This window comes from Pinus tabuliformis, chromosome 3_2 (assembly GCF_031772625.1).
Source record: "Pinus tabuliformis cultivar Carrire ecotype Pingquan chromosome 3_2, CPIR1, whole genome shotgun sequence".
In the NCBI taxonomy this organism is placed as follows: Eukaryota; Viridiplantae; Streptophyta; class Pinopsida; order Pinales; family Pinaceae; genus Pinus; species Pinus tabuliformis.
Genome location: NC_142302.1, coordinates 401,359,352 through 401,431,440, shown reverse-complemented (window position 1 = coordinate 401,431,440; position 72,089 = coordinate 401,359,352). Strand labels below are relative to the sequence as shown.

General features: G+C 37.0%; 1 protein-coding gene across 1 annotated transcript; it reads right to left on the bottom strand.

The window, feature by feature from the left end:
• Nucleotides 1-40,406: 40,406 nt before the first annotated feature.
• LOC149181083 (uncharacterized) lies at nucleotides 40,407-44,378 on the bottom strand. Its single transcript, XM_089416434.1, has 2 exons — nucleotides 41,397-44,378; nucleotides 40,407-41,186 (listed from the first exon to the last, which is right to left on the bottom strand). Exons 1-2 carry the CDS (start codon nucleotides 44,014-44,016, stop codon nucleotides 40,768-40,770), a joined length of 3,039 nt encoding a protein of 1,012 aa, XP_089272560.1. The 5' UTR covers nucleotides 44,017-44,378; the 3' UTR covers nucleotides 40,407-40,767.
• Nucleotides 44,379-72,089: the final 27,711 nt, after the last annotated feature.

Here is a 72,089-nt window from a genome sequence, read left to right as displayed (position 1 = left end):
CTTCCTCAAATGTTCTTGCAAATGCATCATTGACCTCTTACCATTTCAGCATGATGTCCTTGGCTATGATCGACTTGGTGTCTTCATAGATCGGCAAACTCATAGGCGCTTACTCAACTGCTGCTCCAGTTTCACTTTTGTCAGTGTCCATTGATCATGTTCTATTGGAGGTCATTGATCCTGAACTGCTGAGAGGCAGACAAACACCTACTAGATCTGGAGACAAGCGACATGCATGGAAAGAAATTTGTCATCTAAAACCAAAGAAAACTTGAGGGATGACAGGTTACATACCTAGGGATTGACTAGCAAGGATTGCACAATTTTTTTCTGAGAGGTCGGGAGACTGGCTGCCAGAACTGTACAAAAGGTAGTCCAGATGATCTGGAGGCTGCCTGACTACTGGAATTGTGCAATGCACAATGCAGATTAGCCTGCTGGGTGCTGGGATTGTGTAATGCACAATTCTAGCTGGCAAGTGATGCAGGCCCAACGACTACATTACGAGATTTTCTAGATCAGCAGTCACTGTCTCCTAGAAATGCATAAGGAAATACTGGAGGACAGTCACTGGTCAGAAATGCACATTTTATAGGAGGAAGGTAGAGCCTTCCCTCTCAGGATTGCGCAATGTTGTCTCGGTGAGGCAAAGTCTAGGCCAAGGTTTCCCAGACCCGCCGATGGGTAACTGAAAGAAAATGTGGATGTGAATGCATGGTGATACTGAGCGTAAATATGAGTGAATGATTGTGCATGAAAATAGTGAATGTACGATTCAGAAAATGGAACAACATGCATGTGTGTGAAGCGAGTCGTCGAATCGACGCTTGTTCGTGCAAAATAGTGTCATCCATGTGACATCAGTGAGATGCTAATGAAAACTAAAACAGTGCTAGTACAAGATAATATGCATGCAAATGACAGAAAGCATTCATAGAAATCAAGTAGATAGCACCCACACGAGCCAAAACACAAAAAGCGACAGAAATGCTGCAAAAGACAAGTTAAGTGGACTTACCCATAAATAGTTGAGTTGGATGTGCCGAAGACTCCTGGGTGTGTTGTGGGATGTCAAAGCTCCAAGATTTATGTGAAGAAGTGAGCTTTGAAACGTCAAATAAATAATTTTGAAGCTCATGATGTGCATGCCAAAAATCTAGGAAAAAGCGACACTTGGATGAAGGTTTCTAAAACGATCTTTGCATGTAACCTCGAGCTACTAAAAATAGCTCCCTAAAATCTAGGGATGATTTTTGCATGTTGATTTTTCTATTTAGGGAAAATGTAGCCCATGCATGCAAGTCAAGTTTTCTCGGTCCAGGGTGGAACCGGTCAACCCAAAGGCACATGCAACAGCCTGCTTAATGGAGGGAAACTTATGCGCAGTTTTTGGGAGGAAGCTTGGTTGGCTTGCTAGAGGGATTGCGCAATTTCTAGGAGAAACAGCTGACTATTGCCCAGAATTGTGCAATTTATGGGTTGAGCATTCGTGCTGGGTTAGATCGCGTAAATTTCTCAAGGAAGTTTGACTGACAAGATTGCACAATTTCTGAGCCCAACAGGCTACTAGTCAGATTTGTGCAATTTCTGGAGGGAATACTGGTTCCCCTCCATAATTTCACAATTTCTTGAGGGAGTTGCTCAGCCAGCAGCTAGGCCAAGTCCGGGGAAGCAGCTTGTGAGGGGAATGCAACAAGATATCATGTGCAGGTTGTCCTGCTACTAGAAAACTAGTGAAGCTTATGTACTTGACAGTTCAAGACATGCTACTGAGGATGGTTGGTAGGGAGGCTCCAAAACGAAGCTAAGGAAAAATTTTGGAGGGTGGTTGTAGCAACTACAACAAAATCCTATAGCACCGCACAAAACCCACCACACCTTGACTAGAATTGCTCTTTAAGCCTCATTTTGTCTTCTTAACCCTCTACAATGTCTTCTGGGCCCTAGAAACAAGATTAAGGAAGATTAGATACCTCTTAGAACTCTTCTTTTCGTCACTGTAATTTCATTTATGCAATTAGGGTTAGTTGTTTTTCATGAATTTAATAGCACAACATAGTTTACATTTACATTTCTTGAAGTATTTGTTGGAGCTTGTAATCAGAATAGTATTTTGTTTGGATGCAATAGTGTAGGGTTGATTTTATGATACTTACTTTATGATTCTATACTAGGTTTATTTCTCTCTCATTCATTTTTTGCAGCAAATTAGGGTTTATTTTCAAAGTATTTCATTCCTTGCAAGTAAATTGGAATATCAATATTTTCCTTTCTTGCAAAGTAGATTTAGTAAGCTACCTTCTTTTGATCTTGAAAAGTGGTCTTTGTAAACCTTGGTTTGATTGATTTCCTCATAGCAACTTAGGTAGAATTGTTCTTACTATGCATACAACATTGTTATCTCTTATGTTTGTATGAATCCCAAATTTAGAAATTAAAGTTGGTAGCCCTGGGAGTTGCAACATTCTTTTTGTAATACTAGAGCTCATCACTTTTGTGTGTTGTTGTTGGGGAAGCATCAATTTTGTCTATCTAGAAAGATCTAAAAAAAACATAATTATTTCCTCATAGGGTTAGGGACAACTTAGGGATTTTTTTTCCAAAAACCCCCACTTCTATAAATAGTCAACCTACACTCTTTGGTGGCTATGAATCTACTACTCTCACCACAAAGGATTTGGATACCATTTTAGGTAAGCAACCAGATATCTTTGAAGAACCCATAGGGGAGGAAGAACCTACATCACCTACCCAAGAGATGGCTAGAAACATGAAACCTAAGATCTTTCCCATCAGAGAAACCAATGGGGAGGCTAGAATGAAGAACATAAGCACCACTACTCTCCCACATTTCCATGGCCTAGCTTCTGAGTACCTTGAGAAATTTATGTTTGAGTATGTTGTGGTTTGTACAACCTATGATTACACTTATGATGAACATAAGCTAAATTTGTTTCCTTCCACTCTCAAGGATGCAACCTTGCACTGGTTCATGAGTTTGGAAGGGAGAAACATAACCACATGGGCTCAAATGCAGTAAGCCTTCAACCAGAAATACAAAGACTATTGTAGACCCATGGATACTAAATAAGAAATATTTAGAATGGCTCAAGGGATAGACGAGTCCCTAGTGGACTATGAAGAGAGGTTTCAACTCAACTTTAGGAGAGTTAATTCCACCCTTAACCTAGATTCAGTAAAGTTTGTATTACTCAGAGGGGTCAAAGATGAGTTGGTGGAGACTCTTCACATGTTGTTTTGTGGAGACATTTACCAAATAAATTATGATGACATAAGGACAATATTCAAGAATCACTCTAGGGTTGAAAGGAAAAGAGGTAGATCTAGTTAAGGTGTGGTAAATTCTGCACCCTCTACCTCATTTATAAAAATGAAATAAGAAGTATGTTAGAGTATTTTAAGAGTAAAATGTTGTATACTTTTTCCTTATAGATGGACACCACATAGATTAAGCATAAACAAGAGGAGGCAAAAACGGAACTAGCTATATTTTTCCCTATATGCACAAAAAGGGACCTTAGAAATAAGTGTCCATTGAATGTAGTAGAAATTTTCTTTGTTTGTGAAGAAAAGCATTCAACTGAAAAATTCCCATCTCTTCTAGGTATAGAGGCAGCACATCAAGGAACAGAAGGAGGCGTGGAGTAGCTTTTCCTTGTTAACCATAGAAGGCCACAAGGCCCTCAGCCATATCAACAAGGCATGCAAGGTATACACTATTCACCTCCTTTCAATTCAAATCATAATGCACCTTTTCATCTTGGTATCCTCCAACCAACTCACCTTGGTCCATGTCTTTAACGAGCCCTGGTATTGCAACAAGAATGTTGCAACTCCAAAGGCTACCAACTTTAATTATCAATCTAGAGTTTTACAAACTTAAGAGGGGTCGGCACTATATGTGCAACAGACACCTTCTTATTCCTAGTCTAAATCCCTTTGATACAAGTGAAAAAAATTCAATGAAACAACTTCAAATGAGAAAATATCTAGGTAAGCTTCCAGTCCTAAGTTTCAAAATCTAATTAGCAATAACCAAACCTATTCTACTTTTTCTAGAAAGTAAATGAAAAAACAAATCTAGACTAATTGCAAGAAGTAAGCAATGTAAAATCTAAATGGTGACCTAACAAATCCTCCGCTCAACCAAAGTGGACTCATAGCATTCAAAGGCTATAAATATGCTTCTACCATGAGTTTGGAGTGAATAAGAACAAGAAACAAAACTACTACAGGAAACTCTTTGTTGCTACAGGATTGCTACAGGAGTCTTCCATCTAGTCTGTACTCCAAGTTATCTCACCGAATTATTTGTTTAAGGGGGCTTGGACCCAAGTTCAAAGTGTACTGCGAACCAACAAAACCCTCAACCACTGGCCCTTTCAAGAATGACCTACAAGTAGATCGCAGTCTTACCAAAAGCGGTTATGGGAGGTTACATAACCATATTTTTGCAGCCAAAGGGATATGCGCATTATGGCATCCATGAGTTTACTTATGTTTTATACCTATCTACGACTTCGCATACATAAATAACTTCACGCTTATGATTTAATTCACAGATTTTCACTTATCACATAAACATATCAGAGAATAGTATAACATGTATTTTTCGCATAATTCAATAAAAGCATGCCTAACAGTATGTATAAATATAGATAATGAACACATATACACAAGACTTCTCCAAATCCTCTTCTTCTTTATTAAGATGGATCTTTCAATACATACACTTCTTCGACTTGCGCACCTAGCTGTAGGTTTTATACGCACTCAGCAATAGACTCTTCCAAACCTCCGTGCACTCAGCTGCAGAGCCTTCCCTTAAGGCCCAAAAATATAGACTAAAGACAAAAAGTATGATCAATGATTCATCTATGACTTAGCTATCCTTCGACAAAGTATTACATCTCCTTATATAGATTCCATTACTACAAAACTATGGTCCACCTACTATGGATCCAATAAAACAATTAACTAACACACGATGCCCATTACAAAATAAGGGGCCTTTACCCACCCCAAAGACCCTAGACACAATGCGATGAATAGAACTTCGCAGGCTCCGCATGCTCTACTCCTCAAAATGCAGAGTCTTTGACCAAACCTAGACCAAGTTGGGTTGCACCCAATAGGCCCCCAACATTCACATGTGACTCGTCCCGATTCACTCAACTATGATACCTTTGATCTTCACTGCAATACCATTGTAGACTGCATTGTACTGTTAGAGTGTTTTTGCTACTTGTTTCTCCTCTCGACGAACCTCCTCTAGCTAAGCCTCTGTAGTTAGACCAATAGTATTTTACAATACTTCTTTCTCCATTTTCTTTAACTCCTTGAGCCTTCCATCCACTGCCTACGAAAGTTGGAGGGCCTCATCCTGCCACGACTGAGTCCTCTCATGCAAGATCTACTCCTTCCTCAGAAGATATTCTATCTATTTCTGGAGGTTTTTTCCTTCAATAATGTTGGCAAGCCTCTGTGAGACTGGTAGAGTATTCACAGTTGCCAGGATCTCTTTCCATCACTTCAGCTTCACCTGTAATGCCTCCTCGATCTTCTGAATATTTGGATCCTCTAGTAGTGAGGTCCAAATTTGCATAGTGTCATCTAGTAATTTTCCACATCTCGCTACTGTGTCGAAGATGCCTTTCAATGCAAACTTTAAATCTTTCTCCCTCTTCTATCGTACTTCTGCTGGTGTGGCTGGCTGCAACCTTATTTGTAGCTCAGAAATCTGCACTTCATATTCAAATTTCATCTTCGCAAGCTTATTCTTTGATTATTTTATCGCAAGGGTGATATTCGCAACCTTTTTTTTGGGTGGCTCCTCTTCACAGACCTCCACGTCCAAAACTGTGCTACAAGTGTCTGTAATGGATTTTCCAGTTGTTTATGCTACTGCCATGCCTCATCTCTCTTCTTAGCCAACTACTCCAGCTCCTTTTTTAGCAAATATTTCTCCTTTTCTACATGACTGGTCAACAACGAAGTTCGATGTTCCCACTCCTGCAGTTCAATTGTTATTTTCTGTTGGAATTCATGTTGTACCTAAATGGGCACCATGCCAATGTTCATGTTGACACTACTCTAGGCTTTAACATGTTCCCTATCCTCTAGTGCTTCGAATCATAGTGCTCCAGCTGGCGCCTTTAAAACCCTAACACTGAATGTTGTCTCTATTCGTTTCTCTCACGCCCTTTAATAGAAAATTCCTTTTAACGGTAACTTTTTCCTTCCAACAGTCATATTTCCGGTCAACTTCGACGAACCTACCCTTGTGGCGCAATCATCCTTTCTTCGTCGCAATTCCTTCGGACTTCATCATACTCTCGAGTATCATGTAGTAATCTCTCTTCGACGAAGTCCCTTTCTGTAGAGTATTCTATAGTCCTGTGCCCACTTTCAACTGCAAGTGGCACTTAGACTTTCTTCCCTTCATTTTTTAGTGTGAAGTTCTAGGGACATAATCATACATGTATACTTTCAATCTGCTACCATTCACTCATCTTGGAATGAACTGACCAGTTAACTTCGTGAGCTAAACTACACCATGGATCCCGATTTTTTAACTTCCACAATTCAAAATTGTTTTTTTCTTTTAAATTTTGTAACCTCAAAATATACATTTTCCATAATTCTTTACATAAAATCTTTTCCCAGGAAAAATTTAAATGTTTCTTTAACCTCCCACCCCCCTTTTAATTATTAACAAAAAATTGTCTAAAAAACCTTATCTTTCAAAATCGTTATGTTATTTAAATAGTTATCGAACCCTATTATACAAATTTTGTTACTTGTTTCATAAAACCTACTCCGTTGTTTTTTTAACCAAAAACCTTAGTTCTTAAAAAATTTGATTCTCCTCAAAGAATTTTTCTTCCATAAATTTTTCTTTAAAGGTTTTCCTTTCTTAAAACAAAAAATATTCCTTTCAAAAAAAAATTGTTGCTAGGGTTTATACTTGAAAAATACCCAGTCTCCTTATGATTTGATGGTTAGGGTTTGATCCAATATTTGGTATGCGGACTAGCTCAACATCCACCCAAAAGTAATTCATTGTTTTGGTTGTTTCTCTCCACATAATTTGCAAATCTCCAAAAATGTGGGTCTTAGTGTGTCTCCTAAAAACAAACATGGTGTAACTTATTTCCCTTGAACATGGTCTCCTTTATATGCAGTTTTAGTGATGACCCAACTTCTACTAATGGCTACCATTTTATCCTTTTTGTGTAGCACAATCTATTCATGACCCTTTGCAACTAAGAACTCTTAGATTTTCTTGGGTTTGTTGATAGTTGGGCCCTACTTCCACTATATCCATTGTTTTGTCTCTACTGCACAACACAATCTATTCAGGACCCTGTGAAGATAAGCAATATTAGATTTGCTTGGGTCTGTTGATGATTGGGCCCAACTTTCACTGGTGGTTGTTATTTTCTCTCTGCTATGAAACACAATCACTTTTGGACCTTGTGTGGCTAATCACTCTCAGTGATGGATTCACTATGATCATTTTGAACGTTTTAATCCTATACAAAAATTAAACATAAATGAATTCTTAAAAAGAGAAAAATATATAGTAGCAAGAACATAAAATATACTCCAATATTTTTCTCCTAGAATCCAAAACAAGGAAAACCAGATTGATTTTTCATTATATTCCTTTGAATGTTACAATAAATTATATATATATATATATATATATTGAAGCATTCATAAAACCCTAATCCATTAACCCTTGATTAGAACATAATTGTAGTTCCCTTAACCGGATCTGTAAAATACCATGGGAAAAATCATCATGCCCAAAAATATGCACAAAAACAATGGGTGGGTCTGCCCTCCATATTTGAGTCCACTTAACCATCCTGTTGACAGTGTTGGATCCACTAATATTATGTGGATCTCCCCCATAAGAAGTCCCAACTAGACCTCAAACTATTTGGATTAGGAGTCCCAGCAGTGGGTAGTAATGTAATTCCTTGATCGTAGTAGCTCGCAGAGATAAGTATGATAACTTTGGGTAGAATCAAGTGTGTGACATTGTGGGGAGTCAAGTGTGATGCATGGGGATTCTAACACCTAGAGGGAAAAGGAAGTGTGCCCCTTAGAAGCCTGTAATAGTATGCAACTTGAAAGGAACACACTAGCGGAATGACATCACAAGCTAAGATGCAAAATAGTCCACAAGTAAAATTGATGGGTTAATCCAGCAACATGCATTCAACAAGATTCATACAATTTCATACAAAGTAGTTCATAAGAAAATGTGTAATTTAAACAACAGACATTGCTAAAGAAACCATAATAGTCCAACTACAATAACAACATATGCATGAAAGTGTGTTGTCTTTGATGTTATTATTATAGGTGAAAGTTCCATCCATACATACACCATTGATGACCACTAGCCCCAATAGTGGAAAATTATAGTCAAGAACACCTGCTCCTCCAAATAATTATACTCACTCTACGTTGTGGAGAAGCTAAGGCTCATCACTCCCAAGCCATTTCTAAGCCTAAGCCTAGCCAAAAGATTGGATATCAAAATCTTGTTCTATGACTTATGAGGTTCTATTTATAACAAAGGGTGGAGTGACCCTTAACATTCCCCTTTGTGACACTTTGACTTCCCTCGTGACTCTTCAACTTCTTTACAAATAACTCATTACATAACATGATGACCTTTCACATTCCATTAATAACACTTGGAATTTCACTTACAACTTATTTACAAATAATATTACATTTTCCACATGTACCCATGTGAGACAAAATAGGTTATAGACACCCTAAAAAGACAAAACAATATGACTCCAAAATTTGGGGAAAGATCAAGTACCAACTCAACAACCTCCACTTGGTTCTTCCTAGTCACGTACTGATACCAAACTTGGTATTGTGTGATGATGTCCCCAAACTTCTTAATGGTGTCTTTCTAATAGCAGACTCCTGCCTCCATAGCTTCTGGGGATATGGTCATGGAACCTGTATCCAACTCTTTTTGAAGCATGTTCAGCGTGGTGTTGAACATGATAGGACCATGAATGTACTTCTACATATTATGTGCACTTAGCGCCAAGTCATCCCTCGTGGCCTCTCATCTTAGTTTCTCCATGTACCGATTGATCTCTAGCCAGACTTGGTTCTTGGGTCTAGCCTCAGTGAGGGAATCAATTGATGGGATCCTGCGCATTCTCACCATGACATCCAAACTCTTGTAAAACTATGCATATGAGTCTTATATGTTGCTGACGAATAGGGCGAGCTACTCATAGTTTTGGATCAACATCTAGACCTTTGCTTTCTCCAACTCTGCTTGTGGCTTCATCTTCTTTGAAAAGTAAAGCGAGGCCCCTTTGTACGGCATTGTCCACTCTTGCAAATGGGCGATGGCATCATGTAAGTTCCTAAGACTTGAACAAACTCTTTGCTCCACTTCTGTAAGTCATGCACATGGACAACTACTTTATTCACGGTGACAAATTTGTCGTAAAGCTTCCACATGGTAGCCTCAAGGGTTGATACTTCAGCAAGTATCGCTTTCCTCATCTCCCCCATTGTGAAAACTACACTCTGCTCTCTGAGTTGTTTTGCCTCTTTCTTGGAAGCTTGCAATTTCTTTTCCATTTTTTCATTCTCGACCAAAATGAGCTTAACATTTGACCTTGTGGCTCCTACATAGGCCAAGATGGAATCAGCAAGGGCAGCTTGATGCTTTCTGATATCTGACACTATCACCCTTTCCTTCATGAACGTAGGTGATGTGTGATCATTTGGAAAGGGCTCCCTCCGTGCCTATACAATATTCTTTTACAGCTCATCAAATGAAAGATTGTACACATCCATGACCAAATCATCATTAAGGAGAACAACTTATCCTTGCTCACTCGGGACTGGTTCTGACACTAGAGTTGGTGGAGACTGAGAGGTGACCTCTAGTGCTCGCGGCATGAGGTCAATATCTTCATTATGTGGCTCATGTTCCAATTCCATGTTTTTCACTTCGATCAGTTGTTTAATCTATTGAGAAAACTCTCGATCCTACAATTTTTTCACCACCTTCCTTAACTGTCGGTTGTTCTGACTCCTCAACCTGTATGGGTGTTGTTTTCTCTGTCATCATGCCTTTCCTTTCTTGTTCCTCTTGTTTCTTCTTATCTTCTCTTTCTCTCCTCCTCATCTCCTGCTCTTCCCTCAACTTCTTCTTTGTCTCCTGCAACTTCCGTTATGCTTCCTCCAACCTTTTATTTTCTCTCTTCCTTCTCCCTTCTCTCTTTCTATGTTGCTCTCTCTTTGTCTCCTCTACCAAAGAAACTTTCTCCATGAGAGGATCTACTTTTGTATTGCAACTTTTCTCTTCCTTTGGATTCACGGAAATCTTCCTCTTTCCCTTGTCCTGCATTGGGTTGCTACTCATTGTTGTTGTTGTTGTTGCCTCCAAATCATCCTTCCAAGTTGTTTTTATAGTGACCAGCTTGTGGAGTTTGTACACATTGTAGTAGTACCTCCAAGGGTCCTCCTCTGCCCAATGACATGTCCCATGGATCCATGGACAATAAACCTTTATATAATGGTTCTTGCAAATACCGAGGGGATCATACAGAATAAAGTCTTTGGTACCAAACTCAAATTTCAATATCTCCTTAGCTTCAACATCTGAATCCTTCGAGCTCTAAATGTGGTATAACCTAATCCACAAAGGAAGAGCGGGCCATGTTTCTTTCTTCTTCTTGTGCAGTCCTGCTAATAACACTATGGAGAGGTGATATGAGACCTCTTACATGACCAACTTGTTCATGGCATACCATGGTATAACATGCAAAGGCTTCTCTCCACCAAACACTCTGATGAAGGTGCCATCGAGTGAGGCATACCAATATGGAATGTTAAGTATTGCCTCCATTTCTTCTTGATACATGAAAGTTGGATTTTGCTCAAAGATAAGCTTGTACAACAGGATAATGAAATGGTCAATTAGCCTTGCCATTACTCCTCAGTAGCTGTAGTTAGAAAGAAACTTGCAATATATGTTGACGGTAGTGTCTTTTAGTGTCCATGTCCAGATCATGCCAGGTAACTCCTACTGAGCATAGATTGCATCAAGTAAGTATGCGTACATGGAAAACTTTTATTTCTAATTTTTGGGCGGATTTTGGGCGCTAGTCACATCGAACTTCAACTGATGAGCCAACAAATATGACTATTTGAATGGATTCCCATCACTCACCAACTGGTCTAGTACAACTACCCAACCTTTAGGAAAGGTTTATGTGCTCTCTTGACAATATATTTGGCATGCAAATATGATCAAGAATTGATAAGCCTTCTTGATAGACTTTGTATTGTAAACATGATTAAGTGTCTATCTAAACTTTGATGGCTCTTTCACCCAGTGCTTGATGATATCTCTAGTGTTCACAAAGTTGTGGGTGGCATAGAAGAGTGTGTCCATGCACTTCACCGACTAAGGTAAATGGTACATCTGCTGAAATTTCTCTGCCCTGAAAGTGGAAAGCTCTATCCCACTGGCACTGCTTAGTGTCATAGACACTGGATCTTTGTGTGAGAAAATCCAGTTGATAATGTCCGCACAAGGGAAGGCAGGGTACCTGCATGCAACCTTGTATAGTACTGACCATTGGATACTGATATATACATGTCAGTCCTCTAAGTCTTCCTTGAAGTCCTCTAAAAGAGTATCTTTGTTTTGTTTCCATGTCATCTGTGTGCCCTTCTCAATGAACAACTAAGTGTATACATAAACTGGTAGATTCACTGACGTGTGCCCAATCAATTCCCTAGTACTTCTCTCGACAATATCCTTTGATGCAGCTCTCTTAGAAGCCATGTTAACTATAACTGGTAGAGAGATGCTCAAAAATTGTTGTACCTGGAGACAAGGAGGACACTCATGGAAAGAAAATGTTAGATTAAAACCAAAATAAACTTCAATACAAGACCAAGCAACAAACTAGGCTAATGTTGGGACATATTACACAATTCTGGTCCTTAGAGGTGACTAACTACCTGTTGAAACTATGCATTGCACAGTTCCAACAGTCAATGGGGGAGGCTTGATGCCTGGAACAGTGCAATGCACAGTTCAGTCTTGGCACAGGCCAGGAGAGACTGCGCATTGTGTAGTCTTAGTGGCCAATACTGGGAGGTTGGCTCCTGGAACTGCGTAGTGCGTAGTTGGAGCCAGGCCAGGGCAGCCTCTACGCAATTCCAGAAGATAATGTAGAGGCCTTGAGCTCTTGGAATACGCAGTACATGCAAGTGAATGCAAGATTTGGGCAAGGGGAGCCCAAATCTTCCCAAGGGGAGTGTGAAATCGAAAAAATCTGAAGGATGGTGTGATGTTGGGTGTAGATCTACCTGAGTGATGATGCATGCAAGTGAAAAAGGTGCAGGAATCAATCAAACTGATTGAAAATGAAGCATGTGAAGGGAGTCGCCGCAACAGTGACTGTTAGTGCAAAACAGGGTAAAGAAACAATTGGTAAAGGCAATGAAAAACTTGAAACAACACTTCTACAAGATAAAACAATTTAAAACACCAACATTCGTTCAAGAAAACAAGTGAAACAACACTCTCACAAGCTAAACAAGAAAAAGTGATAGAAAAAGCAGCAAAAGATAATAAAAGAAAGACTTAACTGGAAAAGCTACGATGATCACACTGAAGGTTCCTTAATCTCCTCAGGAATGCCATAGATCCAAGATCGAATGTGAAAATGAACTCTAGAAGCGTTGATTAAATATATTTGGTAAATTTAGGGTTTATCACGTGATGGCCCAAAATCAAGGAAAAAGCGACACTTGGTGACAGTTTCCAAAATAACTCAAGTACCTCCTTCGAAATTTTAAAAATAGATCCCTATTTTCTAGGGATGCTTTTTCTATTTTTTCTTTTTGATTTTTCAGGAAAATCTTCCATGCATTGCCCTAAGACATTGCGTAGTTCTAGGGAGAACTAGGAAACTTCTTGGTTCATGCACTGTGCAGCTTTTGAGTAGAAGGCTTCTACGCAATTTCTAGGTTGAGTGGCTTTGGACTGCCTCTCATGCTCTGTGCAATTTCCTAGCTGAAGGCTAGTTTTCAACTAGCTCTACACAATTTTGGAGCTGAAGGCTCACTTTCATCTTGGACTGTGCAATTCCCGAGAGTAATTTTTCTTTGCCTCAAGGATTGTGCAATTCTCTAAGGCAAGCCTGGAACTAGATGAAAACCAAGTCAAGAGATCGGCTTGTAGACTAGACATTAAACCAAGTAAGCAAACATAAGCCATGATGCAAAGGATGAGACTCAATCAAAGCATAAGTACCTGGATCAGTGCAAGATGAGTTGTTGTGATTTAGAAGGGAGGCTCCAAAATGAAGCATGGGAAAAATTTTGGTGGGTGGTTGTAGCTACTACAACATTGGTGACACACTGGTAGAAATCCATCTCTTTGTATGGGCCTTGTCTTGTACAAAGCAAGTCTAACTCTTCCAAAAGTATTGTTCAGTTCTTCAATTATCATAGCTTCTTCACTTACCTTGAGTTAAATATGTAGTCTCTACCATTCCCTTCATCGGAAGCACACATGATAAGGGGTATATAAATGGACAAGTAATATAGACTATAGTTTTAGTTTCATCTCTGGTGTTGCTCCGCTACCAGCAGGCTTGGATAGTACCCCAGCGGAGTCACTTAAGGAACACAAGAATTTCTCTATTGCCAATAAGCCTCGACAGTAACCTAGTGGAGTTACTTTCTTCACTTATCTATGCAGGAAGCCTTTCTCTTCTTTCACCTTTATTTTATTTTTTTCATTTTTCAGAGAACTGTGCATAGGCACTTATTTATTTCATGAGGTGGAAGAGGGATCCTAACTTATTGAGAGCAGAATAGGTTGTCCCTTCAGACAATGATATTTATATATAACTCTTACATACTTGTTAAGGTTTTCCACCTCTCCTTACTCTACTTGACTGAGTTGACAAGGGTTAACCGAATATAGAAAACCGATTAGAGTAGGTGGTGCTAGTTAAGAGTGAAAGCATTGTGATTTCACCATGAATCTCTTAGAAAGGAACATATTTTCCATCAAGGTATCATCAACTAGAAGAAATGAAATATTCTCATAAAGAGAGGGGATAGATAGATAACCACGTGTTAATATTTTTACAAGTTCCTCTTGGATTTCACCCTGCTCGTCTCAAGAATCCAAACACAATTTCATGCGGAAACTAACCTATGGGTGCAAAGGAAAGCAAAAAAAGGAAAGAAGCAAAACAAAGAAAAATAGAGTAAAAAAAAAAAAAAACAAGAAAATCTAACTCTACTCCTAATCCTAAACTAAGCAGAGCATGGGCCAACTCACGTGAAGTGATATTTCCAGTGCAACCATCGGCACATAAGTTGGCCTATGTAGGCAACAGCATGATTGACACGAAAGATATGAAAACATACCAACAGATAAGAAACATAAAGAAATGAAAACCAATACGTTTGAAGCTTGTATGAATCCATAGAAAAAGAAATCTTGAAAGCACATGAAAGGAAATCTGCAGATGTTTCATGGTGTCCTATCACATTGCGTGTGGGAGACAAGTATGTACACACCTTTGAACTTGAAATACGAGAAAACATAAAGAAAGAAGAAAACTTTCTTTTTGCAACAGTGCTTGCTGCATATGACTCCTCCAATGCATGAGCAATAGGATTGTGTGATTTTGGTTGAGGATGAGAAAACTATGAAATAGATTGATCTTCAATGCAGACAATAGAGTAATGAGGAGCCTGGAAAAATTTAGCAGATTTCTTATCAGAAGTAGAACTAACCTCAAGGCTACGAGAACATGACATAACCATCATCTCAGGCTGAAGTGCCTCTATATCTTGATGAGTTTTCTGATGATAAGAATGTCCAAGAAAGGGATGCTCATATTTTCTTCAAGCTCCATAGTGAATTTTATATCAGGGGAGATGGAGTTAAGGTGATTGAAAAACTTGTCGATGGATCCCATTTGGGATTTGAAACGTTGGTGTAAAAACTCTATTACTGTGGATTCTCCGGTCAAAAATTCAAAAAGCACAAACCACAGATCTCTGAAATCCAATGTTTACATTACCTGAAAATATTGAGAAATATTGGTGAATACCCTCATTTTGGAAACTATAAATTTATTTACTAAATATAAAATTCATTATTCCTATTTTATTCAAATTACCAACTTGCCTTCTAAAATTGAATCTTAGGTAGGAAATGGTCTTCTTCCATCATTTCAAATTATATATATAGATATATATATTCATCTCACATTCCCAAATGTACTCTCACATGTGCATGGCTTATAATAGTGGATCAAAGAGTTTGTTCAATCACTCAAGAACATACATGCTTCCATTCTCCATCTGAAGAGTGGACAATGTGGTACAAAGGGGCCTTGCTTCACTTGCCAAAGAAGATGAAGCCATAGGCAGAGTTAGAGAAAGAAAAGGTCTAAATGGTGATCCAGAACTATGAGTAGTTCACTCCGTTCATCAGAAACATAAAGGCCTCATATACATGGTTGTACAAGAGTTTGTATGTCATGGTGAGAATGTACAGGATCCCGTTGTAATGCCCCACTTAAATCTTATCATGCAAGTTTTATTAATGTTTACATTTTTGAATTTTTGACCGGAGAATCCACAGTAATAGAGTTTTTACACCAACGTTTCCTGCATATTAAATCTTGATGAGTTTCCTGCATATTAAATCTCTACAATATTGTCTCGACATACTTCCTCTAGCTTAACCAGAGCTTCCTATTTTCCCAATCTCATTTAATTTCCATGCCTAAAATATAGTATGCAACACCAAGATCCTTCATGTTGAATTTAAAGGACAATTGGGTCTTCACATTGTGGATAATTTCTCTATCATTTCTAATAAAAAATATATCATCCACATACAAGATCAAATAAACAACATGATCACCAAGTAACTTATAATACACACAATGATGTGTTTCTCTCCTTCTGAAGTCAAGTCCTTGCATATATGTATCAAATTTTTTATACCACATCCTTGGTGATTACTTTAACCCATACAAATACTACTTTAACCTGCACACTAGTTCTTTATTACCCTTCACTACAAAGCCTTCTGGCTATTTCATGTAGATATATTCTTCCACATCCCCATGTAGGAATGTTGTCTTTACATCCATCTATCCTACCTCAAAATCATAAGCACCAGTAACAAATAAAAGTAATCTAATAGAAGCTAACTTGGTAACATCAAAAAAAATATCACCAAAATCAATTCCCGACACCTAGCAATAACCTTTCACTACTAACAAATATTTGCATTTCTTCACTTTTCCTTCAACATTCATCTTCTTCTTAAAACCCCATTTTCTTCCAATGGGTTTTCTTCTAGCTAACAATTACACTAGATCCCATGCCTCATTCTTGTCCAGGGCTACCAATTATTCCACCATGGCCTCCTTTCAGAATTTGTCATCCTCTAAATCCAATAGAGGAATTTTAGCCTAAAAGTGGCCTCCTAAGAAAAATAATAAAATAATAGTTAAAATAATAAAATATGAGTTATGAATTTTAGAGGAAAAATAAAATTAAAAAACTATTTTTTTTAATTGTATTTTTGGCTTATCTCATTATAGGATTACTCAAATTTCAAGTGTAGATACTCATTGTGTAGGTTTTAACCCTATACATAAATTACTTGCAAACGAATTCTTAAAAAGCTAAAAATATACAATGGCGAGAAACACAAAACAAATACACAGAGATCTCCCCTGGATCCCAAAACCGAGACTGCCAACTTTATTTTTCATTATATTCCTTTCAATGTTACAACACATGTATATACATGTCGAAGCATTCATAAAACCCAATCCATTAACCCTGGATTATAACATAACCATAGTTCCCTTGACTGGATTTACAAAATACCATGGGAAAAAAATCATCATGCCGAAAACCATGTGCGAAAACCATGCACAAAACCATAGGTAGGTCTTCCCACCTAATATATGGTCCAAAAAAAAATTCTTGAGCTGTTGCCCCGGACCCCATAGAGGGGGGCCACCTCCCCCCTCAAACCCCCCCGACAAGGGGGGCTGTCGCCTCCGCTGTGACCCCCCCACTACACCCTGTGCAACAGAGGTGGGGATAATGCCTCCACCCTTTAACACCTCGCTTTACATGTGGGGCTAGTCATGGAAATAATATAGCATACACCCAATGTTCTCCCACTTATTGTTTTATTTCCACAAGCAACGCCCACTGTTTCTCTACACCAAGAAAAATTCTTAGTGCTCACACACTTTGTCAATGCATCTGCAACATTCTTCAAAGTGTCCACCTTTACGAGCACCAATTTTTGTCCTCAACCATATCCCTCATAAAGTGATACTGAAAATCAATGTTCTTTGCCTTTGAATGATAAGTAGGGTTCTTTGCCAAGAAAATTGCACTTTGGCTGTCACAATCTATCCTTATAACTTGTTGTACTAACCCCATACTTGAACACAATCTCTGCAACCAAATTGTTTCCTTGCTTGCATGAGTGGCTGCTATTTATTTAGCCTTTGTAGTTGAAAGTGCCACTACAAACTGTCTCTTGCTCATCCAACTAACTACCGCTCCAAATAAATTAAAGACATACCCACTTGTAGATCTTCTCTGATCTGGATCTCCAGCCCAATCTGCATCAACGAGGCCATGAATGTCCAAAACTCTGTCAAATCTTGGTCTTCCCTGGTACCAAAAACCATAATCACTAATGCCACGCAAATACTTATAAACCTACTTCATTGTTGTCCAATGCTCCTTCCTTGGTTTTGACATAAACTTGCTCAATACTCCCACTGCATATGCAATGTCTAGTCTAGTAAAAACCATTGCATACATCATGCTATCAACTACACTTGTGTATGGAACACGGGACATGTACTCTTCCTCTTCTTGTGTCTTAGGACACTGTTCAACAGATAAATTGACACCTACAAGAATAGGAACCTTCACTAGTTTACTATCCTGCATATTAAACCTTTGTAGTATTGTCTCCTCATACTTCCTCTAGTTTAACCAAAGCTCCCTCTTTGCACAATCTAAATTGATTTCCATGCCCAAAATATACCTTTCAACACCAAGATCCTTCATGTCGAATTTAGAGGAAAATTGGGTCTTCAAATCCTAGATAATTTCTTTGTCATTTCCAATCAACAGCATATCATCCACATACAAGACCAGATAAATAACATGATCACCAATTAATTAAAATACACACAGTGATCCATTTTTCTTCTAGTGAAGCCAAGTCCCTGTATAAATGTATCAAATTTCTAATACCATGTCCTCGGTGACTATTTTAACCCATACAAAGACTTTTTTAACGTGCATACCAGTTCTTTCTTTCCCTTCACTGCAAAGCCTTCAAGTTGCTTCATGTAGATCTCTTCTTCTAGATCCCCGTGAAGAAATTTTGTCTTCACATCCATTTTTTCTACCTCAAAATCAAAATCAACAACAAAAGATAAAAGTAATATAATAGAAGATAACTTGGCAACAGGAGAAAAAATATCACCAAAATCAATTCTTGACACTTGGGAATATCCTTTTTCTACCAACCGAGATTTTTATTTCTCCACCTTGCCTTCTGCATTCATCTTCTTCTTAAACACCTATTTTCTTACAATGGGTTTCCTTCCAGCCATCAAATCCACCAGATACCAAGCCTCATTTTTGTCGAAAGATGCAATTTCAACAACCATGGCCTCTTTCTAGAGTTTACCATCCTATGAACTATGAATCTACTACCTCCCTGACAATTCTAGGATCATCATCAGTAATAGATAAAGAAAAAATTGAACAAAAATAATATGGACTATACCTTTCTGGTTTCCTTCTTTCTCGAACTAATCTTCTCATAGTTGGGGTTTGAGGCCCTTCATCTTCTGATTCATGCTCTGTTGTAGAGTCTGATTCTTCCTCCTTTAGCTAAAACTCTATCTTCTTAGGTTACTTTCATAGGAATTCATGTTTAATAACATCTTTCACCTCTCTAAACACCACATCTCCTTTGTACACAACCTTTCTTATTTCTGGGTTCCAAAGCTTATAATAGTTTAAACCGTCCTTATACCCAATAAAGATGCACCTTTTAGATTTACTATCCAACTTGGTTCCTTTCTCCTTTGGAACATGTACATATGCATCACAACCAAATACTCTCAGATATGAAAGAGAGGGTTTCTTACCAGTCCATACCTCATGTGGAGTCTTATCCTCCAATGTTGATGAAGGTGATCTATTCACCAGGTAAAATGTAGTTTCCATCACCTCTGCCTATAATTCTTGTCCTAACCTGACACCACTGAGCATGCTTTTGTCCTTTTCCATCAACGTCCTATTCATTCTTTCTGCAACTCTTGTTTTCTAAGGTGTGTATGGAGTATTCTTTTGTCATGCTATACCACACTTCTTACAAAAATATTCAAATTCCTTCTTGCATAACTCTCCATCATTATTTGTCCTCAGTACGTTTATCTCTTCTCTGTCTGGTTTTCCACAAGAGCCTTAAATTCTTTAAACCTGTCAAAGACTTTAGATTTATTCTTGAGGAAATATATCCATGTATTGCTTGAGAATTCATCTATAAATGATACATAGTATAGGCTCACTATTAGCTTGGACTGTGCAATTCCCAAGAGCAAGTTTGGTTGCTGTCAAGGATTGTGTAGTTCTCTAAGGCAAGCCTGGAAGTGGATAAAAACCAATTCAAGAGATCATCTTGTAGGTTGGACATTAAACCAAGTAAGAAAGCACAAGCCATGATGTAAAGTATGAGGCTCAATCAAAGCACAAGTACATAGATCAGTGCGAGATGCATTGTTGTGATTAATAAGGGAGGCTGCAAAACGAAGCATAAGAAAAATTTTGGTGGGTGGTTATAGTCATTACAACACATCCTTGGGTTTGCAAAAAATTATATTTTTGGGGGCACTTCCTTGAACCCCATGCAGTGGAGTTACCACCCCCCTGCAAACCCCGTGATAAAGGGGGCTACTTCCCCCCTTGTGACCCCTTCCCCCATGTTGCACACTGCGACACGTTACAACTCCTAAAACTATTCATGCAAGGAATATAACACACCCAACATTCTCCCGCTTGTTTTTTTATTTGCACATAGTGGGTCACAATAATATACAGTGATTGGTGCAGGGCCACAACACCCATTATTTCTCTACACCAAGAAAACTTATCAATTCCCACATACTTTTCAATGCATTTACAACATTCTACAAAGTGTCCATCTTTACTAGCAATGCCTTTTTTTCTTCAACCATATCCCTCAAAAAGTGATACTGAGCATCAATATGCTTTGTCTTTGAAAATAACTAGGGTTCTTTGCTAATAAAATTGCACTTTGGTTATCACATTCTATCCTTATAGCTTGTTGTACGAATCCCATACTTTAACACAATTTTTGCAACCAAACTGCTTCCTTCCCTGCATGAGTGGATGCCATGTATTCAACCTTTGTAGTTTAAAGTGTCACTATGGACTGTTTCTTGCCCATCCAACTAACTTCTCCTCCCAATAGGTGAAACACATAACCACTTGTAGATTTTCTCTGATTTAGATCTACAACCTAGTCTACATCAACAAATCCATGTATGCCCAACACTCTGCAATACTGGTATTCTTTGGTAGCACAAACCATAATCACTAGTGCCATGTAGATATTTGAAATTCTGCTTTATTGTTTTCCAATTCTCCTTCCCTAGTTTTGACATAAAGTTTCTCAATACTCCCACGGTATATGAAATGTATAGTCTCGTACAAGCCATTGCATACATCAAACTACCAACTACAATTTCATACGGAACACGAGATATGTCCTCTTCCTCTTCTTCTATCTTGGGAAATTGTTTTGCAGATAAATTTACACCTATAGGAATGGGAACCTCTATCGGTTTACCATCCTGCATATTAAATCTCTACAATATTGTCTTGACATACTTCCTCTAGCTTAACCAGAGCTTCCTATTTTCCCAATCTTGTTTAATTGCCATGCCTAAAATATAGTATGCAACACCAAGATCCTTCATGTTTAATTTAGAGGACAATTGGGTCTTCACATTGTGGATAATTTCTCTATCATTTCTAATAAAAAATATATCATCCACATACAAGATCAAATAAACAACATGATCACCAAGTAACTTATAATACACACAATGATGTGTTTCTCTCCTTCTGAAGTCAAGTCCTTGCATATATGTATCAAATTTTTTATACCACATCCTTGGTGATTACTTTAACCCATACAAATACTACTTTAACCTGCACACTAGTTCTTTATTACCCTTCACTACAAAGCCTTCTGGCTATTTCATGTAGATATATTCTTCCACATCCCCATGTAGGAATGTTGTCTTTACATCCATCTATCCTACCTCAAAATCATAAGCACCAGTAACAAATAAAAGTAATCTAATAGAAGCTAACTTGGTAACATCAAAAAAAATATCACCAAAATCAATTCCCGACACCTAGGAATAACCTTTCACTACTAACAAATATTTGCATTTCTTCACTTTTCCTTCAACATTCATCTTCTTCTTAAAACCCCATTTGCTTCCAATGGGTTTTCTTCTAGCTAACAATTACACTAGATCCCATGCCTCATTCTTGTCCAGGGCTACCAATTATTCCACCATGGCCTCCTTTCATAATTTGTCATCCTCTAAATCCAATAGAGGAATTTTAGCCTAAAAGTGGCCTCCAAGAAAAATAATAAAATAATAGTTAAAATAATAAAATATGAGTTATGAATTTTAGAGGAAAAATAAAATTAAAAAACTATTTTTTTTAATTGTATTTTTGGCTTATCTCATTATAGGATTACTCAAATTTCAAGTGTAGATACTCATTGTGTAGGTTTTAACCCTATACATAAATTACTTGCAAACGAATTCTTAAAAAGCTAAAAATATACAATGGTGAGAAACACAAAACAAATACACAGAGATCTCCCCTGGATCCCAAAACCGAGACTGCCAACTTTATTTTTCATTATATTCCTTTCAATGTTACAACACATGTATATACATGTCGAAGCATTCATAAAACCCAATCCATTAACCCTGGATTATAACATAACCATAGTTCCCTTGATCGGATTTACAAAATACCATGGGAAAAAAACCATCATGCCGAAAACCATGTGTGAAAACCATGCACAAAACCATAGGTAGGTCTGCCCACCTAATATAGGGTCCAAAAAAAAATTCTTGGGCTGTTGCCCCGGACCCCATAGAGGGGGGCCACCTCCCCCCACAAACCCCCCCGACAAGGGGGGTTGTCGCCTCCGCTGTGACCCCCCCACTACACCCTGTGCAACAGAGGTGGGGATAATGCCTCCACCCTTTAACACCTCGCTTTACATGTGGGGCTAGTCATGGAAATAATATAGCATACACCCAATGTTCTCCCACTTATTGTTTTATTTCCACAGGCAACGCCCACTGTTTCTCTACACCAAGAAAAATTCTTAGTGCTCACACACTTTGTCAATGCATCTGCAACATTCTTCAAAGTGTCCACCTTTACCAGCACCAATTTTTTTCCTCAACCATATCCCTAATAAAGTGATACTGAACATCAATGTTCTTTGCCTTTGAATGATAAGTAGGGTTCTTTGCCAAGAAAATTGCACTTTGGCTGTCACAATCTATCCTTATAACTTGTTGTACTAACCCCATACTTGAACACAATCTCTGCAACCAAATTGTTTCCTTGCTTGCATGAGCGGCTGCTATTTATTTAGCCTTTGTAGTTGAAAGTGCCACTACAAACTGTCTCTTGCTCATCCAACTAACTACCGCTCCAAATAAATTAAAGACATACCCACTTGTAGATCTTCTCTGATCTGGATCTCCAGCCCAATCTGCATCAACGAGGCCATGAATGTCCAAAACTCTGTCAAATCTTCGTCTTCCTTGGTACCAAAAACCATAATCACTAATGCCACGCAAATACTTATAAACCTACTTCATTGTTGTCCAATGCTCCTTCCTTGGTTTTGACATAAACTTGCTCAATACTCCCACTGCATATGCAATGTCTAGTCTAGTAAAAACCATTGCATACATCATGCTATCAACTACACTTGTGTATGGAACACGGGACATGTACTCTTCCTCTTCTTGTGTCTTAGGACACTGTTCAACAGATAAATTGACACCTACAAGAATAGGAACCTTCACTGGTTTACTATCTTGCATATTAAACCTTTGTAGTATTGTCTCCTCATACTTCCTCTAGTTTAACCAAAGCTCCCTCTTTGCACAATCTAAATTGATTTCCATGCCCAAAATATACCTTTCAACACCAAGATCCTTCATGTCGAATTTAGAGGAAAATTGGGTCTTCAAATCCTAGATAATTTCTTTGTCATTTCCAATCAACAACATATCATCCACATACAAGACCAGATAAATAACATGATCACCAATTAATTAAAATACACACAGTGATCCATTTTTCTTCTAGTGAAGCCAAGTCCCTGTATAAATGTATCAAATTTCTAATACCATGTCCTCGGTGACTGTTTTAACCCATACAAAGACTTTTTTAACGTGCATACCAGTTCTTTCTTTCCCTTCACTGCAAAGCCTTCAAGTTGCTTCATGTAGATCTCTTCTTCTAGATCCCCGTGAAGAAATGTTGTCTTCACATCCATTTTTTCTACCTCAAAATCAAAAGCAACAACAAAAGATAAAAGTAATCTAATAGAAGATAACTTGGCAACAGGAGAAAAAATATCACCAAAATCAATTCTTGACACTTGGGAATATCCTTTTTCTACCAACCGAGATTTTTATTTCTCCACCTTGCCTTCTGCATTCATCTTCTTCTTAAACACCTATTTTCTTACAATGGGTTTCCTTCCAGCCATCAAATCCACCAGATACCAAGCCTCATTTTTGTCGAAAGATGCAATTTCAACAACCATGGCCTCTTTCTAGAGTTTACCATCCTATGAACTATGAATCTACTACCTCCCTGACAATTCTAGGATCATCATCAGTAATAGATAAAGAAAAAATTGAACAAAAATAATATGGACTATACCTTTCTGGTTGCCTTCTTTCTCGAACTAATCTTCTCATAGTTGGGGTTTGAGGCCCTTCATCTTCTGATTCATGTTCTGTTGTAGAGTCTGATTCTTCCTCCTTTAGCTAAAACTCTATCTTCTTAGGTTACATTCATAGGAATTCATGTTTAATAACATATTTCACCTCTCTAAACACCACATCTCCTTTGTACACAACCTTTCTTATTTCTGGGTTCCAAAGCTTATAATAGTTTAAACCGTCCTTATACCCAATAAAGATGCACCTTTCAGATTTACTATCCAACTTGGTTCCTTTCTCCTTTGGAACATGTACATATGCATCACAACCAAATACTCTCAGATATGAAAGAGAGGGTTTCTTACCAGTCCATACCTCATGTGGAGTCTTATCCTCCAATGTTGATGAAGGTGATCTATTCACCAGGTAACATGTAGTTTCCATCACCTCTGCCTATAATTCTTGTCCTAACCTGACACCACTGAGCATGCTTTTGTCCTTTTCCATCAACGTCCTATTCATTCTTTCTGCAACTCTTGTTTTCTAAGGTGTGTATGGAGTATTCTTTTGTCATGCTATGCCACACTTCTTACAAAAATATTCAAATTCCTTCTTGCATAACTCTCCATCATTATTTGTCCTCAGTACGTTTATCTCTTCTCTATCTGGTTTTCCACAAGAGCCTTAAATTCTTTAAACCTGTCAAAGACTTTAGATTTATTCTTGAGGAAATATATCCATGTATTCCTTGAGAATTCATCTATAAATGATAGATAGTATAGACTTACCCAATGATGGAACTGACACAGGTCCAAATACATCATTGTGTACAAACTCTAATATCCCTTTCGCCCTCTTAGCACCAGAGGGGAAACTCACCCAATTTTGCTTCCCATATACACAATTTTCACAGAAATTTAAATCCAGAGAGAAATTAGACATACCTTCTACCATACCGTTACCATGAAGTATTTGAAGGCCCTTCTCTCCAATATGTCTAAGCCTTTGATGTTATAGCATGGTATTTTCTCCAAAGACCACTAGATTTTCTGCTCCACTTTTAAGAACCACAGAACTGTTGCACCCATTAATAACAATACTACCCAGAAGCTTGTACAGAGTTCTAATATGAACTCCTCGCATCAATATTAGTGCTCCCCAAACCATCTTGCAGGTATCTTTATTGAACACTATTTTTACACATGCATCATCCATCTTTCTTATAGAAATAAGATTTATGGCCAATGCATGAATATTAATAACTCTTGGAAGTGTTCTAATCCTTCTACCTTGCAGCTTCAGCTTGACTTTTCCGCGTCTGATGATTCTAGCCTTCCTGTCATCCCCTAAGAAGACCTCACCACCATCATATTTCTCATACTCACAGAACCACTCTCTACGGGGAGTGAAGTGAAAGGATGCGCCTGAGTTAATCAACCATGCCTCATGATCTGCATGTGTACTTGAAGAAGAAGCCAAGTACACATCCCCACCTTCATCTGAGGTGGTTTTTGCCTTTGTAGAAGGAGCATCATCATATCCCTTTCCTTTCTCAGGAGCTTTAGATCTACAATCCTTTTTTAAGTGCCCTTCCTTTTCACATTTCCAACATACCTTTACAGCTTTTCCTGGATATTTATATCTCCCTTTAGATTTAGATCTCCCACTCGAGGACTCTTTTTTCTACAATCTTTTTTTAAGTGCCCTTCCTTTTCACATTTCCAACATACCTTTACAGGTTTTCCTGGATATTTATATCTCCCTTTAGATTTAGATCTCCCACTCGATGACTCTTTTTTCTTCTTTCTTCTTTCTTTATTTTTTTTTTTTTTTTTTTGGGACCGTCCTCATATAGACAAGGTATCCCCATTCTGGCCCTCCATATTTTTCCATCTCATCTCCTCTGACAGCAAGGATGAGACTATTTCATCAAACTTCAAGGTTGTTGTATTGCTACCTATTGCAACAACCAAACTATCCCATGAATATGGTAGATAACACAATAAATTGATGCACTTATCTTCATCTGAAATTTTTATATCAATAGATAACAATTGACTTACCAAATTATTAAATGCCTTTAGATGCTCTGTCACCGAGTCTCCATCCTTCATCCTCAGGTTGTACATCTTTTTCCGTAGAAACAATTTATTCACCAGAGACTTATATTGGTAAAATTGCATAACTTGTCCCACAAATCCTTTGCCATAGCTTCCCCTGATACATTCAACAATACTAAATCTAAGATACATGACCGTATTGTGCTCTTTGCTTTCTAATCTAACTTCTTCCAGCCCTCATCTGACATTGTCATTGCTTTAGTACCCAATCTACCATGATCCACTGATCTTTATCTGCCAATAGATTCTCCAACTTGAGTTTCCACAACTCAAAACTCTGACCATTAAATTTATTGATCTCTATCTTTCCACTACTCACCATCTTCTTTCACCGCAAGAATCGACCCCGCAGATCTCCCACTAAACAGGGTCTACCACAGGCTCGAGCAAAAAGCCCTCAGCAGCAAAGGCATCCCCTTTAAGCCGAAACAAATATGATACCAAATGTAGGTTTTAACCCTATACATAAATTACCTGCAAACGAATTCTTAAAAAAATAAAATATGCAGTAGCGAGAAACACAAAATAAATACACAAATATTTCCCCTTGATCCAAAAACCAGAACTACCAGATTTATTTTTTACTATATTCCTTTCAATGTTACAACATACACACACACAGAAACACACATACACACACACATATATGTTGAAGAATTCATAAACCTCAACCCATTAACCCTAGATTAGAACATAATTATATTTCCCTTGACCGGATCTACAAGATACCATGGGCATAAAGCCATCATGCCCAAAACCATGTGCAAAACTCATGACAAAACCATAGGTAGGTCTGCCCACCTAATATAGGGTTCCAAAGAAAAATTCTGGGGCACTGCGCCCAAAATATATAACAAACACCCAAAACATTGGATGTGGAATTAAATTCCACATACATTGAGTACCCATTATGCATACTTTTGAGAAGACCCACATTGATAAAAAAAAGAAGATACATTAAACATGTTCAACACGTTTTTAAATGTATCTTCAATTTTTATCAGGGTGGGTCTTTGAAGAAATATGCATAATGAGCACTCGTTGGATGTGGAATTGAATTTTGCATCCAACGAATGTCTACACTTGAAATTTGAGTAAACCTACAAGAAAATAAGCAAAATATACAATTAAAAAAGTGATTTTTCCTAAGTTTCCCTTCAAAATATTTACCTGTACCTCTTTTTAAATTCAAATTATTTTGATTGGTTTACATATTATGACATGGAAATTGCATGAAACTTTCATGGGCACTTTTAGGCTGAAATTTCCTCTAATGTACTTCCTTTGTGACAATTTTGGGATCATCATCAATAATAAATAAAGAAAAAATTGAACTAAAATAAGAAGGAACATACCTCTCTGGTTGCCTTCTTTCTCAAACTCATCTCCTCAAAACTGGAGTGTGTGGTTTTCCTCTTTTGATTCTTGTTCTCTGGTAGAGTCTGATTCTTCCTCCTTCAGTTCAAAATCTATCTTCTCTAGTTCTTTTTCCAATGGTAGGACTTCATGTTTCATGACATCCTTCACTTCTCTAAATACCACATCTCGACTATACATAACCTTCATTGTTTCTAGGTTCCAAAGCTAAACCATGTTTATGCATAACAAAGATGCACCTTTCATATTTACTATCCAACTTGGTTCGTTTCTCCTTTCAAACACGTACATATGCATCACAACCAAATAGCCTGAGATGTGGGAGAGAGGGTTTCTTACCAATCCATACCTCATGTGTAGTCTTATCCTCCAATGTTGATGAAGGTGATCTATTAAACAGCTAACATGTATTATCCACTACCTCTGCCTGGAATTTCTACCCTAATCCAACACCACTGAGCATGCTCCTTGGCTTTCCAATTAGCATCCTATTCATTCTTTCTGCAACTCCATTATGTTAAGGTGTGTATGGAGTAGTCTTATTTTGTGCTATACCACACTTTTGATAAAATTATTTTAATTCCTTCTTGCATAGCTCTCCACCATTATCGGTCCTCAACACCTTGATTTTCTTTTTTGCCTAAATCTTGAGACCTATGAGAGACTTCAGATTTAATCTTGAGGAAATGTATCCATGTATTCCTCAATAAGTCATCTATAAACAAGATGTAGTACAAAGATTTACCCAATGATGGAACTAACATAGGTCGAAACACATCATTGTGAATAAGCTCTAATATTCCTTCTACCCTCTTAGCACCAAAGTGAAAACTCACTCGATTATGCTTCCCATATACACAATGTTCAAAGAAATCAAAACCCATAGAGGAATTAGACATACCTTCAACCATACCATTCCCATGACTTATCTTAAGGCCCTTCTCTCCAATATTTCCCAGTATTTGATGCCATAGAATAGACTTTTCACTAGAGACTACAATATTTTTTGGTCCACTTTCAGGAATGACATAACTGCTTCACTTATCAATAATAGTATTTCCCATAAGCTTGTACATATTTTCCATTCCAAACTATCCTCATGAATACCAGTGCCACTCAATCTATCTTGTAAGTATATTTCTTAAACATTATCTTTACACCTGCGTCATCCATCTTTCTTATAGAAAATAGATTTCTAGTCAATCTAAGAATGTGAAAAATACTAGGAAGTGTTATAATCCTTCCATCCATCAACTTTAGCTTGAATTTCCTCATCCTATGATTTTGGTTTTCCTTTCATCACCTAGGAAAACATCACCAACATCATACTTATTGTATCCACATAACCACTCCCTATGAGGAGTCATGTGGAAGGATGCACCTGAGTCAATCAATCATGTCTCACGATCTACATGTGTACTTGAAGAAGAAGCCAAGTACACATCCCCATGTTCATCTGAAATGGTTTTTGCATCTATATAAGGAGCATCGTCAGATTCCTTTCCTTTCTCAAGAGTTTTAGATCTGCATTCCCTTTTGTAGTGCCCTTCTTTTTCACATTTCCAACATACTTGTACGAATTTTCCTCAAGATTTAGATCTCCCTCTAGGTTTAGATCTCCCACTTGAGGACTTATTTCTATGTCTGTTTTGATACTTCCCTCTTACAAAAGAGGCATCTCCATTATGGATCTCCATATTATTCCATCTCATCTCCTCTGACAACAAGGCTGAGACTAGTTCATCAAATTTCAAGGTAGTTTTATTGCTACCTATGGCAATAACCAGACTATCCCATGCATTTGGTAGAGAATACAACAAAGTGATGCCCTTATTGAAGGGGACACCTTCCTACAAATCCTCTCCCTTGTTCTCCCACCAATTTGGCTGCCAAGTGCTCATTAAAACCTTCAATTTTGTCTCCAAATTGACCAAAAAGACTACACAAAGCACACATTAGACTTGTTGGCATAATGACTAACCCAATTCACTCTATTAGCATAAATATAATCAAAAACATGCAATAAAATAATGAGAATGGTGGATTAAGTCAAATTACGAGGTTGAATGAGCCCATATAATTATCCATTTTTGGGGCTCATCACTTATCTTCATCTGAATTTTAATATCAATAGATAATAATTGACTTACGAAAGTATTGAAGGCGTTTAGGTGCTATGTCACTAAGTCTCCATCCATCATCCTCAGGTTATATAGATTTTTCCGTCGAAATAATATGTTCAGCAGGGACTTACATTGATACAAAGCCCCTAACTTGTCACACAAAGCCTTTGTTGTAGCTTCTCCTAAAACATTTAGTAATACTAACCTTGAGACACACAACCATATTGTGCTCTTTGCCTTCTATTGACATTGTCATTGGTTTAGGACTTGGATCCATCACAATCCACTAATCTTTATCCACCAATAGATCCTCCATCTTGAGCTTCCATAACTCAAAACTTTGTCCATTTATTGTTCTAATCTCTAACTTTCCAATGTTTTCCATCTCCTTTCACTATAAGAATCAATCACGTAGATCTCCCACTCTAATAGGGTCTATGACAAGCCCGAGCAAAACCCCTCAACCGCAAAGGCATCCCCTTAAATCTAAAACTACTCTGATACCAAATGATAGTTTTAACCTTGTACAAAAATTACCTACAAATGAATTCTTAGAAAACAGAAAAATATACAATACTGAGAATAGAAAATATACACAAAGATTTTTCTCTTGGAACCTAAAACTAGGAAAACCAGATTGATTTTTCATTATATTCCTTTCAATGTTACAATACATTATATACATATTGAATCATTCATAAAACCCCAATCCATTAACCCTAGATTAGAACATAATCATAGTTCCCTTGACTGAAAAACACCAGGGGAAAAATCATCATTCCGAAAACCATGCAAAAACACCATGGGTAGGTTTTTCGATCATCCTTGGGCCCACCCCCCATCCTTGGGTCTGCATAATTTTTTTTTTTTTGTTGCCCTGAACCTCATACAAGGGGGAAATAACCCCCCTGCAACTCCCGCGTTGCACCTGGTGCAACATAACAACTCCTAGAACTGTTCATGCAAATAATATAACGTATACCCAACACATTTGGCTAGGCATAACACCAGTTACGCAATTCCAAAATGTCGAACAAAAAACACATTCCTTTTGTTGATCTAGTTCAATGATCCATCTTCAATTTGATGGGTAGAACGTACTGCTGTGAAACTCCATATAGGATTCTTGTATCTTCAATGAATCATGAACGAATGAATGGGTTGGTTGAGTTGCATCTGATGTGTTGCTCTTTGCACCCATTTGAAGGAAACTCTTATCGTTGGGCTCTAATACCACTTATTATTTAGAGTCTATAAACAAAATCATTCACAAAGAAAATGACACACAAAATTATACACAATATTCCAAAGGATTTATGTGGTAAAACCCTAACAACTTGTCAAGGAAACATCCACGAGCAAGGAAATTAGGATTTATTCTTCAGGAGAATTATTGCATTCAAGCTTACCATATAGCCTCTTCATCTCTTATAACATATATGAAGTAGGCTCCATTACAATAGTTTTCATAACTATATTTTGATTTGTAAAATTGAATAATTGCAACAACATTTACTTGGGTAGACTTAAATTTACATTTACATATTGTTATGTTGAGAAATTCTTTTGGGATACTGTGTAGACTTGTTGAGGTGGCATATTATTGTCATATTTTAACACATAGGCACATGAGCATGGACCTTATAATTTTTTTTCCCTTTTAGTAAACTATATTTTAACACATCGGCACATGAACATGGACTTTATAATTTTTTTTTTTCTTTTAGTAAACTAGAAACCTTATTGTTAAAATGAAAATAGGAAAGAAAGAATCACTTGGATTTTCTATTGTAGATGATGAATTTGAATGGGTTGAAAAATAATTGGTTAGTTGTAAATTGGTTAAAGAAATATATGGAAGAGGAGTGCACAATTGATAACATGTCATTTGTGAAATTAAGTGCATATCAATATTTCACCCAAGATATAATAAATGGCACTAATGAACAACTCCCTTAATTAAAAACATCAGTGACAAGGTGGTGATTAACCTAGTGTGGTGAACTTCAATTAATTGACAAGATATGTCCAAAACATTTCCTTAAAAATATAAAAGACCAATAATAACCCTCAATTTGTCCTCATTTAAGCTCTCTCAGTATTTTTTTGGATGTATCAAAGACGACACTAAACACTGATTTCTCTAACCAATAAATAATTTTAAATATAATATCTAAAAAAAACTAGGTTTAAATGGATGATATAAAAATAACTCAAAACAAAATTAATACTAAGTGAACCTGATATCGATAATTATATACCTATATAATAATAATAAACAAAATTAGTGCTAAGTGAACCTGATATCGATAAATATATACCTATATAATAATAATAACACATGTAAACTCAATTCAACTCAATAATAATAATAACACATGTATACTCAACTCTGTGTCTGAGTGCATGTATATGGTTCTCCATTATTGGAGTTTTCCACGGACTATTGACTTTTGAACGACCCGTGACATGATAACATTTACATATAATATTTCAATGGACTTCAACATTATTGCAATTATAAGATTTTTCACATTCCTCGCATAAAATTAAAAGTTTGAAAATGCCATTTTATATATAATTATTTAGTTGAATTCAACGTCATGCTAAATATAGCATTCTTTCACATTCATCAAATGAAATTTAAATTTAAAAATGCCATTTTAACATGGATGAATGTAGACAGAACAAACATATATTTAAAACTGCTAAATTATATTTACACGTGTTTAATAATGCCATTTGTAAAATAAATAATGTTTACAGGTGATAAATTATATCCATAACTTTTTAAATGAACAGACTCGTTTCCCCAGCCCTGTTCGTTATTAACTATTATTATGATGTGTCTACCCTTCAGAAAAACGTAAGAAATGCCAAAGATAAAAGAATAATCAAATGAATCTGGTAGGATGTCCGTAATGCTGAATTTATTAGTTGCGTCATGGTGGTACGTGGAAAGAGGGTTATTTTTTACGGCCGGAGTGGCAAATTTGTGCGTACATCACAAAATCTCTTGAATCTAGCTTTTTTTCCTCCTAAAAAAATTAATAGTAGAATTATTTGAATTTTGTTTTTATGGTGGAAATAGATTCAGCTCCATTAAAAATATTTAGTATTTCTAAGATCTTGAAACTTAATAGCTATAATTCAAATTTCTTAAAAAAATTGTCAATTTTATCAAAATCTTGAAAAATTTCCATTATTTTCAAAACAAATTTACAGTCTGGACTACTCTTATTTTTAATAATTTATTTTTAAAATATTTAGTAATAATGATAATGATAATAGGAGGTTCTTTAGTAAGACTAATTTAAGTTTTTATATTTTTATTAAATTATATGTAAACGTGCACGAATTAAATAAATTTAATTTCGTATTTTTTTATTAATTGTGTTTAAAAAACTTTATATAACTAAACATCGAGCTTTATATAATTCAAGATAGAGGAGATAGTGTAGTGTTGTTAAAGTATTGTAAATATATAAATATTGAGCCTATATATAAATATTGTTTATTCGCTCAATATATATTGTAGTGATGGTAAACTAGATCCTTCAAGTTGACTATCAACTATTAAAATAACTCAAAAATAAATCAAACTAAGTATATATATATATATATATATATATATATATATATATATATATATATATATATATATATATATACTTTGAATGTAAATCTGTGATTATTTGGTATAAATAATTATCTTCATTTGATTGACTTGTTTACCGGTTTGAATTGACACCTAATAAATACACTCTTTTAAGTATCTTTTCAATAAGGTATCCATTCAAAGTCACCTTGGTGATCCCATGTCACTAAAACAAAAACAAAATAAAATTAGTTTATGTAATTGGTAAGCAATTTAATTAGTCGCTTAAGTGTTTTAGAAGGTTAAATAAAAAAAATTGGTTTATGCGATTGGTAATTAATTTAATTAATAACTACGTATTTTAGAAAGTTAAATTAAGGAATTTTTTTAATGAAAAATATATATAACAATTAATTCAATTTGTGAAACTATTGTTACTTCAATTGTAATTAATTTTTTTTAAATTATAATTATTTTAAAATTAAATGAAATAAATAGTTGATTTGCCAAAAAAACTCAAACACACTCTCGTAAAGTGCAAAAGTCTACACACTCAAAATAAACCTTCTAGCACCCACTTCCAATCTCAATGAAATCGTGACGCGAATAACCATTAAGAAATGGAAAAGCAGCACTGCCATTCATGTTAAAATCGTACGATCGTCTGGTCTGAGTCAAAATATTCGTCTCATCTAGTCTTAATCAAAATCTTCATCCCCACACTCTGCTGGACCCTCCGTTAATTATTTCTCAGTTTGTGGCGGCCACAGCAAGAAGCTATCAATTCAGAAATCCACCAACAACCATAGCTTAGATTTAGCGTGCCAGGCATCCCAGTACCTGGCCCGCATTGCATCTTTCATCTCTTTTGGTTGTCAATAATGTTTTAGTGCTGCATCTTTCAACTTTTTTGTTGTCAATTTTGTTTTAGTGAAATGGGTGATGTTAGTCACATTGTTTAACATGGTTATCTGTTATAAATAAGTTGATAATTACAAACCTTTTGTTGGAGAGGAGGAAATAAAATGCATACTAAGGGATATCAGATATAACTTTGATCATATAAAGATACGGTCCAGCTAAGTATAACGCTTTGTTGTGTAGTAATGATTCAAATGACCATCAGAAAAAGATAGTTATAACGCTTTGTTGTGTAGTAATGATTCAAATGACCATCAGAAAAAGACAGTTGTTATCAATGCTATGCCTCTCAATGCTATGCCTCTCAATACTATTGATGCAAATTCTAATAAGCCTTTGAACAATTCCCATGTAAAGGTCTCCCATCTCACCCATCTCACCAGTGACCATCCTCTGAAATACTCATCAAGCTAGCAGCCTCACTTTTCTAGGTAGAAGGAACATACATGCTAAATTTTTATTTAATCTTATTACAGTATATGATTTTTAGTAAAAATTTACAGTGGACGTTCATACTTGTCTAGTTGTTAAGTCTACAATCAATAGCATTCTGGATATGCTGCTTCTTTCTGTGATCGTTGTCCATGGTCCTATTTAGTAGCTAATATGGTGGAGCCACTTTTTGGTCATGCTTCTTTCTGTGATCGTTGTCCATGGTCCTATTTAGTAGCTAATATGGTGGAGCCACTTTTTGGTCATGTTCTTGTTAAAAGCATGTGTCCTATGTTCTACTCTATGAACGTAGTATGAAAAACTCATATTTTTTTTGTGGGTAGGTTGAAGTTTTGAAATGTTTATATTGTAATATTTTCAGTTATTAATAGAAATTTTAGGACATATTTACTCAAAAACAAAAATAGATAATATAAATATGCCAGATCTTTGATTCATTACACCCATTTTGGATTAAAGGGCCTTTTTTTTTGCAAATTCCAAATATATTTTGAAATCTGACTGGAAACAAATTCCAAAAAAGATTTGAAATTTTACCAAAAAGAGCAATAAGCAATGCCCGAAGAACCTTCATGTTAATGCCGAAATAGCCTTCATGTTAAAGTGCCTTAGGAATTTCATGTGAACAAATGGGATTCGTAAAACGCTGGCAAGTCCTCGATGGTTTTGTGGCTTCCAGGAAATTGTGCATTCCCTCAAATCCCAAAAACTCCCTAGCATGGTGTTTAAGCTAGACATATCAAAGGCCTATGATCGCCTCAGCAGGGAGTACCTGAGCCAGGTCCTTCGGTTCTTTGGGTTCGATCAGAGATGGATTAAATGGATCCAGGCGCTAGTGTCATCCCTTGTGTTCTCTATCCTGCTAAATGGCTCCCCCTCTCAAACTTTTAACCCATCGCGGGGCCTCCGCCAGAGCGACCCCCTGTCCCCTTTTCTCTTCATTATTGTGACTAAAGCACTAGGACGCTACCTCAAGATTGAAGCCAAAAATGCCCAAATTAAAGGCCTGAGGTTATGGGGCAATGATCTCCACATTACTCACCAACAGTTTGTAGATGACATCACGCTCTTTTGTCACGTGTCGCTTCAGGAAGCCTGTCTTCATGGAAGCATCTGGCACTACGATCAACAATGACAAATCCTACATTTTCTTCTTCAACACCCCTGGAAACATACAAGGCTACCTTGCTCGGGTCTTGGGGTTTGGTATTGGATCTCTACCTTCCAAGTATCTAGGAATGCCCTTGATGGTAAACTCCCTCAATACCTCCTACTGGCAACACCTCCTTCAAAAAATCACGGGTTAACTCAATAGTTGGGCTTTTATATGGTTAAATCTAGCGGGATGGATAGTCCTCCTCAAAGCAGTTCTCCAATCCATCACAATCTATCAGCGTTTTGGAATGGCAGTTCTAAAAACTTCATGTGCAAAAATGGTGGAAACGTTCAAGAAGTTCCTATGGGGAGAAGCTTGGAAAATTAAAAAATGGGCACTAGTATCATGGAAAAACTTAACAAAGCATAAGACAGATGAAGGCCTGGGCTTGAGGGACCCCTACATCCTAAATCAAGTAATGGTGGAAAAATTATGGTGGCGTTGGATGAGTGGTGGGTCAAATCTATGGAAACAAATATGGACAAGAAAATATAATATGCCTGTAAGAATGGAAGACATCCTAAGGTACAGGGATCCCCCCAAGGGTCGGCCATATGGAATTTGGCAACCCAAAATAGAGACCTTGTTCAACAACACTTTTTCTAGGAAATCAGGAACGGGAAAACAACCCTGTTCTGGCATGAATCATGGCAACAAAGGGAAAAACTACAAAACAAACAAGACCTAAGAGACCTCCTGTTATATACAACTGGGAGGAATTTTCATACAGTGGCACAATTCTGGAAACTAGACCAAGAGCGGGAAGGTTGGAGGAAATGGAGGAAGAGGACAGATTGGCCACAAGCCCTAGAATCGGATCAATGGACACAGTTTGAGAAGGATCTTGAATCAAGGAAAATAACTATCCTTAATGGACCAAACATCCTACGATGGGGATACACTACCAAAGGGACATTTACAATAAAAGAAGCATATGGAATAAGAGCTGGCTGAACTGGAGAAGGGTAGAACTTGATCTGGAAAAAGATATGGGGCGGGGGCTGGTGGCCGAAGGTGGCCTACTTCCTGTGGCTTGTAAGAAGAGGCTGCATTCTTACCTGGGATCAGCTCCAAAAAAGGGGATTTTATGGGTCGTCACTTTGCAAGCTCTGTAATGCAAATAGTGAGGACCTTGAACATATCCTCAACACTTGTCCATATGCTGAACAGAAATGGAGATAGATGGAAGGACTCTTCGGAAGAATGGATCGGGATAGGGATAGCATTCGAGAAACCATACTCCTCTAGAGAGTAGGCATATTCTCTAGCCTAGTCATAGACATAGTTTGGGGCTTTGCACTAGGATTCATTCTTTGGGCCATTTGGAAAGAAAGGAATGGTCGAATCTTCAAGGATCAACTTCTCCCTCAAGAGGCGGTCTAGGAAGGGATCATACAAAACATTAGGGAAACCATTCTAGCAAAGAAGTGGTACCCAGAGGATTGGAAGGTCCCAACCCACAAGGGTAGAATCATGTAAAAATTAAACATAGCGCTGACCATGGTAAACCAAGCCCCCTGGAAGGTAACAGTGAGAGGAGTTACCTCCCTTAACTATTTTACAACACCTTCAGAAGGATTTGTGAAGCTAAGCTTCGATGGAGCATCGAAAGGAAACCCGGGACCAGCTAGCCTTGGAGGACTTTTTCAGGACTCCAGAAGCAACACCAAGCTCATCTATGCTAAGCATTATGGGGTTGCTAGTAACAATGAAGATAAATTCGTGGTTGCAAGGCAAGGCCTCCAAATCGCAACCAAAAGGGGTTGCAGCAGTATTGTACTGGAAGGGGATTCGAGGCTTGTTATCAACATGGTCAAAAAATTAAACCAAGGAACCAAATGGGAAAAGCTCAGCCAAAGCTAGAGAATAGCAAGGCTAATCCAAGAGATAGGAACCCTTATTAGCAACTTCAACTATATAATGACAAATCATGTCAGGAGGGATGGAAATAAAGCAACAGACTTCCTAGCGAATTAGGGTTGCAATCATTAGGATGCACCTCTTGAGCAAGCTTGGCTGGAACAACTAGAAGATGAGATGTTCCGGCCCTTGAAGGAGATCTTGGAACAAGACTAGAGAAAAAGTGGTCAAGGCATTCAGACCCCCAATCGGGGTGCGAGGTGGATGACAGACCCATTAAGGGGGTTATTATGACAAGTACGAACAAAGGTAATGCCACCGCCTCCCACACACTCGAAGCACAGGGCACGGTGGCGGTCAACATGATTATGATAAGATGAAAGAAGGAAGGTGGCATACGCATGCATAAGAGGGGGTTGACAGCAAATAGAGTTAACAGGAAGGAGGGAGATAATGGAGAGGGGACATCGGCGAAGGTGGCACAATGTATTCTGGAAGGTGAAGAAACACAATGACCCCAAGCGTTGGTTAATGGGTATGTTCTTTGCTTGCACTTCATTATGCTCCCCAACGTCTGGTTTGTTGAATTGGGACTGCATGAGGGAAAGGGGTTGGGGAGAGAGAGTAATTGGGGTGGTGGGAATAGCTGGGAGGTGAAGGGTGATGGGAGTCATCGTAGTTGTAGAAGCTTTGCAAGGATATTCCTCCGCTTAGGCAATGCATTCTCGTGCATGGGGTTTGCCGGGGTTTTGCTCTGCTTTGGCATTCTCCTCTCGCGTATGGGGATCATAGGGTCGGGGAGGGAAGGATGTTGGCTGAGTGAAACTTGTCTGTTTGTCTGCTTGGCAAACCTAAGGGGAAAGGGTAGGGTAGTGACAATTGTTGTAGAGGTAATTTTAGTCTGTGTCTTGAAACAAGGTGCAAAGGCTAGGGCTCGGTGGAGGTCGAGGGTCATGAGGGCAGACACCAAGGCCTCAAGGCGAGTCAATAGGGGGGAAGGTGTCTGTGACAAGAGTCCTCCAAAACTGGGGAATTGGTACGCTGGGAAAGTCGTCCAGGCTGGCCTCAACTGGCAGTGGGAGCGAGGGATGGTTCGTAAAATAGGGGAGGGATACTTGGTCAAGGAAGGGGCTTAGAAGATGGGAGACTGGGGTTAGCAGAGGAAAGAATGGCAGAGACGCGGTTAGGGGGATGGGGGATGAGGTCAGCCAACAAGAGGCAATGGGGTGAAGGAGTGGGGCTCCTTTTGATTGGGCTTATGGGTCTTTGAGCTTGTGGGCGACCATGAAATTTGTGGCCGAAATCGTGGCCATTATTGGCATATGGAAGGGGGCATGCAGGGGTGTTGGGGGCATCTTAGGTGGGGGTCTTTAGCACTCAAGGGCTTTCAATAAGCTACATGGGGGGAAGAAATGTTGGATGAACAGAACCATTGGCTATCAAAAATTATGAAAATAATGGTTTGAAATTCTTGGCTTCTTATTCCTAAAGCAGGTAACTCCCCTCAGAGGAAGAAAGCACTGAAGCTAGTTCCGGGCCATCGTCAGCAACAGGTTAGGACATAGGACAACACAACAATAGCTTGAGCAGGGAAAGGTAGGGGCAAAGGAAAGAGACCGCGGGAGAGTGAGGCTGAGGCTGAGCTGAGCAAGGTTGGAAAATGCAGTGGGAGGAAATCAATAGATACACTGATCCAAGAAGTGGTGGCTGCATATGTGGGTGGCACCAAAGAGGAGATTCAACGTCTCATTGCTGAGTGGGAGGATGACATCAACATATTTGTGAAAGTGGGGGCAGTGGACGTGGAAGAGTGGAAAGTATTGGTTCCTGATCCGGGACACACTTGCAGTAGAGAAACACAATATAAATAGACTCTACACTTGTACTAGCTCCATAAATGCCTCCTAGGGAAGGAGATGGAACAAATCTGGATGACCGTCATTAAGGAATTTCCAAACTACAAGAAAGAATTTCAAAAGATCCAAGCCTAGCTGCAAAAACAAGATGGCCGTCGGGGCTGAATTGAGGAAAAATTCTCAAGCGTGTTCCTACCGACCGAGCTGCCTAAATCCAATGTGAAAGACTCGGTCTTGGGTACCTCGACTGATCATGATAACTAGGAGGATGAAGTCATAGTCTTTTTGCTTAAGTTTTTATGTGGATAGCATTTACTTTCCAGTTTGTAGTAGTTTATATATATAGAAAGACAACTCATGGTTGTGTACATGATAATCAAGTATATATAGCTTGGATAGATAAACTAACTATTTTTTGCTACTAGATGGCATATAATGTGGTTATGTGGTCAACAAACTTGGTTTCCCAACGGGCAGGTTGAGATCACCAAACGAGACTAAATAGTTGTAACCTGCTTGCATATATTATAATGAAAAAAAAGATCTACCACGGTTAACAAAAAAATGGCTTAAAAATTTGAATATTCATGTTAACAGTGGCATAGAAATATATATATATATATATATATATTTTGCTTAGAGTCCGTTGTATTAGCAATTGAATATGGGGCACTCTAACAAAGTCTAAATTTCACGCATTATTTTGCCATTGATCTTTTGCCTTGATATTGTTATTTAATTTTATGGATGTAAATTCCTGTTTGGTTTTGAAATTGGCCTGGGCTCGTCTTTTTCGAGCTAACATCTTAACTTTACAAAAACTTTATGATGCCAGGTACTATATTTAAAAGTGCCCTTTTGACCAGCGACAATTTAGTCAGGGTGGCTGATATTGGCCTTCGTTATTAACACCTTCATCAGTAACCAGGAATCCATTTTATGATACATGAAATATTCCACCTGTAGCATTTTTCTACTATCAATTGAACATTCGGCCAGCATTATACATGGGTCATCCCAAACATATATAGAACAAGGAAAAACCCTCATTCCGGCCATAGTAGTTTACAGCTCAGGTTTCTACAACTTTACAATATATTTAGTCTTCTTCGATATCAACTGTAACATTTTCATGCTTTTGAGTCTACATTTGCAGGCGTTGAGTCCTTTACTTCGTGCTTGGAGTCCTCATTCGTAGGCTTTGAGCCCTGTACTTGCATGGTTGTACTGCAGCCACAAGGATCTGCATCCTTCAACATCTGCACAACTTCTCTCATAGAAGGCCGCGAATTTGGCAGTTTGTGTGTGCAAAACACTGCAATTTTCAGAGCCCGAATCATTTCTTCTTTAAATGAGCTGGAAATCCTCGAGTCAAGAACTACAAATGCATCTCTCTTTTCATAGATTTTCTGTGAAATCCAATAAACAATATCGTTGTTCTCTCCAAATTCCGGTTCATTGGGCCGTTTGCCAGTTATGAGCTCCAGCAAAACTACACCAAAACTGTAAACATCGCTCTTCTCGGAGACCTTCTTGGAGTATGCATATTCTGCCAGAAAAATACATAAACAGAGTACAATTCAGGGTTCATCCATTTGCAAAAGATATCAATAAAATGAATATCTCAATAATGTTAGACATCAAGGTCTGCAAAACCTGTTAAAAAACACACTTCTTTAAGAGCCAGAAACTTTGTTTGGGAAACAGCAAGGAAGAAAATGGATTAACATATGCCAGACAAAAAAGTTGAAAAACTTACCAGGAGCAAAGTAACCGTGAGTACCTACAAAATCTGTTGCACTATCCCCTTCTCTGTTGCCAGCTTGAACAACTTTCGCAACACCAAAATCAGCAATCTTGGCCTCATAAAATTGATCCAGCAAGATATTGGTAGAATTGACATCTCTATGAATGATTGCAGGGGAGCAATCATGATGAAGATATGATAATCCTTGAGCTGCTCCTAATGCAATCCTGTGTCGCGTCGGCCAATCCAAACCATTATTGCTCCGCAAAGCTTCAGACAGGTTCCCATTAGGCATGTATTCATAGACCAACACATTTGAATGCCTGTTGGACAGATAACAATAAAGCTTCACTATGTTTTTGTGGCGAATGGTTCCCAAAGTTTCAACTTCTGCCTTGGCCAATCGATGACCCTTGTCAACTTTGTTATTCTTCTTCTTCTTATGCTTGTCCATATCAATATCGTCCATATCCATCTTGGTGGCCGTCCATAGGTGCTTCACTGCTACAGTTTCATTGTTGGGTAGGTCAGCACGATAAACCTTGCCGGATGCCCCGCTTCCAATTACATTCTCTTCGTTTTTCAGTAACAAAACCCCAGAAAGCTCTTCTGCATTGAAGCTCAAATTATGAAAAACTGTGATTTTCCATGCCAAGCTTTCCTCTTTCTCCAGCTTATCCGCTTGTCGACGAACATACCGCCGGAAAAGTATCAGTCCAACGGCCAATATTAACACGGCTGCACCTGCAATGAAACCTGCTCCTAATTTCAGTCTCCTGTCTTTCTTGTGAGAACGAGAAGAAGTCGAGCAAACCCTAATCGTATAATCTCTACTGTGGCTTTCAACACAGAGCCCTGGATTTCCCGAAAAGCTTTGCCTGTTTCCGGCAATGATGAGCGAGTTGGGAATGGGGCCGCTTAACTGATTGTTGGATAAATCAATAAAGTTCAGGGTCAACGCATCGAGACTGCTGGGAATTGAACCGGAGAGCTCATTATTTGAAAGATTCAAAGAATTCAAGCCACGAATAGATCCCAAAGAGTCTGGAATTGCTTCATCCAGACGGTTTCTCGCAAGATCTATAATGATTAAAGATTCGCAGGAGCCGATTTCGCCTGGAATGGATCCCGCCAGAATATTTTCTTGCAAATATAGTCCATTCAACTGACTCAACCTTCCGATTTCCTTCGGTATTTGACCCGTAAACTTATTATTATTTGCATTAATCGTGACCAAGTGCAGCGCGAAGCCGATCTCCGGCACCAAGCTGCCGGAGAATTGGTTGTTTTGAATGAACAAGAATGATAGATTCTTTGCATTTCCGATATCGGCACTCATTTCTCCCACAAAATTATTAAAGCTCAAATCAATAATATTGACATTGGGCAGACCCCAGATTCCTCCGGGAACTGTACCGCTGAGTACATTGTTATTGACTCTGAAGCGTATCAAGCTTTGGCAAGCCCCGTATGAGAGAGGTAGTTCTCCCGTGAAATAGTTTTCAAGAACAAGAAAGTACTGCAGGTTTCCTCCTTTGCAGATATCTTTGGGCAGCGAGCCATTGAGCTGATTTTGCGAGGCGTCCAGCATGTTGAATTTGGACAGGCTGCCAAGCTTCTGTGGTAATTGGCCTGTAAGATTGTTCTCATATATCGACAAGCCTTCCAGAAGCGGCAATTCCCCAATGCTCTCGGGAATTTGGCCCGAAAGATTGTTGCTGTAGAGCTGCAAGTATGACAAATTCTTCAAATTCCCGAGCTCTTCTGGAATGTTGCCGGTAAGGCTGTTGCGCGAAGCATCCAGGTTCCGCAGTAACGAGAGATGGCCCAATTCGCCAGGAATACTCCCGCTGAAATAGTTGTTGTAGAGCTCCAGTTGATAGAGCTTCTTCAGGTTCGAGATTTCCTTGGGAATGGATCCGTTGAGGCTGTTGTTAGAGAGATCCAGGAGGCCCAGCTCTGTGAAATTAAAAATGAAAAGCGGGATTTCTCCTATCAAATTGCAGGTGCCCAAGAAGAAGGTGTTGAGTTTCTTCAAACTCATGAGTTCTTGGGGAATTGTGCCAGGAGCAAAGGGATTCTGTGCAAGGTTAAGGGAGGTGAGCTCTGGCAAATTTCCCAGAGAAGCAGGGACTTGCCCTGCGAAGCTGTTGGTCGAGAGGTCGAGTGTCTTCAAAGACTTTAGTCCAGACAGGTCTGGCAAAGTACCGGACAGAGAATTTGTGTTGAGGTTGAGGGATTGGAGGTTGCTGCAATTCGTGAGAGGCGGTGGCAAAATCCCATACAAGTTATTGAAACCCAAATGGAGCTTTTCCAAGCTCGGAAGATTGCATAGGCCGGAATAAAGAGGGCCGTTGAGAGATTTGTCTTCGAGTGCGATTTCAGTGACCATACCTGTAGAATTGTCGCAGGTGATTCCATCCCAATTGCAAGGCGCATTGGCAGAGTCTATCATCCAGCTGTCCAATGCATTGTGGGGATCATTCTTGAAGCTTTCCTTCATTTGCAGGAGGATTTGAGCTTCTTGAGGAAGAGCATGGCACCATGGATTAACAATAAATGATGCCAAGCTCCATGCACAAACCAGCCAGTTCAGCCTTGAAATCCAAGCCGCGATGCTCTCGGTCTCCATCTTTTTTTCTCTTGAGTTAATAAAAACAGCGCATTAAGCTCTGACCAGTTTGCTAGCTGCTGCGGAGGTGTAGACAGCTTTCTCGATGGCAATGACGAATTTCCAGATGATGCTGCTCTGCAGACTAACTCATGTACTTCCAATTTTACGAAATCAAGGACGCACATCAAATTGGTTGCCTTTGGCTTTAAAGATTATGATTGGGAATTTCATAGCAATGGCAAGGGGAATTGGGCAGAGGCAGAGGCACCCAATCTGCAGATCTGTGTTAGCATTGCAGTTGTATATGAGGTGTATATGTAGTTTCTCAGTGGGCTAATAGAATCGAGAGACCGACTTCCTCCGGGAAGGGAAAGTTCCGTGGAGCCTGCCCTATTTAAGCAGCTAAGTTTTAAATGTTAAGGGGCATAATAGTTTCGGAGTTTTCTAATTTTTTTTTAAGGTTTTTTTTCAGAGATTTGGGTAGAATTTGGTGGAAAATTTGTGGTGAAATTTAGAATTCGGTGGATGTGGTGAAATTTTGATTTGTGATTGTTTTTTTTATAAGGTATATAGATTTAGATTCGGTAAAAAAATTTGTGGTGAAATCTTTATTTGTATTTATTTATATTATTTACACTGTTTCTTTTAGCTAGATTTAACATCCTAAATTTTTTTATAAAACATTTAGATTGCCCATAATTCACCAATCAAACTGCCATTTCAATAAATAACTATTAGATATTAGAAAAACTATCTAAATATTAAAAAAAAAAATTAAATCAAAAAATAAACCAACAAAAAAACTTCAAAAAATCACACATAATTTTAAATTACATCTTACAATTTCTTCCCATTCAAAGTCTTCTAATATTAAAATTATTTACATTTAATTATAACAACATTGAATTGAATTTTTATCTTTATAAGACATTTAGATGGCTCATAATTCACCAATCAAACTGCCATTTCAATAAATAGCTATTAGATATTCAAAAGACTATTATATATTAGATATTAAAAAAAAAATCAGAAAATAAACAAAACAAAAAAACTCATCAAAAATCACAAATAATTTTAAATTACATCTTACATTTTTTTCCCATTCAAGGTCTTCTCATATTAAAATATTTACATTTAATTATAATAACGTTGAATTGAATTCTTTTATTATAAGAGGACATTTAATTATAATAACGTTGAATTGAATTATTTTATTATAAGAGGAAGATATATCTTCTAAGTCTTCATATTTGATTCCTGGTTAAAATTGTTCAAATTCTTTACGTTTAATTTATTAACATTGAATTGAATTCTTTTATTATAAGAGAAAGATATATCTTCTAAATCGGGAACCTCATTCCAAAGTTTCTAAAGATGCGGTTTGAAAAAATTAAGCTGAATTTTCAGCCAACGATAACACCTTATCATGAACTTAGGTTGGATGACCCTGATTACGTTGTCAAAGATCAGGTCTGTTTAGTTTCATGATAAATCGAGGACCATGTAAAAGTGTGGTCCTCGTCATTGCAAATTTTCAAGGTTTTTTATGATTGTAAATATTTCCGTTTGATATTTTACTTATGAACGGACCCGGACCTGGACGCGACGTGATAGAGGGGATGAACGGACCCGGACCTTCGACGCGACGTGATAGAGGGGTTGATAATATTATGGACCCACGTGCAACTTGCGGTTTTCAGCCAGGCGTGAATATGTGGACAATATAATTTATTTAATTGATACTATATAATAAAGTTGAAGGCGTTTTTTAATTGTGAGGTTTATATCTTCACGACACTGGTTAGATTTTTTGTTTTTATACCATTTTGAACAAATATCTTATAATTCCATATTTTAAGTAAGTGTTCCTCTCACTCCATTTAATATTACACTCTTTCTGTTTAATTTCTATGTTCTTCGTTTAACACTACAACATTACTTTACACAATAATGTGCAAATATTAGTTATAAATATTGTAATATGCAAATTACTTTACACAATAATGTGCAAATATTAGTTATAAATATTGTAATATGCAAATACTAGTTATAAATCTAATCGTAATTAGGGATATATGATAGTTCTACTCGTCATTAAATAAGAATGACAATCGTGCATTTTACGCCAGAAAAATGTAAGAATAAGCAAAGATAAAATAATAATCATAAGGATCTGGGAGAGAAAGGATTAAGAAATCCTAACTTACGTTAATCGCACTTTAATTTCATAATATTTAAAAAAATAATTAAAAAACTTTGCGAGTAAGATGGTGATATAAAGTCGACCCGTAACACGTGTTTTAATTAATATTAATTACTTACATAATAATGTACTTTTATTCATTATTCCATCATAATATTTTTTTAATTTTGATTAATATAATTATTATATAAAAAATGTTATGAATTTTATTAAATAATTTAAAAATTAAATAATCTAATATGTGAAATAAGATAAATGTAGTTATATATTATCGAAAAAATGTTTTTTTTTTTTTTTTTCCTTTCTTAAATTTACCTATTCGGTCCTTCAAAGTCTTGCTTTTTGCTTATTTTTATTTCTTAGTCCAAAACTTATAAGATTTTATCATATTTTTTTTTGTTTTTAAGTATTAAAATTAAATTTGATTTTGTAATATAAAATTGTGTTTTCAATTATATTTTAGTAATGTGATTGTATTTAGAGGTTTATTTTATAATTTAATATGAGAGGTGTGTGATTCTTTGGGCGTTTAACTTAAAATTATCTATTTTATTTAAAAAAATAAAAAAATTAAATAAAAAGTAATTAAGATAAAAATAAAAATAAAAAATGAATATATACGTTTGATTAATTTTAATTAAAACCATTATAAAACATTATTAATCTCACTTGTTGTTGATATTATAAGTCAGTATAAAAAAAATGTAGTAAAAGTATTTCACTTTCATTCTCAATTATAAATAAAATATTTCGATGTACAATAACAGCTTTATATCAACTTTAAAGGGAGATAAAGTAATTAAAATATATATATATATATATATATATATATATATATATAAAGGTAACGGTACCCTGAACATTTTTTTGCTTTTACCTTAAGATTGGAACTCAACTTTATATCAACTTTAAAGGAAGATAAAGTAATTAAAATCATATATATAAAGGTAATGTAACCTAAACATTTTTTTTTTCTTTCTTGCTTTTACATTAAAATTGGAACTCAACATGTAAATGTTATCTAGAGGTTATTATGGTGTACTACATTAAATCGATTATCCTTCTAGAATGATAGGTTATGTTAGACTTTGTTTATGCAACAATTATTAAACTATTAGTGCAATGCTTTGATTCACCTTATGATAAATATTTTGACTTCGTCCTTATACATGTCATAAGTGTAATGTATGGGTTGTGAATCTTACTTGTTATTTGTTAAGGTTTGCATTTGATTATTTGTGTTTCCACCATAGTTCATGGTATGTTTATGAGGAGAAAGTTCTCGAACATGGTATGTTTATGAGGAGAAAGTTCTCGAATCCAGACAACTGTCACCCTACAACTATCATCACTTGTCTCATTATCTGTGTGATACCAGACCTTGGTCGTCTAGGGTAAGTCAATGGTGCAGAGAGGAAAAGGATGGTTAGAGAGTAATTGACCTCCTTTCCAGGCACCGAAGGGGCTCATTCTTGCAATTTTCGTTCTGGTGAAATTGGCTCTGCATCTGTTAAATGTGTTTCTCAGAAAGCTCTGCGCTTACCTTGCTACCAACTGCTACAGGGAATCTTGGCACCTTTACCCACTTTGATACGAGTTCTCTGATTTTCATATAGTGCCTTTCTCTTCTTTTTATTTATGTGTTAGGTTAAAGGCTTGAATTTTCCTTGGCAAAGCCAGGAGGTTATCTGGTCTTGACTAAGGAACTCAGGGAGGGATACTACTTGGTCAACAATTGCAACAGACACAACTAGCCAGGGTAAGTTGTATTCACTCTACGAGTTCTCCTTCTTTAGTTGATCTACGACAGTAATCACAGTTTTGACCATGAGGGTTTCTTCCTCTAGAGACAGAACAGACAAAGGGTCATCAAACCTCGAATAGGTAATGATATTTTCTTTAATTGTACCCACCTATCTGAAATTTTTACATACATTCCTCGCATGCATTCGACTTCGACAGGTTATGACAAGTTGTCTAATGCCTTGGTTTTATATCTGAGAGGTGAGGTTTGTTTCTTCTACGACTGACTGCATTTGACCCCTCACTTCATATCGTTCCAGGTTCCCTACTCATACATTTTCTTTGTTTTCCGAGGTTGAACTAGCACCCATTTTTCCAGTTGATCTTTCTTTTGCTCTTGACCGCTCATTTTCTACATGAGCCGGAATCTAGAACCTAAAGTAATAATTAGGGTTTTACATTGATTCTATGTCACAATCGACTTTTATAAATTTTCGTTTAAAATGGGTCCCAAACCCTTTCTTAAAGATTAAATGTTTCGCATTGAATCCAATGTATATTCAATATTTATGATTGTTTCTTTCCAAGATTTTGCATGTGCATTCTTTTGAGAAGGTTCCTCTATTATGGAATGATTTTATTTGTCACATGACTATATTTTATGACAATTCCATTATGGGTTTTTATTGTTCTTTCGGTGGTTACACTTTTTTTCTTGCATATTCATCTAATGTTCCGTTTCTATGTATTTAAATAACTTCTTTCTTTTTTGTTAAAAATAAAATCATCAGTTTTAGAAGTAATAGTCATAACTCTTGTAGGATTTAAGCGACTATTCTCCCAACTGTTGTTACCAGCTTGGTCTAGGAGGCTAACCCATAATCCCCTTCCTGTTAGAATTTGAATGGATTCATTATAAATGTTCTGTTAGTGCTATTTCGAGGGAACTTAGGTTCTTCTGCAATACAACTGTTAAATAATTACTTTCACACTAGTCTATGTATTAATATAAATAATACATTCTCTTTGGCGGGTGAGGGACTGATTCATGGTTTTTGTCCTCCGTGACTTGGCCTAGAATCTAACGTAATACCCAACAAACTTGTGTGATTATTTTGTTTATCGACTCATGTTTTTGACCTTCAATAGTTTAATTGTTTCACCATCCTATTTAGTTCATATTATCTAAGAGAAGACACTCTCTAATTTAATAACTAATTCACATTCACACTTTGTTTTTAATAACAATTCACAAACAAAATTCTCATCATCATCATCATTATATGCAACACTTATTAATATGCAATTTTTAATAGATCATTATAGTCTTGATTTTTCTAAACAGAACAAGTTTTTCTATTGAAATAATACTTATCTGTCTTGCCAAATTTCCAATGGACCACCAAACCACTAGGAATGCAATGCTCCACGCCACCAATGAGACTATACTTTCACTGCATCTCCCCCCGAGCTTGCTTCACTCCCAGAGCAGTTTTTAGGACAGTAACAATGCAAGTTCAATCTCTTTCCTTTAAGCTATCTGATCCTAACTAGACGTAACTAAAGATGTACAATCTAAGCGTTCAAGCTTAAGATAGACTCCACTAGCCAACCAACTCTAGAGTCTTTCATAACAGTGTCTTCCTTAGACTTCTGTGTTCTTCTCCTTCTCTTGCCTTAGGTTCCTCTAACCCTTTTGACTCTCTTTTGTTTTTCTTTTATTTCCAAAGGAGAATCTTGGGTAGGTAACTACCTCACATGTAACTATCCAACTACCTGGAACGTCAGCTACTTTCAACATTGCTTCCTGATATGATTTATTTTATGGTCCATACACAAGAATCATTTTAATAAACTAAAAATAAAATAAAATAAAATATGCATCTATATACCGATATAGACTTACTTAATGTTTAGCCTTCTCAGCCCATAATAGTAAAAAAAATATTCTACAATAAATTAATATTTACAAGGTTACCAGGGGACATTACATCTTCCCCCCCCTTGAGCAAAACACCATCCCGGTGTTTCCAACCTTCAAAATAGGTTGGGATAAGCTTATTTTATAAAATTCTCATCCTCCTAGGCAGCCTCGTTGGGGCTAATGTGTCTCCACTGCACTTTAACCTGGGAGATAACTCACATCCGTAGCATTACTTCTCTTTGATCTATGATGTGTGGGGGTTCAAATATAAACTCTCCATCCGGTTCCACCTATATCTACAACCATTAATCTTTGTTAGTCTCTATTATTAGCAAGTATACAACACATATATAAATTTGCAATTCATAAATTATTTACCTGTATAATCTGCCAATCAATGATATGTTTAGGATAATAAATATATATGTTTAGTAACGAAACATGAAACACATTGTGAACACTTATGTGGCTAGGTAAAGCTAGCTAATACGCCACATACCCAATTCGAGCTAGAATCTGAAAAGGACCACAAAAATAGGGAGGTATTTTAGTATAGCCTCCCCAACGCAAGGTACTCTTCTTAGGTTTCACCCTTACATATACGTGGTCTCCTACTTGAAATTCTCGATAGATTCTTCTTTTATCAGCATAAGTCTTTTGTCTATCTTGAGAAACTTTCAAATTCACCCTCACTTTTCTTACTACTTCTTCCATTTCCTTCAACATATCAGGCTCGAGTGTTAGTTTGTCCTCTAGACCACCCCAATTAATAGGTGTTCTACACCCGTGTCAGTATAACACTTCAAATGGGCTAATTTTTAGGGGGCGTGATAGCTATTATTGTATGCAAATTCTACTAAATGGATGTAATCTTCCCACGTAGTCGGTCACTACATCACATACATCCTTAGCATGTCTTTGAGTACTTGATTCACTCGCTTTGTCTACCCATCTATTTGAGGGTGGTATGCAACACTGAATTATATGTGAGTACCTGATCCATCAAAATGAGCCTTCTAATATGCATATGTAAATTTAACATCCCTATAAGAAATTATCACTTTGGTATGCTATGCAGCCTGCAAATTTATTTCATGAATATGTTAGCAATGAACTGTTTTATAGGTAGATTACACCAAAATAAAATGAGCAATTTTACTCAATTTGTCCACCACTACCATTATTGAATCATTATGTTTCTTAGTCTTAGGTAGGCCAGTAATGAAATCCATGTGATAACCTCCCACTTCCATTCGGGAACAGGCAGTGGGTGAAGTAATCTGGTCGGGTGTCGATGCTCAATCTTCACCTATTGACATTCTAAACACTTAGCTAAGTACTCAACAATTTTTTTTTTCATGCCTCGCCAAAATACACTTTTCTCAAATTAATGAGCATCTTTTGATAACTAGGATGGCTGCATAAGGACTTTTACGATACTCATTTAAAATTAATTCTTTGATACTTATATGGTTGGGGCCATACATTCTGTTTTGATAGGTCAACATGTTTTCTTGACTTACCTCATATCCAAGTTATTATTAACTATTGTTTATATTTCTTGCTTGCTGCCACAAGAACTGGCATTGTGGGTCCCTTTTAGCAATCTCTTTATTCAATTCTTTAAAATTAGTCTCCACTTCACTAAACATATTTTCATAAACAAAATTCAATTTCTTGCTCAAGTCATCTGCTACTTGATTCTCGTTACCCTTAAGATGATTAATTTCAAATTCAAAAACTTAGGAGAGAAATCCAACGTGCCTGGAGAGCATTAAAAGTAAGCTTCTTAAAATAATTAGCTAAGCTACTGTGATTTGCCATTAACATAAATATTTTCCCAAGTAAATAATATCTCCACATTTTCAGGGTGTGAATTACCGTTGTTAACTCCAAATCATAACCTGAATAGTTTTGCTCATGGTCCTTCAACTTCTAGGAATCATAAGCCATAACTCTTCCTTCCTTCATAAGTACTTCCCCTACACCTTCCTTACAAGCATTTGTACATATGGTAAATTCCTTTTCTGGGTCAAAAATTCTCAAAATGGGGGCAGTGGTAAGTAAGTGTTTTAGCTGGTTAAAGCTATTTTGACATTTAGTTGTCCATTTAAAAAAATTTCCCTTCTTTTGCAAGGAAGTAATGGGATAAGCCACCTTTGAGAATCCTTCAATAAACTGTCTATAGTATCCACTGTAGATTTTTACTGTAGATTCAACAACTTATGTGATATGCTAAAACATAAGACAAGAATCTACTCTACTCTTCAGCGGAAACCAAAATTGATCGATGAAAACAATAAGCAGAAAGAGGAGGAATATCAATTGCACATAACATAATATTTCTTTGGGGAAAGCAACTTCTAAAAACCCCGACTATCTATATTACATTAACTAGAATATCTGAGAAGAAAATGCAATGCTTGTTCATGCTGAACAATTCCTGCACTAGTACAATCGATCTATCTACCTCACAAGCCAACTCAATCCAACACTTGGCCAATTTTGCTGCCTACCAAGCCCCTACTTCCTTGCGCAATCCCTAGAGGAATTAACCCATATTTAATTGGGAAATCCACTCTCCATAACTGCACAATCCAAACATAGGTCCTCAACTGATTGCATATACCATCTGTACAACTCAGAAAATTATATAATTGATAGTACATTGTCCCTGAACTCTAATCTTAATTGGGTCTTCCTTTGAACTGACGTGCATGAGCTATTTGTGAGTGAATATTCAGTTAAATGGTGTGGTACTGTGATGCACTGGTGCACTACTCCACTACTAGACCTCTAATAGTTCCTCCAACATTTAGAACTAGTTTAACTGACTATAACTCAGTTAGACTGATTTATCTAATTACAACTCCAAAGAACTCAACCTGCCCCCAAAAATTTATGGATCACTCTACATGACTCTAGATAGACTTCCAACTCGAATTTCCTAAGTCAATTAAGTCAATTTAACTTAATTAACTATTACGACTTGCTATGAGAATAGAATTACAATTTAATTCAAGGAGACATTAAATTAGAATTTCTTGTTGCTATTTTTAACACTCCCCCTAAAAAAGAAAGGGATTATCAGCTATTCCAATCCTGTCTCCGTGAAACTCGAATTTTCATCTTGACAATGCCTTTGTCAAAATATTTGCATCCTGATCCTCTATGGGAATGTACTCCAACAACATAATTCTCCTCTGCACACAATCTCGAAGATGATGATACCAAATATCAATATGCTTGGACCGATCATGAAAAATTGGATTTTCAGAGAGTTTGATACAACTCTGATTGTCACAGTAAATCATAGTTGGATCCATCTGCTGAGCAAACAAACCAACCATAATCTTCCTCATCCAGATAACCTCACAAGTTGTTTGACTAGCAGCCATGTACTCTGCCTCTATTAAAATGAGTACAACCAATCTCTGTTTCTTGTTGTACCAAGAAATAACTGCTGACCCAATACTGAAGATCCCTCCTGATGTGCTCTTCCTTTCAAATGGACCCCCTACACAATATGCATCACTAAATCCATGAAGCTTCACTCCCTCTATTTGTTTGTCCCATAAACGATACTGAGTAGAGCCTTTGAGGTATCTCAACACATGCTTGGCTTCCTTCCAATACAACTTAATCATCTTAACCATCGCTTAACTAAGATGGTTAACTGCATAACACATGTCTCGTTGTGTGTTCACCAAATACATGAGTGAACCCACAAGCTGCCTGTGAATAGTAGCTTCCACTACTTCACAGGAAGTAGCATCCTCCTTCCTCCAGTTACCTGCTAGAGGAGTCTCCATGGGTTTACTACTCTCCATGTGGAACTTTTTCAGTATCTCATTGGCATACTTTCCCTGTGAGACAAAAATTTCCTCATCACCTTGCCGTACTTCCATACCCATAAAGTATTGCATGAGCCCCAAGTCCTTCATTTCGAACTCTCTTGCAAGGTCCTCTTTGCAAGGCTTGATCAACTTATCATCACCTTTTAGAATCAAATCGTTAACATATAAAACATAATCAACAATTTACCTTCAACCATAATATGGTAAAGGTTTGTATATGCTTCACTTTCGATGCTGCCCAACTCAATGAAGTAGCTATTGATCCTAGTGTACCAAGTACAAGGTTCTTGTTTCAGCCCATACAAGGCTCGCTTGATTTGGCAGACATGCGACTCTCGGTCGAAGGTCTCAAAACCTTCATGCTGCTTAATATACACCTCTTCCTCAATCATGCCATTAAGGAAAGTTTTCTTTACATCCATTTGATGTATCTTCCATCCCATCTACTTTGACAGTGCCAAAATGGATCTGATTGATGAGTACCTTGTAATAGGAACAAAGATCCCATCGTAATCAATCCCCTCCACTTAAGAAAAACCTCAGGCTACAAACCTGACCTTGTGTTTCTCCACACTACCATCCGCTTCTTGCTTCACCTTGTAAATCCATTAGGAACTCACCACTGACTTGTCTGCTAGTCTTGGGAGCACATCCCAAACACTATTCTTGACAATGGAGTCATACTCCCCAACCATGGCATCAACCCAAACTGGTTGTTACACTGCTTCCTCAAAAGAGGATGTCTCAGTCGCAACACATCCACTCATAAGAGCCATGTATCGAGTGTATCTGTCTGGTAACCTCCTCTACCTACATTATGATGTGGGTGCTTCCACATTCTATCTCACATCATGCAATAACTTGTCATCTTCTCTGGTGTGCTTTCTCCCATCTCTGGAAGACTCTGCATGAGTGGGTGTCTCCACTCCTTGATCCTATGCATGTGGCTAACCCACAACAATATGAGGTTCCTCCTTAGGAGATAAAATCTCCTCAACCGCATGTAGTTGAAGCTTCCTCTCAAGGGAACATCTCATGGCCTTCTCTTCATCGAATTTTACATCCCTACAAACCATTGTCATCCTTTTAGTCGATAGGTACACTCGATAGTTGTGAGGTGTATCAGTGTACCCCACAAATATCCCCAGCTCTGTTGTTGGCTCAAGCTTCTTCTGTGCATCTTTGGTCACATGGCAGTGGACCAATGAACCAAAAATCCTAAAGTGACCCACATCGGGTCTCTTCCCTGAAAAAGCCTCTTCTCGTGTACTCATCCCAAGAATTCGATGAGGGCTTATGTTCTTCAAATAAACAGTTGTGTTGCATGCTTTAGACCACAAGTGTAGTGGTAGGCCCTGATAATGAAACATCGCCCATGCTGCCCCTACTATGCTTCTATTCTTCCTTTCAACCACCCCATTCTATTGTGGGTTTTGAGGTGCTGTCAACTCTTGGCGAAATACTTCTGCTGCACAAAAGTTTTTAAACTCATTCAACACATACTCTCCACCGTTATCACTCCTAAGAGCTTTAACCTTCCTGCCAATATCTTTCTCGACCAATGATTTAAATTAACAAAACTTTGCAAAAGTATGATCTTTATTTTGCATGAAGAAGATCCAACATTTATGAGAAAAATAATCAACAAATATAACATAATACCTATGCTTGGTCGTGGATGTTGTCAAGACTGGTCCACACACATCTGAATGGACTCAATTGAGGATCACCTGTGCTCAATTGTCTTTGTCGTGAAAGGAATCCTTGGTGTATTTTCCCAAAGTACACCCTTTGTACGTGTCAATATGATCTAGTGTACCTTTGGGAAGACTGGTAGAAATTTTCTGCATGATTTTCAAAGCACCATGATGCAAGTGACTCAACTGCCTGTGCCACAACTCACCGATGTCTCTGTTCTGCACCCTCTTTGCTTTCGTGCTCAAGGCATCACAATCTTCTATCTCCAAATTGTAGTGATTCTTCACTCGAACCCCTATCCTCTTCACCTGTCCACTGGCTATGTGAAGAAGGAATGCCTTTCCCTTACTAAAAATTACATCTTAGCCTCTTTCCTCCAACATGGAAACATATACCAAGTTCTTTTTCAAACCAGGAACATACATAACATCTTGCAAAGTGTGGGGAGCATCTGACTCCCTCTGAAAGGTAATTGTACCAAGCCTAGTAGCACTATAAATCCCGTCATCACCCATCTCAATATGCATCTAGAGATCCTTCTCCTCCAAGTTTCTGAAGAGATCTTTGTTACCAGTCATGTGGAAAGAAGCTCCACTTTCTAGGTCCCATACACTACCCATCACCGATGACACAATACATGCGATGAGGGTAAATTCCTGTTCGAATTGTGAGGCAAGAGACTCACCTCCTGCCGCTCCTCCTAAGGGCTTCTTATCGACATTCTTGAGTGAACACTTTGTGGAAAAATGTTCCAGCTCGTGACAATGAAAGCAGTTGAATTTCAACATCTCCTCCTTCTTGCCTCCATGAAAATAATCTGATTTGTAATGGGATGACTTCCCCTTCCCTTTCTTTGCCTTATCCGCTAAGGCACAATTTGCCTCATCATCAGTCTTTGATGATGATCCATCTCTGGTATTCCTTCGAATCTCTTCCTGTACCAAATCCGACCACAACTGTTTCCAATTTGGTATCTTCTCCCTCCCATTGAAAGAGTCCTGATAACTATGTCAACTATTGGGAAGTCCTAGAAGAGCTAGGCTCACCATATCCTGATACTTCCAAGATCATCTCGACAATGGGTGAACTTGGTCAAGTACTTTAGAATAGAGTCACCCTTCTCCATCTTGATCTTTCTGAGTTTGTCCTTCAGCACCAATTTCTTATGATCACTGCTATTTTGAAACAATTCCATCAATGCCTTCCACATTGAGTATGGAGTATCCTTGCCATGGAGACTCGAGACAATGTGGTCTCGAACTCCCTCTAGGATAATCCTTCTCGCTTTTTCCACACACTTTCTCCATTTAGCTAGATCTTTAGCATTTGATGTTGGACGCTTAGGAATGTCATTATCTATGAATTCCTTAAGGTCATTGTCTTCCAACATTGCCTCCATCCTGTCCTTCCAAGCCATGTAATTCGATCTTCCCTCCAAGGCATACTCAAGTCACAATCCGTAGAAAGACATATTGTTGCTCTGAAGTATGAAATTGCAAATTTGATTTTCACCTTCACACCAAACTTGAAATCTCCTCTTCTATACTGTCTTCAGCTCCGATACCATGTATATTTTTACCGTAGATTCAACAGCTTATGTGATATGCTAAAACACAAGACAATAATCTACTTTACTCTTTAGCAGAAACCCAAATTGATTGATGAAAATAATAGGAAAAAATAAGAAGAATATCAATCGCACATAACACAATATTTCTTTGGGGAAAGAAACTGCTAAAAACCCCAACTATCTATATCGCATTTACTAGAAGATCTAAGAAGAAAATTTGATGCTTGTTCGTGTTGAGCAATTCCTACACTAGTACAATCTATCTTTCTGCCTCACAAGCTAGCTCAAGCCAAAACTTAGCCAATTTTGTTTCCTGCCAAGCCCCTACTTCCTTATGCAAACCCTAGAGGAATTAACCCATATTTAATTGAGAAATCCACTCTCCATAACTGCAAATCCAAACATAAGTCCTCAACTAATTGCATGCACCATCTGTACAACTTGGAAAATTAGACAACTAATAGTACAATGTCCCTGAACTCTAATCTCAACTGGGTCTTCCTATGAATTGACATGCATGAGTTATTTGTGAGTGAATCTTCAGTTAATTGGTGTGGTACTGGTGATGAAATGGTGCACTACTCCACTACTAGACCTCTACTAGGTCCTCTAACAGTTAAAACTAGTTTAACTGATTATAACTTAGTTAGACCGAGTTATCTAATTACAACTCCAAAGAACTCAACCTGGGACCCTAAATTTAGGGATCACGCTACATGATTCTAGATAGACTTCCAACTCGAATTTCCTAAGTCAATTAAGTCAATTTAACTTAATTAACTATTAGAAGTTGCTATGAGAATATAATTACAATTTAATTCAAGGACAAATTAAATTGGAATTTCCTGTTGCCATTTTTAACATCCAACCAACCCCATGAAAGATATTATATCAGCTACCTTTTTAGGCATGAGCCACACCATTATAGTTTTTATTTTCTCTAGGTCCACAACGATTCCATATTTAGTAATAATGTGCCCTAAGTATTGAATTTGTTCTTTATAACATTCAAAATTACTGTATTTTTCATACAACTGGTGCTCCCTCAAAGTTTGTAAAAAAATTGGCAGATCCTTTTTATGCTCCTCCATGCTTCTTGAATAGACAAGAATGCCGTCTATAAAAATCAACACAAATATATCTAAGTATTGATGGAATGTGCTATTCATGAACCACATAAATGTCGTTGGGGTATTCATCAGTCCAAAGGGAAGAACTACAAATTCATAATGGTGGTAATGTGCTCTAAAGGATTTTTTTCTTATATCCTCCTCCTGAATTCTTATTTAATGGCACCTGAATTGTAGATCAAACTTAAAAAATATTGTAGCCCTCTTCACTTGATCAAATAAACCATCAATGCAGGGTAAGGGGTGTTTACTCTTGATTGTTAACTTGTTTAGCTATTTGTGATCAATACATAATCGCAAATTGCCATCCTTCTTTATGATGAAGAGTATTAGAGCTCCCCAAGGTGATACACATGGGTGCATTAGAGGAAATTTGATTTTAAAAGTTAACATTGAATTTCCATGTCATAATGTGTAAGTCAATCAAAATCCTTTAAAATTCAAAAGAGATATAGGCATTACTAGGCATTGACAATTTTTTTTTTAATAATATAATTTACCTACCTTAAGTGTGAATGGTGTCCAAGTGTCCCAAAACTACATTAAATATTAAAAGTAAAAATAATATCTTATTCTATAAAAGCTATAATATTGACAATATTTTTAATAAAGGGTAAAATATGGGTTGAGTGTGTTTTTAATGACGTGTAACTAATTTAAATTTTAAATTTACTTTTTAAATTTAAACTTTATTATATCTCATGCTAATAAATTAATATATATATATATATATATATATATATATATATATATATATATATATATATATATATATATATACAGTTATTTTGATAAAAGTGCATTTATTTGGGTAGTTTATTTATGTTTGATTACTTTTAATTAAAACCATTATAAAACATCATTAATTTCACTTGTTGTTGATATTACAAGTCAATGTAAAAAAATATTTAGTAAAAATATTTCACTTTCATTCTCAACCATAAATAAAATATTTCGATGTACAATGACATAACTTTATATCAACTTTAAAAGGAGATAAAGTAATTAAAATTATATATATATATATATATATATATATATATATATATATATATATAAATAAAAGTAACGGTACCCTAAATATTTTTTTTGCTTTCTTACTTTTACATTAAGATTGGAACTCAACTTTATATCAACTTTAAAGGGAGATAAAGTAATTAAAATTATATATATAAAGGTAATGTAACCTAAATATTTTTTTTTCTTTCTTGCTTTTACATTAAGATTGGAACTCAACGTGTAAATGTTATCTAAAGGTTATTATGGTGTACCACGTTAAATCGATTATCCTTCTAGAATGATAGGTTATGTTAGACTTTGTTTATGCAACAATTATTAAACTATTAGTGCAATGCTTTGATTCACCTTATGATAAATATTTTGACTTCGTCCTTATACATGTTATAAGTGTAATGTATGGGTTGTGAATCTTACTTGTTATTTGTTAAGGTTTGCATTTGATTATTTGTGTTTCCACCATAGTTCATGGTATGTTTATGAGGAGAAAGTTCTCGAATCCAGACAACTGTCAAACCCTACAACTATCATCACTTGTCTCATTATCTGTGTGATACAAGATCCACGACCTTGGTTGTCTAGGGTAAGTCAACGGTGCAGAGAGGAAAAGGATGGTTAGAGAGTAATTGACCTCCTTCCCAGGCACCTAAGGGGCTCATTCTTGCAATTTTCGTTCTGGTGAAATTGGCTCTGCATCTGTTAAATGTTGTTTCTCAGCAAGCTCTGCGCTTACCTTGCTACCAACTGCTACAGGGAATCTTGGCACCTTTACCCACTTTGATACGAGTTCTCTGATTTTCATATAGTGCCTTTCTCTTCTTTTTATTTATGTGTTAGGTTAAAGGCTTGAATTTTCCTTGGCAAAGCCAGGAGGTTATCTGGTCTTGACTAAGGAACTCAGGGAGGGATACTACTTGGTCAACAATTGCAACAGACACAACTAGCCAGGGTAAGTGGTATTCACTCTACGAGTTCTCCTTCTTTAGTTGATCTACGACAGTAATCACAGTTTTGACCATGAGGGTTTCTTCCTCTAGAGACAGAACATACAAAGGGTCATCAAACCTCGAATAGGTAATGATATTTTCTTTAATTGTACCCACCTATCTGAAATTTTTACATACATTCCTCGCATGCATTCGACTTCGACAGGTTATGACAAGTTGTCTAATGCCTTGGTTTTATATCTGAGAGGTGAGGTTTGTTTCTTCTACGACTGACTACATTTGACCCCTCACTTCATATCGTTCCAGGTTCCTTACTCATACATTTTCTTTGTTTTCCGAGGTTGAACTAGCACCCATTTTTCCAGTTGATCTTTCTTTTGCTCTTGACCGCTCATTTTCTACATGAGCCGGAATCTAGAACCTAAAGTAATAATTAGGGTTTTACATTGATTATATGTCACAATCGACTTTTATAAATTTTCAAGTTTAAAATGGGTCCCAAATCCTTTCTTAAAGATTAAATGTTTCGCATTACTTTGAATCCAATGTATATTCAATATTTATGTTGTTCTGTTAGTGCTATTTCGAGGGAACTTAGGTTCTTCTGCAATACAATTGTTAAATAATTACTTTCACACTAGTCTATGTATTAATATAAATAATACATTCTCTTTGGCGGGTGAGGGACTGATTCATGGTTTTTTTCCTCCGTGACTTGGCCTAGAATCTAACGTAATACCCAACAAACTTGTGTGATTATTTTGTTTATCGACTCATGTTTTTGACCTTCAATAGTTTAATTGTTTCACCATCCTATTTAGTTCATATTATCTAAGAGAAGACACTCTCTAATTTAATAACTAATTCACATTCACACTTTGTTTTTAATAACAATTCACAAACAAAATCCTCATCATCATCATCATTATATGCAACACTTATTAATATGCAATTTTTAATAGATAATTATAGTCTTGATTTTTCTAAACAGAACAAGTTTTTCTATTGAAATAATACTTATCTGTCTTGCCAAATTTCCAATGGACCACCAAACCACTAGGAATGCAATGCTCCACGCCACCAATGAGACTATACTTTCACTGCATCTCCCCCCGAGCTTGCTTCACTCCCAGAGCAGTTTTTAGGACAGTAACAATGCAAGTTCAATCTCTTTCCTTTAAGCTATCTGATCCTAACTAGACGTAACTAAAGATGTACAATCTAAGCGTTCAAGCTTAAGATAGACTCCACTAGCCAACCAACTCTAGAATCTTTCATAACAGTGTCTTCCTTAGACTTCTGTGTTCTTCTCCTTCTCTTGCCTCAGGTTCCTCTAACCCTTTTGACTCTCTTTTGTTTTTCTTTTATTTCCAAAGGAGAATCTTGGATAGGTAACTACCTCACATGTAACTATCCAACTACCTGGAACGTCAGCTACTTTCAACACTGCTTCCTGATATGATTTATTTTATGGTCCATACACAAGAATCATTTTAATAAACTAAAAATAAAATAAAATAAAATATGCATCTATATACCGATATAGACTTACTTAATGTTTAGCCTTCTTAGCCCATAATAGTAAAAAAAATATTCTACCATAAATTAATATTTACAAGGTTACCAAGGGACATTACATCTTCCCCCCCCTTGAGAAAAACACCATCCCGGTGTTTCCAACCTTCAAAATAAGTTGGGATAAGCTTATTTTATAAATTTCTCATCCTCCTAGGCAGCCTCGTTGGGGCTAACGTGTCTCCACTGCACTTTAACCTGGGAGATAACTCACATCCGTAGCATTACTTCTCTCCAATCTATGATGTGTGGGGGTTCAAATATAAACTCTCCATCCGGTTCCACCTATATCTACAACCATTAATCTTTGTTAGTCTCTATTATTAGCAAGTATACAACACATATATAAATTTGCAATTCATAAATTATTTACCTGTATAATCTGCCAATCAATGATATGTTTAGGATAATAAATATATATGTTTAGTAACGAAACATGAAACACATTGTGAACACTTATGTGGCTAGGTAAAGCTAGCTAATACGCCACATACCCAATTTGAGCTAGAATCTGAAAAGGACCACAAAAATAGGGAGGTATTTTAGTATAGCCTCCCCAATGCAAGGTACTCTTCTTAGGTTTCACCCTTACATATACGTGGTCTCCTACTTGAAATTCTCGATAGATTCTTCTTTTATCAGCATAAGTCTTTTGTCTATCTTGAGAAACTTTCAAATTCACCCTCACTTTTCTTACTACTTCTTCCATTTCCTTCAACATATCAGGTTCGAGTGTTAGTTTGTCCTCTAGACCACCCCAATTAATAGGTGTTCTACACCCGTGTCAATATAACACTTCAAATGGGCTAATTTTTAGGGGGCGTGATAGCTATTATTGTATGCAAATTCTACTAAATGGATGTAATCTTCCCACGTAGTCGGTCACTACATCACATACATCCTTAGCATGTCTTTGAGTACTTGATTCACTCGCTTTGTCTACCCATCTATTTGAGGGTGGTATGCAACACTGAATTATATGTGAGTACCTGATCCATTAAAATGAGCCTTCTAAAATGCATATGTAAATTTAACATCCCTATAAGAAATTATCACTTTGGTATGCTATGCAGCCTGCAAATTTATTTCATGAGTATGTTAGCAATGAACTGTTTTATAGGTAGATTACACCAAAATAAAATGAGCAGTTTTACTCAATTTGTCCACCACTACCATTATTGAATCATTATGTTTCTTAGTCTTAGGTAGGCCAGTAATGAAATCCATGTGATAACCTCCCTCTTCCATTCGGGAACAGGCAGTGGGTGAAGTAATCTGGTCGGGTGTCGATGCTCAATCTTCACCTATTGACATTCTAAACACTTAGCTAAGTACTCAACAATTTTTTTTTTCATGCCTCGCCAAAATACACTTTTCTCAAATTAATGAGCATCTTTTGATAACTAGGATGGTTGCATAAGGACTTTTATGATACTCATTTAAAATTAATTCTTTGATACTTATATGGTTGGGGCCATACATTCTGTTTTAATAGGTCAACATGTTTTCTTGATTTACCTCATATCCAAGTTATTGTTAACTATTGTTTATATTTCTTGCTTGCTGCCACAAGAACTAGCATTGTGGGTCCCTTTTAGCAATCTCTTTATTCAATTCTTTAAAATTAGTCTCCACTTCACTAAACATATTTTCATAAACAAAATTCAATTTCTTGCTCAAGTCATCTGCTACTTGATTCTCGTTACCCTTAAGATGATTAATTTCAAATTCAAAAACTTAGGAGAGAAATCCAACGTGCCTGGAGAGCGTTAAAAGTAAGCTTCTTAAAATAATTAGCTAAGCTACTGTGATTTGCCATTAACATAAATATTTTCCGAAGTAAATAATATCTCCAAATTTTCAGGGTGTGAATTACCGTTGTTAACTCCAAATCATAAGCTGAATAGTGCTCATGGTCCTTCAACTTCTACGAATCATAAGCCATAACTCTTCCTTCCTTCATAAGTACTTCCCCTACACCTTCCTTACAAGCATTTGTACATATGGTAAATTCCTTTTCTGGGTCAAAAATTCTCAAAATGGGGGCAGTGGTAAGTAAGTGTTTTAGTTGGTTAAAGCTATTTTGACATTTAGTTGTCCATTTAAAAAAATTTCCCTTCTTTTGCAATGAAGTAATGGGATAAGCCACCTTTGAGAATCCTTCAATAAACTGTCTATAGTATCCAGTGTAGATTTTTACTGTAGATTCAACAACTTATGTGATATGCTAAAACATAAGACAAGAATCTACTCTACTCTTCAGCGGAAACCAAAATTGATCGATGAAAACAATAAGCAGAAAGAGGAGGAATATCAATTGCACATAACATAATATTTCTTTGGGGAAAGCAACTTCTAAAAACCCCGACTATCTATATTACATTAACCAGAATATCTGAGAAGAAAATGCAATGCTTGTTCATGCTGAACAATTCCTGCACTAGTACAATCGATCTATCTACCTCACAAGCCAACTCAATCCAACACTTGGCCAATTTTGCTTCCTACCAAGCCCCTACTTCCTTGCGCAATCCCTAGAGGAATTAACCCATATTTAATTGGGAAATCCACTCTCCATAACTGCACAATCCAAACATAGGTCCTCAACTGATTGCATATACCATCTGTACAACTCAGAAAATTATATAATTGATAGTACATTGTCCCTGAACTCTAATCTTAATTGGGTCTTCCTCTGAACTGACATGCATGAGTTATTTGTGAGTGAATATTCAGTTAAATGGTGTGGTACTGTCATGCACTGGTGCACTACTACACTACTAGACCTCTAATAGTTCCTCCAACATTTAGAACTAGTTTAACTGACTATAACTCAGTTAGACTGATTTATCTAATTACAACTCCAAAGAACTCAACCTGCCCCCAAAAATTTATGGATCACTCTACATGACTCTAGATAGACTTCCAACTCGAATTTCCTAAGTCAATTAAGTCAATTTAACTTAATTAACTATTACAACTTGTTATGAGAATAGAATTACAATTTAATTCAAGGAGACATTAAATTAGAATTTCTTGTTGCTATTTTTAACACTCCCCCTAAAAAAGAAAGGGATTATCAGCTATTCCAATCCTGTCTCCGTGAAACTCAAATTTTCATCTTGACAATGCCTTTGTCAAAATATTTGCATCCTGATCCTCTATGGGAATGTACTCCAACAACATAATTCTCCTCTGCACACAATCTCGAAGATGATGATACCAAATATCAATATGCTTGGACCGATCATGAAAAATTAGATTTTCAGAGAGTTTGATACAACTCTGATTGTCACAGTAAATCATAGTTGGATCCATCTACTGACCAAACAAACCAACCATAATCTTCCTCATCCAGATAACCTCACAAGTTGTTTGACTAGCAGCCATGTACTCTGCCTCTATTAAAATGAGTACAACCAATCTCTGTTTCTTGTTGTACCAAGAAATAACTGCTGACCCAATACTGAAGATCCCTCCTGATGTGCTCTTCCTTTCAGATGGACCCCCTACACAATATGCATCACTAAATCCATGAAGCTTCACTCCCTCTGTCTGTTTGTCCCATAAACGATACTGAGTAGAGCCTTTGAGGTATCTCAACACATGCTTGGCTTCCTTCCAATACAACTTAATCATCTTAACCATCGCTTAACTAAGATGGTTAACTGCATAACACATGTCTGGTTGTGTGTTCACCAAGTACATGAGTGAACCCACAAGCTGCCTGTAAATAGTAGCTTCCACTACTTCATAGGAAGTAGCATCCTCCTTCCTCCAGTTACCTGCTAGAGGAGTCTCCATGGGTTTACTACTCTCCATGTGGAACTTTTTCAGTATCTCATTGGCATACTTTCCCTGTGAGACAAAAATTTCCTCATCACCTTGCCGTACTTCCATACCCATAAAGTATTGCATGAGCCCCAAGTCCTTCATTTCAAACTCTCTTGCAAGGTCCTCTTTGCAAGGCTTGATCAACTTATCATCACCTTTTAGAATCAAATCGTTAACATATAAAATAATAATCAACAATTTACCTTCAACCATAATATGGTAAAGGTTCGTATATGCTTCACTTTCGATGCTGCCCAACTCGATGAAGTAGCTATTGATCCTAGTGTACCAAGTACAAGGTTTTTGTTTCAGCCCATATAAGGCTCGCTTGATTTGGCAGACATGCGACTCTCGGTCGAAGGTCTCAAAACCTTCACACTGCTCAATATACACCTCTTCCTCAATCATGCCATTAAGGAAAGTTTTCTTTACATCCATTTGATGTATCTTCCATCCCATCTACTTTGACAGTGCCAAAATGGATATGATTGATGCGTACCTTGTAATAAGAACAAAGATCCCATCGTAATCAATCCCCTCCACTTAAGAAAAACCTCAGGCTACAAACCTGACCTTGTGTTTCTCCACACTACCATCTGCTTCTTGCTTCACCTTGTAAATCCATTAGGAGCTCACCACTGACTTGTTTGCTAGTCTTGGGAGCACATCCTAAACACTATTCTTGACAATGGAGTCATACTCCCCAACCATGGCATCAACCCAAACTAGTTGTTACATTGCTTCCTCAAAAGAGGATGTCTCCCTCGCAACACATCCACTCATAAGAGCCATGTATCGAGTGTACCTGTCTGGTAACCTCCTCTACCTACATTATGATGTGGGTGCTTCCACATTCTATCTCACATCATGCAATAACTTGTCATCTTCTCTGGTGTGCTTTCTCCCATCTCTGGAAGACTCTGCATGAGTGGGTGTCTCCACTCCTTGATCCTATGCATGTGGCTAACCCAAAACAATCTGAGGTTCCTCCTTAGGAGATAAAATCTCCTCAACCGCATGTAGTTGAAGCTTCCTCTCAAGGGAACATCTCATGGCCTTCTCTTCATCGAATTTTACATCCCTACAAAACATTGTCATCCTTTTAGTCGATAGGTACACTCGATAGTTGTGAGGTGTTTCAGTGTACCCCACAAATATCCCCATCTCTGTTGTTGGCTCAAGCTTCTTCTGTGCATCTTTGGTCACATGGCAGTGGACCAATGAACCAAAAATCCTAAAGTGACCCACATCGGGTCTCTTCCCTGAAAAAGCCTCTTCTCGTGTACTCATCCCAAGAATTCGATGAGGGCTTATGTTCTTCAAATAAACAGTTGTGTTGCATGCTTTAGACCACAAGTGTAGTGGTAGGCCCTGATAATGAAACATCGCCCATGCTGCCCCTACTATGCTTCTATTCTTCCTTTCAGCCACCCCATTCTATTGTGGGTTTTGAGGTGCTGTCAACTCTTGGCGAAATCCTTCTGCTGCACAAAAGTTTTTAAACTCATTCAACACATACTCTCCGCCGTTATCACTCCTAAGAGCTTTAACCTTCCCGCCAATATCTTTCTCGACCAATGCTTTAAATTAACAAAACTTTGCAAAAGTATGATCTTTATTTTGCATGAAGAAGATCCAACATTTACGAGAAAAATAATCAACAAATATAACATAATACCTATGCTTGGTTGTGGATGTTGTCAAGACTGGTCCACACACATCTGAATGGACTCAATTGAGGATCACCTATGCTCAATTGTCTTTGTCGTGAAATGAATCCTTGGTGTATTTTCCCAAAGTACACCCTTTGTACGTGTCAATATGATCTAGTGTACCTTTGGGAAGACTGGTAGAAATTTTCTGCATGATTTTCAAAGCACCATGATGCAAGTGACTCAACTGCTTGTGCCACAACTCACCGATGTCTTGGTTCTGCACCCTCTTTGCTTTCGCGCTCAAGGCATCACAATATTCTATCTCCAAATTGTAGTGATTCTTCACTCGAACCCCTATCCTCTTCACCTGTCCACTGGCTATGTGAAGAAGGAATGCCTTTCCCTTACTAAAAATCACATCATAGCCTCTTTCCTCCAACATGGAAACATATACCAAGTTCTTTTTCAAACCAGGAACATACATAACATCTTGCAAAGTGTGGGGAGCATCTGACTCCCTCTGAAAGGTAATTGTACCAAACCTAGTAGCACTATAAATCCCGTCATCACCCATCTCAATATGCATCTGGAGATCCTTCTCCTCCAAGTTTCTGAAGAGATCTTTGTTACCAGTCATGTGGAAAGAAGCTCCACTTTCTAGGTCCCATACACTACCCATCACCGATGACACAATACATGCGATGAGGGTAAATTCCTGTTCGAATTGTGAGGCAAGAGACTCACCTCCTGCCGCTCCTCCTAAGGGCTTCTTATCGACATTCTTGAGTGAACACTTTGTGGAAAAATGTTCCAGCTCGTGACAATGAAAGCACTTGAATTTCAACATCTCCTCCTTCTTGCCTCCATGAAAATAATTTGATTTGCAAATGGGATGACTTCCCCTTCCCTTTCTTTGCCTTATCCGCTAAGGCACAATTTGCCTCATCATCAGTCTTTGATGACGATCCATCTCTGGTATTCCTTCGAATCTCTTCCTGTACCAAATCCGACCACAACTGTTTCCAATTTGGTATCTTCTCCCTCCCATTGACAGAGTCCTGATAACTATGTCAACTCTTGGGAAGTCCTAGAAGAGCTAGGCTCACCATATCCTGATACTTCCAAGATCATCTCGACAATGGGTGAACTTGGTCAAGTACTTTAGAATAGAGTCGCCCTTCTCCATCTTGATCTTTCAGAGTTTGTCCTTCAGCACCAATTTCTTATGATCACTGCTATTTTGAAACAATTCCATCAATGCCTTCCACATTGAGTATGGAGTATCCTTGCCATGGAGACTCGAGACAATGTGGTCTCGAACTCCCTCTAGGATAATCCTTCTCGCTTTTTCCACACATTTTCTCCATTTAGCTAGATATTTAGCATTTGATGTTGGACGCTTAGGAATGTCATTATCTATGAATTCCTTAAGGTCATTGTCTTCCAACATTGCCTCCATCCTGTCCTTCCAAGCCATGTAATTCGATCTTCCCTCCAAGGCATACTCAAGTCACAACCCGTAGAAAGACATATTGTTGCTCTGAAGTATGAAATTGAAAATTTGATTTTCACCTTCACACCAAACTTGAAATCTCCTCTTCTATATTGTCTTCAACTCCGATACCATGTATATTTTTATCGTATATTCAACAGATTATGTGATATGCTAAAACACAAGACAATAATCTACTTTACTCTTTAGCAGAAACCCAAATTGATTGATGAAAATAATAGGAAAAAATAAGAAGAATATCAATCGCACATAACACAATATTTCTTTGGGTAAAGAAACTGCTAAAAACCCCAACTATCTATATCGCATTTACTAGAAGATCTAAGAAGAAAATTTGATGCTTGTTCGTGTTGAGCAATTCCTACACTAGTACAATCTATCTTTCTGCCTCACAAGCTAGCTCAAGCCAAAACTTAGCCAATTTTGTTTCCTGCCAAGCCCCTACTTCCTTATGCAAACCCTAGAGGAATTAACCCATATTTAATTGAGAAATCCACTCTCCATAACTGCAAATCCAAACATAAGTCCTCAACTAATTGCATGCACCATCTGTACAACTTGGAAAATTATACAACTAATAGTATAATGTCCCTGAACTCTAATCTCAACTGGGTCTTCCTATGAATTGACATGCATGAGTTATTTGTGAGTGAATCTTCAGTTAACTGGTGTGGTACTGGTGATGAAATGGTGCACTACTCCACTACTAGACCTCTACTAGTTCCTCTAATAGTTAAAACTAGTTTAACTGATTATAACTTAGTTAGACCGAGTTATCTAATTACAACTCCAAAGAACTCAACCTGGGACCCTAAAATTTAGGGATCACGCTACATGATTCTAGATAGACTTCCAACTCGAATTTCCTAAGTCAATTAAGTCAATTTAACTTAATTAACTATTAGAAGTTGCTATGAGAATATAATTACAATTTAATTCAAGGACAAATTAAATTGGAATTTCCTGTTGCCATTTTTAACATCCAACCAACCCCATGAAAGATATTATATCAGCTACCTTTTTAGGCATGAGCCACACCATTATAGTTTTTATTTTCTCTAGGTCCACAACGATTCCATATTTAGTAATAATGTGCCCTAAGTATTGAATTTGTTCTTTATAACATTCACAATTACTGTATTTTTCATACAGCTGGTGCTCCCTCAAAGTTTGTAAAAAAATTGGCAGATCCTTTTTATGCTCCATGCTTCTTGAATAGACAAGAATGCCATCTATAAAAATCAACACAAATATATCTAAGTATTGATGGAATGTGCTATTCATGAGCCACATAAATGTCGTTGGGGTATTCATCAGTCCAAAGGGAAGAACTACAAATTCATAATGGTGGTAATGTGTTCTAAAGGATGTTTTTCTTATATCCTCCTCCTGAATTCTTATTTAATGGCACCCGAATTGTAGATCAAACTTAAAAAATATTGTAGCCCTCTTCACTTGATCAAATAAACCATCAATGTAGGGTAAGGGGTATTTATTCTTGATTGTTAACTTGTTTAGCTGTTTGTGATCAATACATAATCGCAAATTGCCATCCTTCTTTATGATGAAGAGTATTAGAGCTCCCCAAGGTGATACACATGGGTGCATTAGAGGAAATTTGATTTTAAAAAGTTAACATTGAATTTCCATGTCATAATGTGTAAGTCAATCAAAATCCTTTAAAATTCAAAAGAGATATAGGCATTACTAGGCATTGACAATTTTTTTTTTAATAATATAATTTACCTACCTTAAGTGTGAATGGTGTCCAAGTGTCCCAAAACTACATTAAATATTAAAAGTAAAAATAATATCTTATTCTATAAAAGCTATAATATTGACAATATTTTTAATAAAGGGTAAAATATGGGTTGAGTGTGTTTTTAATGACGTGTAACTAATTTAAATTTTAAATTTACTTTTTAAATTTAAACTTTATTATATCTCATGTTAATAAATTAATATCTCTCTCTCTCTCTCTCTCTCTCTCTCTCTCTCTATATATATATATATATACAGTTATTTTGATAAAAGTGCATTTATTTGGGTAGTTTAAATTTTAAATTTACTTTTTAAATTTAAATTTTATTAAATCTTATGTTAATAAATTAACTTAAAAATTAAAACTATATTACAATTATTTTGATAAACATGACATTTATTTGGGTAATTTTGATAAAAGTAAAACAATAAAAATAGTATATTAAAAAATTGTCGACATGGCATTATTTATTAATTTCATAATTTTTTCTTATTTGGCTAGTTAAATCAATCCTAAGGTAATATTTCTTATCCAATAACTCTTGTAGTGGCATCTTAAATTTAGTAAGCATAGGGACACTCATGCGATAAGGTGCTTTGGACATGGGAGAAACTCCTGGAATAAGTTCAATAGTAAAATTTATGCCTCTTTGAGGATGCAGTCTAGGATTATCTTCTAGGAAAACATCAGCAAAATCTTGCATAATAGGTAGGTTTACTAAGGTGGCAGCCTTTTCTTTAGAGTTTGTATATCTTACTTGCACTACATAAATTTGGCACCCCTTCCTGATACATTTCGCCAGTTGTGAAGCTGTAATTGCTCTTAATTTCAGGCGTCTTTTCACTCCTTGCACTTCTTGTCTCTTGCCTTCTTCATTCAATAACTAATAGGTTTATAGCTACAATTTATAAGAGACTGATGTTTTTCCAACCAGTCCATGCCAATTAAAATATCATATGCTCCTAAGGGTAGAATATTTAAATTTTCCAGTATTGGCTGGTCAACTAGTACTGTGAGGAAGTTATCTATTTTAGCTAACACCCTTCTTTTGGCCCTAATGGCTAACTATACCATACATGGATTCTTGAATTTGACTAAATATAGACGACATTTTTCTACTACCTTAGGATTGATATAACTTAGGTCATCCCTTGGATCAATTAAAATAGTTACGTTATGGTTAAATATTTTACCTTCAAATTATACCATCATTGGTTGGTATTCTGCCTGATGATCTTCCAATGTATCATTAATTCTGGGTAAACTCCTTGCTACATCCCCTACTATAGATGCTTCTTATATTTGAGCTACATGTTCAGTCCCTTTTCGACAAGGACACTTTTTGATGTAATGTGGTCCCCCACATCCCCAACATTGCAATGGGGGTTTGGTTTCTATTTCCAGTTCAAATTTGTTAGGATGTTCAGTGGATTGTGATTCATTTTGTAGCTTGGATTTTTGCTTAATTCTTTTGGAATTCCGGTTCTACTAATTTTTTAAAAGAACTTTAAAAATTTGTAGACTTCACCCCTCATTATTTTGTGCATTTTTTTGTCCCTTATTCTCTGTTCACTTCCTACTATTGTCTCCTTTTTGTTTTCATTTGTTGGTAACATATCCGAGCCTTTCTGATAATCCCGTACATTTTTTTAGGATTGTCGAA

Bases quoted from the DNA above. Each gene is read 5' to 3' on its own strand.
- LOC149181083 (XM_089416434.1), bottom strand. From the start codon at position 44,016: ATGGAGACCGAGAGCATCGCGGCTTGGATTTCAAGGCTGAACTGGCTG. The intron at 41,187-41,396 runs GTAAGTTTTTCA...TTTTTCTGGCAG, and splicing joins TCACGGTTACTTTGCTCCTG to AATATGCATACTCCAAGAAG.